Source organism: Phaseolus vulgaris, chromosome 8 (genome assembly GCF_000499845.2).
Source record: "Phaseolus vulgaris cultivar G19833 chromosome 8, P. vulgaris v2.0, whole genome shotgun sequence".
In the NCBI taxonomy this organism is placed as follows: Eukaryota; Viridiplantae; Streptophyta; class Magnoliopsida; order Fabales; family Fabaceae; genus Phaseolus; species Phaseolus vulgaris.
The window spans coordinates 18,802,900-18,874,988 of NC_023752.2; the positions used below are offsets into that span (position 1 = coordinate 18,802,900).

At 36.9% G+C, this 72,089-nt stretch overlaps 2 protein-coding genes across 6 annotated transcripts; both read left to right on the forward strand.

The window, feature by feature from the left end:
* The first annotated feature begins 19,585 nt into the window (after positions 1-19,585).
* On the forward strand, positions 19,586-47,316 carry LOC137827036 (chromatin modification-related protein EAF1 B-like). Of its 5 annotated transcripts, none has more exons than XM_068633234.1 (23): positions 19,586-20,095; positions 21,951-22,139; positions 22,245-22,299; positions 22,386-22,483; positions 22,623-24,012; positions 24,112-24,231; positions 24,368-24,628; positions 25,403-25,594; positions 26,207-26,287; positions 26,451-26,508; positions 26,607-27,115; positions 27,224-27,277; positions 31,614-31,671; positions 31,768-31,964; positions 32,061-32,114; positions 32,224-32,304; positions 33,014-33,151; positions 33,262-33,381; positions 34,902-34,993; positions 35,186-35,398; positions 35,497-35,881; positions 36,138-37,931; positions 46,926-47,316. In XM_068633234.1, the coding sequence occupies exons 2-22, from the start codon at positions 21,997-21,999 to the stop codon at positions 37,845-37,847; spliced, it is 6,009 nt and encodes a 2,002-aa protein (XP_068489335.1). In that variant the 5' UTR covers positions 19,586-20,095; positions 21,951-21,996; the 3' UTR covers positions 37,848-37,931; positions 46,926-47,316. The 5 variants fall into 5 exon arrangements, with proteins under 5 accessions (XP_068489335.1, XP_068489336.1, XP_068489337.1 ...); XM_068633235.1 differs by having other exon boundaries at positions 33,265-33,381; XM_068633236.1 differs by lacking the exon at positions 46,926-47,316 and adding an exon at positions 45,618-45,908 and having other exon boundaries at positions 33,265-33,381.
* Positions 47,317-61,851: 14,535 nt separating this feature from the next.
* Positions 61,852-63,375, forward strand: LOC137824695 (uncharacterized). Its single transcript, XM_068630363.1, has one exon. The coding sequence runs from the start codon at positions 61,852-61,854 to the stop codon at positions 63,373-63,375; it is 1,524 nt and encodes a 507-aa protein (XP_068486464.1).
* Positions 63,376-72,089: the final 8,714 nt, after the last annotated feature.

A 72,089-nucleotide genomic window follows, 5' to 3' on the forward strand; every position in this document is an offset into this window, starting at 1 on the left:
GTCTGAGGGTGCTCGACGGATGCAAACACTTGTTGAATTCCCACCCCTTCACACAGCTTCTTCAACAGGTGACTTGCAAACTGAGTCCCATTGTCCGACACCAGGCGCTTGGGCACCCCAAACCGGCACACAATGTTCTTCCACACGAAACCTTCGATCTTGTGTGCGGTGATCTGGGCCACTGGTTCTGCTTCGATCCACTTGGTGAAATACTCAATCGCCACCACCAAGTACTTCATCTACCTGATCGCCAGCGGGAATGGTCCCAGAATGTCGATTCCCCAAGTGTGAAACGGCCAAGGGCTGTAAATCGATTTCAACCCCTCGGGAGGCGCCTTGTGCCAATCGGCGTGCTGTTGGCATTGTTTGCAACACTGTGCATACCTCTTGCAATCTTCTCTCATCGTTGGCCAGTAGTAACCTGCACGGAGAGTCCTTGTGGCCAGAGCTCGACCCCCGACGTGGCTTCCGCATATCCCTTCGTGGAGCTCTGCCATAATTCTCATGCATTTCTCGCCATGCACACATTACAGGAGTGGGTGAGTGAACCCAAACCTGTACAGATCGCCATCAATCAGTGTGTACTTGCTAGAATTTTTCTTTACCTTCCTAGCCTCTGTCGGATCCAGCGGGAGAAGGCCATCTGCCAGGCACCGCTTGTACTGTGTTATCCAGGTGTCTGGCTCATGGGTAGCGCAGACCTGCGTCATGTTCACCCTCTCTTCCCGACACGCTCTAATTCTAGGCGATCTCAACGTTTCTTGCGTCAAAGACCTGTGACTTCTTGCCGCTTTTTCCGTCGACCTGCTTATCTGAAGAACCAGGTGATCTGCTACAAATGCTCTCGGCGTCTTCAGAGTTTCTTGAATCACCGTCCTCTGCCTACCCCCCTTGCCTGAACTGGCGAGCTTGGCTAGCAAGTCAGCTCGGGCATTCTGCTCTCTGGGCACATGCACCACTTCAAAGGAGGCAAAGGAACTCTTCAATTCCTGCACATACTCCAGGTAAGCCGCCATTTGTGGATCTTTGGCCTAGAACTCGCCTGTTACTTGCCCCGTGACTAGCAGCGAGTCACTCTTAGCCATCAACACCCTCGCTCCCATCTCTTTTGCCAGCAAGATCCCGGCGATTAGCGCCTCATATTCTGCTTGATTGTTGTTGGCTTTGAAGGCAAACCTCAAAGATTGTTCAATCAGCACGCCGTTGGGTCCCTCCAAGATGACTCCAGCACCGCTACCCTGCTGGTTCGACGATCCATCCACCGAGAGTACCCAACGGAAATTGCCCCCTTCCACTCGTGTTGCCTCAGACGAGAGCTCGACCACGAAATCTGCGAAAATTTGCCCCTTGATCGGACCTCGGGGCTCATACTTAATGTCAAACTCCGACAGTTCCACCGCCCACTTCACCATCCTCCCAGCAACGTCAGGCTTCTTCAACACCTTCTGGATGGGCAAGTCAGTCATCACCAGTATCGTGAAACTATGGAAGTAGTGGCGCAACCTCCTCACCGAAAATACCACAGCCAGCGCAGCCTTCTCCAGGGCCTGATATCTCGTTTCTGGGCCCTGCAACACCTTACTAACAAAATAAATAGGCTTTTGAGCCTGATCTTGGTCCTGGGCGAGCACCGCACTTACCGCCCTCTCAGTTACAGCAAAATACAACCTGAGAGGGGTTCCCACCAGCGGTTTGCACAAAACCGGCGGGCTCGCCAAATACTCCTTGAGCTTGACGAAGGCTTCCTCACACTCCTTCGTCCAGGCAAACTTATTATTGCGTCTTAAGCACTGGAAATAGGGATGGCCCTTCTCTCCGCTAGCTGACACGAAGCGAGACAGGGCTGCCATCCGACCTGTTAACTGTTGTACCTCTTTCACCGTGGCCGGGCTCCTCATCGCAAGATGGCGGCACACTTGTCCGGGTTGGCCTCTATTCCTCTTTCAGTTAAAAGGAATCCCAGGAATTTTCCAGCCTCTACGCCAAAGATGCATTTCTCTGGATTCAGCTTCAACCTGAACTTGGCGATCGTCGTGAACAATTCCTCCAAGTCTGCAACGTGCTTGCTTTTCTCCGGCGAGGTCACGACCATGTCATCTACGTACACTCTCACATTCCTTCCCAGCATCGGTGCAAGTACTCGATCCATCAACCTCTGGTACGTGGCCCCCGCATTCTTCAGCCCAAACGGCATCACCTTGTAGCAGTAGCACGATCTCTCGGTCATGAATGCAGTCTTCTCTTCATCCATGGGATGCATCTTGATCAGGTTATACCCCGAGAAGGCATCCAGGAAGCTCAACAACTTACACCCTGCAGCACTATCCACCAGGGCGTCTATACTTGGTAAAGGATATGAATCCTTTGGGCAGGCCTTATTCAGATCAGTGAAATCGACGCACATGCGCCATTTCCCATTACTCTTCTTTACCAGCACGACATTTGCCAGCCATTCAGGGTACTGGACTTCCCTGATGTGGCCTGCAGCGAGGAGTTTCTGTGTTTCGTCCCTAATCGCCTGCCTCCTCTCCTCGTTGAACTTTCTTCTCCTTTGTCGCACTGGTCTCACCAAGTTGTCCATCGCCAGATGATGGCACAAGAAGTCGGGATCCATCCCGGGTCCGAAGCGGACCATGCAAATGCATCCAGATGTCGTTCTATCACCTTAGCAATCTGGTCCTGGAGCTCGACCTCCAGAGATCTTCCCAGCTTGAAGATCTTTCCCCCGATCTCTCTCTCGAGCCACTGCTCGACGGGTTTAGGCCTGGTCTCTCTGGCGATCACCGCCCTGGCGATTCCCAGCTCTCTCGCTTCCTCAGGGCGATTCCTCGCCTCTTCTTCCTCCAGACCGGCATTCCCCTCCCCCAGCTCAGCATCCACCATCTCCACGTCTCTTCCGGCGGTCTCTTCTACTACCGTCGATCTGGGCTTCACACCAGGAGGCGGGGTGGTTGTCACGTAACTCACCGATCTCTTGTTTTTCAGGCTATTCTCGTAGCACTTCTTCGCTTCTTTCTGATCAGATTTGATGGTGATCACCACCCCCTCCATAGACGGCAACTTCACCTTCATGTGCCGGGTCGACGGTATAGCGCCTATCCTGTTGAGCGTGGGTCTTCCCAACAGGATGTTGTATGCTGAAGGAGCGTTTACAACAAGGTATTTGATTTTCTCCGTTCTCGAACCCGCCTCATCTGTAAACGTAGTCCTCAACTCTATGTACCCCCTGACCTCCACCTGGTCACCAGCGAAACCATACAAACACCCTCCATAGGGCCTCAGCTGGTCAAGGGGCAGCTCCAGCTGCGTGAAAGTCGGCTAGAACATCACGTCTGCCGAGCTTCCCTGGTCCACTAGAACCCTGTGGACCTTTCTTCCTGCCGTGATCAACGAGATGACTATGGGATCGTTGTCATGGGGCACAACGTCCCGAAGATCTTGCTTGGTGAATGTAATGTCCACTTCCGGCGAGTGGTCTTCAAACATATCCACCGTCATCACTGACCTTGCATACCTCTTCCTCTGTGATGCTGATGGAAGAGGCCCAAGCACAAGCCCACATGCAAGCCCACCAAAGGGTAGATTTGGGCCAACCATAGAGTTATGGTCAAGAGGATCCAAGAAGACGTTCTTTTACATGTTCAAATGCCATAAACTCTAGTGTAGAGTAGACTTTAATTTCTTGTCAAAATTAGCATAGGAACTTTATTTGTAATTTTCTTAGAATTAATTTTGGCACCTAAAACACCAACCTAGGTAAACTTAGAGTTTCTAAAAAAACCTCTAAATTTACCAAGGCCGGTCTAGAAAAGCCCATGGAGGGGGTGAGCATAAAAACTAGACACACCCCTCCCCATGTGCTCATTTGTGCACCCATGTGCCATGTGCACCCATGTGCTTCACATTTACATTTCATTTGGCTAGCATTAGGGTTGCATTATGGTCCTCCTTAGCCTATAAAAGGAGGAGACTACACCTTGTATTTTCAAGTTTATTTGAGTATTGTTATGCTGCCCATTTTGTGCACTAGCTATACTTCTCCTAGAAATCTAGGCTATAAACTTCACTCCCTTCACCTTTCTTCATAGAGCTGGCCGAACCTCTCTAATTCATACTCATCATGCACCTTCAAAGCCATCACAACTCCTAGGAGGGCTTTGTTTCACTCACCCATTGCTTCCGCATCCATTTTACTACTTTGATTCAAGAAGAACACATGAAATGCCATCATTTGGTATCATGAGCTATTGGTTCTTCAAGATGAGTAGCTTGTCTTTTTAATTTCAGTTCTTCTTTATTTTCATCTTTGTCATTTCAATTCCTTACTTGTCTTGCTGTTTTTATATTTTAATTTGTTCTTGGTGTGCTTTGTGGAAGATCCAACCCAAGCACTCTTGTTCATTTGATCTTGAACAAGTTCTTGTGCAATTTGTGATAGGATTCCATACACCTTTGTGTTGCTATTTTGTTTTAGGCTTTGAGTCTTTATTGCTTTCATTATTTTGCTTCATATTATGCTTTGAGTCTTTAATTTTCTGAATCTATACATGTTTTGTCAAAGTCATGTTCATCCATATTGTCATCAATTCTTAGTAGTCCTTTTTTTTGGCTTGATTGTTTCTTGTTTTGGGTCTCTTTATATTGCTTTAATCTGCTGTTATTTTGATCCTTTGATGCTTTTTATTTTTAGTTTGAGTTCATAATTGTGTCTTAGTTCATACACAATTTCCATTCTCACATTTTCCATTGTGTTAATTTGGTTATCTTGCTGTTTTCTTCCAGTTTTTCCAGTTTTCCCCTGTAACACCTCTCTGTTCTGGGCTGTTTTGTTTAACAAAATTTTTCTACCCATAGGAAAATTCTGAATTTCTGGAAAATGCAAGTTTAAGGTGTTATAGAAAAGACAAAAAAAGAATGAGGTCAAAAGGAGCAACAGAAAAAAAATGATAAATCTCACAAAATCAGAGTGCGAATCTTGAGCGTTACAGCTGGCCTAACTGCACACCAAATTTGCAAAAATTATTAAAAAAAAATGGTGCATGCGTTTTAGGTGATTCCAAAGCCAAAATTTAGCTAAGATCCTGAATTTTCTTGTATCCAAATTTCAGAAACAAATTTTACAATTACAGCTCAGCATAAATCGGGGAACAAAACTGTTTTCTGGCCCACAACATTTTCCAGTGGTGCTGTTTTTTTTATTTGGTCATCTAATCTAGTGCTTTTCTTTAGGAATTCCTTTTGTGTGCCAACTTTTATTGAGTACCTTTAATTTTTTGCTTTAATTTCTTGAATCTCTTTCTAAGTTGTCATATTATAAATCCTTTTGGTGGTACTGTTTTCTTTCAATTAAATTTGTTTCTTGCTTTTGTTTCTTGACCTCTCTTTTGTGGGTGCTGGAAATTAATTCTCTCTTGGTGCTTATATGCATGGAATTTGACTTGGTTTAAGGTTAAGCCCTTGTGAATAGGTGCTGGAAATTGGAGAATTAAAGCCAACTTTCTAAGGAGGAGTCAAAGCTAAGGCGAAACAAGCTTCTTGAAACAAACACTACAAACACCTAGAAGATCAACAATCAAGACAACAAAGAAAGTGCACTAACCAAAAAGAGGAACAACAAAGGGGGTTTTCTTTTTCCTTTGCAACTTGGTTTATTGTTAATTACCTTGTTAATTACGTTTAGACGGTGAGTGTGTCTTCAAGGGCTCAAAGTGTCCAAGAAGCCTCACCTAGGGCCGAATAGTATAGCATTCTTAATTAGTAATTGTTACTTGTTTGTAATTGCTTTTCTTTTGCTTTCATAGCTACGTTTTGCATGTTTAATTTTGTTAATTGTTGGTGATTATCTTTCTTTTTGCTTAGTAGTAACGCTTTGCATGCTTATTTTGTGTTAAACCGACTAGCTTTGTTAAATTAGTTAGCATACATTGTTTTCTTGCATTGAAAAAAAAAAATTGATTTCTCAACTTATTTGTGTTCTAAGTGTTTCACTAAGAGAAAGTCTTGTGTGAAGATATTGGAGGATAGTTTTTGGCAAGGAAAAGGCTTGGTATTTAAGTAGTCCTTTGTGACTCACCTCCCTTACCTGGAAAACTACCTTCTTTAACTTTCCTAAACTTTCTCAAAGTAAAACACCTATATACACAAAGCTTTAGCCATGTCTTCTTCTTCTCATTCTACAAAGTCTATTGGAAGTGAATTAAAATCTTTAAAAACTCTTTTGAAAGAAGTTTCACAAACTGTGCAATCAATTGCATATAGACAATTGGAGAGTGAGACTAAACTTAATGTTTTGACTAAAGCAAAGGATGAGAAGTCTCACATTCTAAAAAAATTACCTTCTCATGCATATATCTCTAAAGATCATGATTCTTTTGGGGAGGGAAGCATTAGAGTAAATGATTATTATCAAGCACCCCCTAGAAGACATAGAGGAGATAGAAAAGAACAAGAAAACCCAAGAGAGGTTAGGGTAGACCAACCCCATTTCCATGGAAAAGAAAATATAGAAGCTTGCCTAGATTGGGAAATGAGGGCAGAAAAATTGTTTGCTTCCCATAAAGAAAGAAAGGAAAGAAAAATACAAAAGAAGAGAGGGGAAGTCGAAAGGGAAGCTAAAGAAAAAGAAGAAAAAGAAAAGCATGAGAAGACCCTTGAAGAACAAAAGGCGTGGGAGAAGAGTGTTCCTTCCCACAAGGTCATTCAACAAGAAGGAAAAGTTGAAAATACATTTGAAAATATACCTCTTGTTGAACAACCTAGCCTTACCTTTTGTAAAGGAACACTTGCAAGCCTAAGTGAAAAAGAAGAGTCTTTAAAAGAAGCTTGCATAGATAAAAATGAAATAGATTATTTCTCATATGTGCTAGGATATCACCAAGTGAATGTCAAGTTTTTTATAAGCATCTACAAAAACAATTTTTTATGTGAAGTAGTGCCTAAAGAAACTTGTCATGTCTTATTGAGACAACCATTGCAAAGTGTACAAATCCTTATAAACAATGGTTGTCACAACGAGACTATCCTTACACATAAGAGAAAAAGTCTTCATGAAGGAGAACTCATGGGACAAATTAGAGTTGATAAAACTCTAGAGCTTTTAAAAGGAAAACTTTTGTCCCCCATGAGAAAAGAAGTTCAAAGACATTACCTTAGGTACAATTCTTGTTTTCAAACTACGCCCAAGGCAATGTCTCATAAACTCTATACTCCTTCACCTTTTGCAAATGATCCTTGGGAAGATATAAATTTCATATTAAAACTCCCTAGGACAACAAAAGGTTGTGATTCAATCTTCATGGTTATGGATAAACTCTTCTCTAGAGAAGTGATACATCTTCATGGTTTATCTTCAAGCATAGTGTTGAATAGAGTTCCAAATTACGCAAACCATGATTTGAGGATTTCCTTTGGAAAACTTGCAACTAAATTGCACACTTTAAATTCTTATCATCCTCAAACGCATGGTCAAAATATATTTGAAAATCTAGCTCTTTCTACTATGCCTAGAATAATCATGAAGTGCACACACAACTCTAGAGGTGAGCAAACATACCATAAAGTAGTTCACAAAACTACTTATTTTTCTACTTTTAAAGTTATGTGTGGCCTAAATCATCTTTCTCCTTTTCAGTTGTTACCATCTCCTATAGGATTTATGCCTAAAGAGAAAGTAACCACAAATGAACATTTTAAAATACATAAGATGATTAGAGACCACACACAACCATTAAAAGAGAAACTTTGTCCAAGGTTGCCAAAACCAAAAGAAAAACAAAAATGGCAACCTAGTAAAATTAATTTGCAAACTAACACCTATGCCTTATTTGATTATTTCTATAGGTGGACGTTTGATCCAGGAGGACAAGCTTTGGCGAAGCAAAAGGTTGCTATCCGAGATCAAGTCTGTAGATCTGAGGATAGATCTTCTCAAGAAGGAGGAGATGATGGACACCATCCAGCCACATCCATTCCCCTAGCCATGAAGAAGAAGAAGCAATGGATTTGAGGACAAATCCTTTTCAAGAGGGAGGGGATGATGGAAGAGGCCCAAGCACAAGCCCACATGCAAGCCCACCAAAGGGTAGATTTGGGCCAACCATAGAGTTATGGTCAAGAGGATCCAAGAAGACGTTCTTTTACATGTTCAAATGCCATAAACTCTAGTGTAGAGTAGACTTTAATTTCTTGTCAAAATTAGCATAGGAACTTTATTTGTAATTTTCTTAGAATTAATTTTGGCACCTAAAACACCAACCTAGGTAAACTTAGAGTTTCTAAAAAAACCTCTAAATTTACCAAGGCCGGTCTAGAAAAGCCCATGGAGGGGGTGAGCATAAAAACTAGACACACCCCTCCCCATGTGCTCATTTGTGCACCCATGTGCCATGTGCACCCATGTGCTTCACATTTACATTTCATTTGGCTAGCATTAGGGTTGCATTATGGTCCTCCTTAGCCTATAAAAGGAGGAGCCTACACCTTGTATTTTCAAGTTTATTTGAGTATTGTTATGCTGCCCATTTTGTGCACTAGCTATACTTCTCCTAGAAATCTAGGCTATAAACTTCACTCCCTTCACCTTTCTTCATAGAGCTGGCCGAACCTCTCTAATTCATACTCATCATGCACCTTCAAAGCCATCACAACTCCTAGGAGGGCTTTGTTTCACTCACCCATTGCTTCCGCATCCATTTTACTACTTTGATTCAAGAAGAACACATGAAATGCCATCAGTTGGTATCATGAAGTCCTCATGCATTCTCGCCTGTTCTATGCGCGAGGCTTCCACAGTTGCCTGCAACGAACGCATAATCTCTACCATCTGCGCCATGGTCATGGCAGCGGCGCCTTCAGCAGCAACGGGCGCAACTGGACTTGAACGGTTGCTTCTCATTTTTCTCATGAAAACTCAGCAAATCACAGAGAGTAATGAGCAACACTTCCTTCAGCGACGATCGATTCAGCGATCAATCGGTCAAAACTGCGCGAAACTCCGCAAGAAAACTCAAGAACACGGCGAACCTCCACAGAAACCTGCAACTCCACCAGAAACCACTGCTTCTCCCACGACAAACCAAACGAGCCAAAGAACTCAAATCTCACCGAACAAATCTCGCGTAAACAGCAGAAAACTTCACTTCACCGAAAAACAACCCAAACGAACGGTGGAAAACGCGAAATCACCGAACAAATCTCAAACGAACAGCGAACAATGGTTGCACCAGCACACAACCACGCAGAAAACTACGAAAACCTCCAAGAACTCACGCTGTGGATGGGAACAGGTTTTACACGGCCCCACGGTGGGCGCTTGATGATCCTGCCTGTTGACCAGAACGTTGGAACTTGCCTCGTCAAACTTAGATCGACGTGTGCACCGCTTCAACCTCCGTCCTTCGTCACGATCCACCTCAAGAACCTGCAAAAGAACAGAGCGGCGCCGCGGCGGCCGATCGCACTCCAACGCCCAAGTCAGTGACTGAACCACCAAATACTTCAAGAGTAACACTCAAGAACTCTCAAGGAACCGTGAACCAATTCTCTCTCACAGTATGCTCAAGAACTCGCAAGCGTAAAGAAGACAATCTGAACGTGCGTACCTCAGAAGTTCGTTGGGAAACCCTTTTATACCTGGTCACTTTCTCTCTCCTGGCAGTTACGCACCTGGACACGTGGCTCGCATCCAGTCGTACACGTGCCATCATCTGGAGCCTCCTTGACTTGGGCGCTGCTTCTGACTCTCTCTTGGCTAAGTTACTTATGCATGGTACTGCCCAGTGCATAGCTAACTTGGAGCGCGATCTCTACTGGGATTGGCGAGTTAGGGTGCCCTCGTACACCTTCCCTGTGGTCTCGCCGGCTGCCTTCATAATCTGCACCACCTTCATCTTCGGCAATGTGCTTGCTCCGGCGATCCCCAATCACTTGGTCGCCTGAGTTTACATCTGGCGACTTCATCTTTGACCCGGTGATCGCCGGCTCTGGTATGCTGGAGATCGGAGCACGCCAACTTCATAACTGGCGACTACACGAGCCCCCCGACTTCCTTCCCTTCTGCCAACCTGACGTCTTGTCAACACGCCCATACTGTAGCTTGATGCCACGTCATCACTTCCGACTACCAGGGCGGTACACATTTCTATTAAAAGTGCCTATTAATTCTCCAACTCAAGTTGATTCCATAAAATGTCAAAGAATCATCTATATCTAGCTAGTGGAATCATATCATGGTGGAACAAGGCTCTCCTAAGAGATGTGATAGCCTTGGAGGTGCATGAGAAGTAGGAAGAGTAGGAGTGGTTCGGCCAACTCCCTTTGTAGGTGAAGGTTTGAAGATTAAAAGCCTATTCCTAAGAGAGTTTAGGCAAGAAGTGAAAATGGCACAATTTTGGCAGCATTTCACTATTCAATTAATCTTCTATTTACATGACCCAAGCTCCTCTATATATAGCAAGAGTGGGCTGAATATGAAAAGAGAATTGGAGGGAAATTCAAATGTTGGCACATGGGAAGGTGGTTCCAAAACTCAGCACATGTGAGGTAGGTTCTAGAATTCTTCCATGTGCTAGGAGTTCTAGAACCTTACGCTCCACTTAGGCTAAATGTGGGCTGGACCTAAGTTTAATTAGGAATAGAAAACTCTAATTAAACTTAGGTTAGCATTTTAGGTACCACTTTGCATGCTTCAACATACAAAAGAATTAAACTATGCTACTTTTGACAAAAAATGTAAAAACTATTCTACACTAGAGTTTATGACATGTAGAATGCGTCCTCTTTACCCCTCTTTGACCATAACTCTAGTGGTTGCCTTAATTTGACATTTTGGTGGCCTTTCAATGGATTGGTGTCGGGGCCTCTTCCATCATCCCCTCCCTCTTGAAAAGGATTTGTCCTCAAATCCAAGGCTTCGTCCTCGTCATTAGTAGGGGGATGTATGTGGCTGGATGGTGTGCATCATCTCCTCCTTCTTGAGAAAATCTATCCTCAGATCCACAGAGTCGATCTCGGATAGCAGCCTCTTGCTTTGACAACTATGCTCGTCCTCCCGGATCAAACGTCCATCTATGGGAATCATCAACCAAAGTAGATGAGTTAGTTGAAGCAGTTGTATAAAAATCAATTTTATGAATTTGCCATTCTTTTTGTTTTTCTATTGTTTTTGGCAACTTTTTACAATATTTCTCTTTTGGTTGTTGTATTTGTTCTTTAATCCTCTTATGCATTTTATCATATTCAGTTTTTGTTACTTCTTCCTTAGGCACAAATCCTTGTGGATTAGAAAATGGTAACAAATCAAAAAGGTAAAGAGGATTAAGGCCACATACAAACTCAAATGTAGAAATATTAGTAGTCTTGTGAACTACTTTATTGTATGCATACTCATCCTTAGAGTTGTGTTTGCCTCTCATGATTACTCTCGGCATAGTAGAAAGAGCTATGTTTTCAACTTCATTTTGACCATTAGTTTGAAGATGATAAGAATTTGAAGATTTCAACTTAGTTCCAAGTTTTTCCAAGAGAATCCTCAAATAATGGTTTTCAAATTTTGGAGCTCTATCCAACACTATGCTTAGAGATAAACCATGAAGACTTATCACTTCCCTAAAGAAGAGCTTATCCATATCCATAAAAATGGAATCAAAACCTTTTGTTGTCCTAGGAAGCTAATATAAAATCTAGGCTTATGTCTTCCCATGGATCATTTGCAAAAGGTAAAGGAGTATAGAGTTCATAAGACATTGCCTTAGATGTAGTTTTAAAACAAGAAATGCATCTAGGGTAATGTCTTTGAACATCTTTTCTCATGGGTGACCAAAAGAAATTTTCTTTTAAAAGCTCTAGAGTTTTATTAACTCTAATTTGGCCCGTGAGTTCTCCTTCATGAAGAATTTCTCTTTTATTTGTGAAGGTAGTCTTGTTGATACGACCATTGATCATGGAAATTTTAACATTTTGCAATGGTTGTCTCAATAAGACATGACAAGTTTCTTTAGGCACTACCTCACATAAAAATTTATCTTTGTAGATGCCTATAGATAACTTGACCTTCACTTGGAGATATCTTAGCACATAATCAAAATAATCTACTAATAATCTTGCATGTGTTCCTTTACAAAAGGTAAGGCTTTGAGGTTGTTCAACAAGAAACATATTTTCAAAGGTATTTTTAGATGGATTTTCTTGTTGAATGACCTTGTGGGAAGGAACACTCTTCTCCCATGCCTTTTGTTCCCTAAGGGTTCTCTCTTTTTCTATTTTGATTTTTCTTTTCTCTTTATCCCTCTTTTGTTTCATTTGTATTTGATCTCTTACCACTTGGGAATGTGGTAAAGGATTAAGTACAAACTTCTTTTCTTTGTGGGTGAAGGTAATCTCATTAGTTAAACCATTGTGCATGGTTTTCTTGTCAAATTGCCATGGTCTACCTAATAAGATGAGGCAAGTTTCCATAGGTACTACATAACATAAAACATTGTCTTTGTAGTTACCTATAGAGAACTTGACTTTCACTTGTTTATCTACAACTAGTTCCCCATCTTCATTTATCCATTGAAGCTTGTATGGTTTAGGGTGAGGAACTACTTGTAGATTTAATTTTTCAACCATCCTAGTGCTACAACAATTGCAGCATGAGCCACTATCCACAATGAGAGAACATATGTTTTCTAAAACTTTGCATCTTGTGTGAAAGATGTTCTTTCTTTGTGTTTCCATGGTTGCACTAGGTTGATTGTTGAGGGTTCTTCTAATCATCAATAACTCCCCCTCTAAAGGATACACTCTTTCATCATCTCCCCCTTCTTCTTCTTTCTCACTAGGTTCGTCTTCACAACTAGTATATTAATTTATTCCTTTAAAAAACAAGGTTATTTGGTTTGGACATTGTGCTTGCACATGTCCTCTTCCAAAGCATTTAAAACATTTGACATCCCTAGTGCGAATGGGTGGAGTGAGGGTATCTTTGCCTAAGGGTTTGGTAGTTTCTTTTGGTTTTTCTTTGGATGTACTACCCTCCCTTTTGAAATCTCTCTTGGGATAGGAGTTAGGATATGAACCTACCCTTTGACTTGAAGTTTTCCTTAAATTTTGTTGTTCAACTTTGATACAAAGTTGAACCAAGTTATTCAAGTCTTGATAAGGTAAAAGTTCAACCCTATCTCTTATCTCAAGATTTAGCCCACTTAAGAATCTAGCTATGGTGGTGGACTCATTCTCCCTAATGGAGGCTCTCATCATATAAAGCTCCATCTTTTGCCTATACTCTTCTACACTCATTGTTCTTTGTTGGAGTCTTTGGAGCTTTTCCATCAACTCCCTATTATAGTAGGAGGGTATATGGCGGTGCCTTAGGGCTCCCCTAAGGTCATTCCAATATTCTATGGGAGGCTCCCTATGAAGACACCTATCTCTTTCTAGAGATGTCCAGCAATACATAGCGTTCCCTTGGAAACTAAGAGTGGCTAGGGGCACTTTTCTTTCTTCACTCACTCTATGGCAAGCAAATAATTGTTCTACCTTCATTTCCCAATCTAAATAGACTTCTACGTTTTCTTTTCCATGGAAATGGGGTAGGTCTACCCTAACCTCTCTTGGGCTCTCTTGTTCTCTTTTATCCCTTCTAGTTCTCCTAGGGGGTGGTTGATAATACTCATTTATACTAAGGTATTCCTCCCCAAAAGAATCATGATCTTGAGAACTAGATGCATGAAAACGTATTTTTATTTTTATTTTTGAGAAATCTCATCCTTTTCTTTAGCCAATCTCAACTCCTTGATTTGGGCCTCATGCTCCAATTGTCTATATGAGAGTGATTGAAAGTCCTTGGCTAATTGTTTTATAAGAGATTTGATGGACTTTATATCACTTTCACTAGATTTATAAGAGTGAGAAGACATGGCTAAAGATTTGTGTTTAAAAGTATTTTACTTCAAGAAAGAAAAGGAAAGTAGTGAAGGTAGCTTTCCAGGAAAGAGAGGTGAGTCACTAAGACTTCTTAAGTACCAAGTCTTTCCTTGCCAAAACCTATCCCTCAAAAACTTTACACAATTCTTTTTCTAAGTAAATTACTTAAATCACAATGAGGAATGAAAAGTCAATTATATGCATAAGAAAACAATGCAAAACAATTAAACAAACAAAACAAATAAGCAATGCTAATCAAGTAATTAACGTAAAGCAATTAGCTAAGCACAATTAAAGATTGCTAACTACAAAGCTTTAAGCTAGACGATTCCTAAGGTGAGGTTCTAGACACTTGGAGCCTTTGAAGACACACTCACCGTCTACATGTGACTAATCCACTAATTAATCAAAGGTTAAATGTAATTACAACTCAAAGAAATACAAAGAAATTGAATTACACAAATTAAAATTAAGATTTCCTAAACTATGCACTCCTTGGCTTGTAATTGCTCTTCTTTGTTGTGTTCTCCAAAGTGTATGCGTTTGTATTTATATTTTGTTGCAGCTCCTTGCCTTAACCTCTTATGATTAGAAAATTAAAATTTCCAAAATAGTAACTACTAAGTAGAGATAGACTCACCACAAAGTCAAATCCACTTAACAAGCACCAATTGTATTTTATCCACCAACAATTTAGAGGTCAAGAAATGAAAGCAAAAAACAATTTAAATTTTAAAACAGGACTACAACAAATGGATTTAAATTATATGACACAACTTAGAAAGAGTTTTGAATTATATTGGACAAGCAAATAAAAATAGGCACTCAAAATAGGATGGCACACAAAAGGAACATAAAGAAAGGCACTAGAATTGATTTGAAAAAACAAAAAAGCACTACTGGAAAATCCAGGTTCAGAAAGCGTGACTTAAAATATTTATGCTGAGCTGGCTATTTTGAATTTGCTTTTGAAAATTTAACCACAAACGATTCAATGTCTAAGCAAACTTTTGGCGCTGAAATCACACCAACAACATGCACCAAATAATTGTGATAAATTTTTCAAAATCACTGTCCAACTACCGTATATTTTGGCGCCAGGATGCACTTTTTTTATTTATTTATCATTTTTTCTCTATTTTGTCTTTTCATCTGATTCTTTTTTTCTTAATTTTCTAACACATCAAACTGTATTAATCCAGATTTTCAGAATTTTTCTTCAACGTATTAAAATTTTATAACAAAAAATAGCCAGTGCAAAATTTGAAAACCAGAGGAGTCCTAATTCTGGAATTTAAAAACAGAATAAGAAACTTCAAAAAACACAATGGAGTAGATGTATATGAATTTGTATGGAACTAGCATACAAATATGAACTCAAACTAAAAGAAAAATGCACCAAAGGATCAACAAACACAGAAATATAATTCTAGACTCAAATTAAATCAAGAAACCAAAATTATCAACAAATTCAGCACAACAAGGATTTGATGACAAATTAGGAAATACATGACTAGACAAAACATCATAGGATTCAGAAAATAAAATGACTAAAGACAAATCATATGAACTGAACAAAATTTCAAACAAGACTCAAACAACCTAAAATCAAAACAGCAACACAATTTCATATAATTCCTACACAAAATATGAAAATAAGAAGCTCAAGAACAATTTGAACATTTTGCATCGATTGAATTGCTTAAAACAACAACTAAATCAAATTAAAAAGCAAAAAAACAGCAAGACATCATTGTTGAACCAAGTGGTGTTCAATGTTTTGAAGAATCCAAATCCTTTTAAGGATGATGAAGTCTCTGCTTTGCTTGATGCTGTTGTGTTGGTTTAAGCTTTGTTCTGGGGTAGTTTAATGTTGTAATCAACCCTTAGATTAAATCTCAAAGCAATTAGCATCTCAATTTTAACAAAGCAAAATGTTTTTCAAACTAAGTTGAAACAACCGATTGTTTTGTCGAAACAACCGATTGTTTACACTTAGGTGTTTTGAGAAAGTTTGAAAACTGTTTTTAAATGGTGAATTTTGTTAAGTAACAAAACAATCGATTGATTCGAGGAAACAATCGATTGTTTGTTTTGAAACCATAACAGAAAAACTGTTTTCATTGACTGAGCTTTAAATGCTTTAACTGAATACGCTCTAGTCATTAAATGCTTTGACCAATCTATTTTAAATGCAATTAAGAGTTTGTTAAGATTTGATAACAAACTATATTCTTAGATATATTCTGAAAAACTGTTTTTAAGTTTTAAGAATCTTGAAAAAAAGTTTTGATCTAAGAGTTTTTCAAAGAGTTCTGAGATTGCTTAAGAGTTGAGAGATTGATCAAGGTGCTGAATAGGATTTTACTTGTATTGATTTCAGATATTCATCTGTAACAAGTGTAATCTTTGTAAACTGCTGAACAATTTGTCTGTGTGTTTTGTTGAGATTGGATGTGTGTTCTTGAGGTGTTCAAGATCAACAATCTTAGTGTTGGCCAAGGAGAGTGTGTTTCTTGAGGTGTTCAAGGTCATTCTCTTGGTTGTTGTGTAAGAGATCAAGTGGTGATTGCTTAATGGATAACCTCAGGGTTTCTGAGAAGACTGGATGTTGCTCTTGTTTGGAGTGAACCAGTATAAACAACTGTGTAAAATTTCTCTATCCCTATCTCTTTAATTCAGCTTTGTTATTTTGGAACTGGTATAAACAACCGATTGTTTCGCTAAAACAACCGATTGTTTTTCCAGCTTTGTGCTTTTGCTATTTGTTTTGGAAAAACTGAATCCTTAATCAAGGTTCTTTCAAAGTATTTTCATTCTAAGGTTAAAAGTTTGCAAAAATCCTTCTTAAACAATTCACCCCCCTCTCGTTTAAGGCCATATATTCTAACAAACATGAACAAGTGATGAACAACACGGAAATAAGAAGAACACAAACACAAAAATAAGATAAGACACTTAGCTCTTGTAGAACCTATGCTCATGATACCAAATGATGGATTTGTGTCTCCTTTCTTGCGGTTTTTGTTGATGAATGCGGAAACTCCATGGATTGATGGTGGAACAAGGCTCTCCTAAGAGTTGTGATAGCCTTGGAGGTGCATGAGAAGTAGGAAGAGTAGAAGTGGTTCGGCCAACTCCCTTTGTAGGTGAAGGTTTGAAGATTAAAAGCCTATTCCTAAGAGAGTTTAGGCAAGAAGTGAAAATGGCACAATTTTGGCAGCATTTCACTATTCAATTAATCTTCTATTTACATGACCCAAGCTCCTCTATATATAGCAAGAGTGGGCTGAATATGAAAAGAGAATTGGAGGGAAATTCAAATGTTGGCACATGGGAAGGTGGTTCCAAAACTCAGCACATGTGAGGTAGGTTCTAGAATTCTTCCATGTGCTAGGAGTTCTAGAACCTTACGCTCCACTTAGGCTAAATGTGGGCTGGACCTAAGTTTAATTAGGAATAGAAAACTCTAATTAAACTTAGGTTAGCATTTTAGATACCACTTTGCATGTTTCAACAAAAATACAAAAGAATTAAACTATGCTACTTTTGACAAAAAATGTAAAAACTATTCTACACTAGAGTTTATGACATGTAGAATGCGTCCTCTTTACCCCTCTTTGACCATAACTCTAGTGGTTGCCTTAATTTGACATTTTGGTGGCCTTTCAATGGATTGGTGTCGGGGCCTCTTCCATTAGGAAGGATTACACCTGATACATAATGAATACAACACATCCTAGGCCCACTCTTAACCAATGCAATCTTTGAAAAACTTTTTGATCTTTTGTTAATCCGATCCCTCTCTCTTTTTAGAGATTTAAAAACCAGTTATATATCTTCAAAAATAGTCATTTTAGTCTTTCAATTAGGGACCAAAACATATTTGAATCAAGCAAAAATAGATTTAACCAATTCTGTTAAGTTATTAAAAAACAATTGATTGAAAGTACAAATCAATCGATTGAATTGGCTTTGACTGTGAGGTCAACCAATTTCAGCTTTTTCAAATCCTTTCCAAAACCACCAGGTGTAAAACAACTGATTGAAACGAAAAATCAACAGGTTGTTTTTCACTTACTTTGAAAAACAATTTTCTTTTGAAAGAACTTTTATTGATTCAGTTTTGAATTAAGCTAAGAGTGGATTGACAAATTCTAATCTACCTAGAACCCATGTCCACAAGCACCAACCTAGTCTTCAAGCAATCTTCATGAATTTGAAGACATCAAAACTTCAAGTTCAATAATGTGCGGTGAGAAAAATGTCATTATTATACATTAACTGTTATTTAATGTTTTTCACAACTTTGTTTTATTAATAATAGATGAAATAATGTGTTTTGTCTTATTGCTTAGTAACGTATCCCCCCCTCTCTTACGACTTAATCAACACGTTACAAAGCTAATTCTAACTTTCTTTTACTTCACAATATGTGTCTTATGCCAACCTTGTCCTAAAGTGATTTATCCAAGGAAAGAAAGTAGGGAGATGGAAAAAAAGAAAAAAAAATGATAAAAGGAGGATGAATAAAGGATAATTTGGAAAAAAAAGGGAAAAATAAGGGAAAAAAATATTATTGAATAAATTTGAGACATCAAAGTAAAAATTATAAGATACTATTTACCATCATGACAAGGAACACATTAAGATATCTCACCCTAGTCGAACTTTTAATTCAAAATAAACCTATTTTGGTAGCATTACGTGTATAACATTTATGTCATACTTTTTAGTCAATTCATTTTCTGAAAGTCTGCAAGAAAATTAGCATGCAGTTAACTTCTTTTTCATGTGAATGAATGAAGAAAATCATTTAAAGAATTAACAATAACGGATATTTATAAGTTTCCATGTAATTTATCGATTGATACTTGTAAGTTTTCACATAATTTACCAACATCAATAACGAATAAAAACTATCTAAATTGACTTTTAAAATAAGATAATTAAACACTTTAAAATAGTTATTACAATTGTTAAATTTGAATTTTGTAAGGTTAATTTATCTTATAGTACCAAATAAAAAAATGTTAATTAAGATCTTTTATATAAAAACTTTACAACAATCACGTCTTTAGAAAAGATAAGAAATACGAATTGTAAGAAAAAAAAAAAGAAGAAAGGAAAAAAATAAAGGGTACTTTAGAAAATAAAAAAATGAATAATTAAGTCATAAAAATTTAAAGCTTCAACTAGTAAAACTATTTTCCATAATAGGAAATGTGCTAATATCAGTGTAGTCAAACTCCTATTTCAAGTTAAAATAACATTTCAACAGTGTTAATAATATCATAAAACTACTTAAATTGATTAGATTTATATTTTTATCATTCAACACTTCAAAATTCTAATAATCATATTAAATTTATGATTGAAAGTTATAGTGATGGATCACATACAAAAATGTTCTCACATCTCTTGTTGCCTAAATTATCAGGTAATCCACTTTTTTAGTTGATAAAACATTTTGGAGTCTAATAATAATAATATTGTAACTAATTTCAATAGAGGAAAAAAATTATGTAGTTTTGGCGTATGACATCGTCGTCTTTGTTGCAATAAAACCAAACCTAATAAAATGAAAAGCTTTGTAGTAATTGAGAAGATCAGAAGTAAGATTAGAAGAAGTAAAACAAATTAATTAAACCTATTTTGATTCTGAATCACACAAACTTCTGATGAAAAGAAAGAGTGCATAATAAAAAGCCCAAAATGAACGTCCATTTTCTTACGAGCCCTCTCCTCTCTAAATCGTCGTGTTCATGCCCCAAAGCCCACAACACTCCACCAGAGGTTGCATAGTCCCTCTTTCTCTCTCTCTTTCTCTCTCTCTCTCTCCCTCTCTCTCTCTCTCTCTCTCTCTCTCTCACCCCGCAACATCATCAACGACTACCCCCAATACCAAAACGACCTTTCTCTTTCTACAAATTCTAGAGAGAGAAACTCAACGCAACCCCAATTGCTCCACCACGCAAACACACACATCCTCGCTGAGGGAACAAAACAGAACAAAACCTTCTTCCATGGCTCTCGCATTCGTTGCCGTACGCGCTAGCTTTTAGGCCAAATTCCCCGTCGTTGCTGCTACTCTGAGCGAAGGGACCCTAATTTCCAAAACCCTAGGAGAGAGGAATTTCGACTCAGAACGCGCCTGAATTGTGCCCTAGGTTCCCATTTCCGCGTTAAGGTGCTATTTCTCGCCCTAATTGTTGTTTTATTGGCATTACTCGAAACCCTAGAATTGTGAAATTGGGGAAATTTGCTGGAAATGGTCGAGGTTAGGGTTTCAAATGTCTGGGCGAATTGTGCAGCGCTGTGTGTGCTATGCATTGTGTTAGAATGGAATGGCTTTGTGCCTCGAGTGGCTGCTAATGTGCTGCTGCATTGTTCTGTTAAATAACTTTGTAGTTTTGGTTTTTAACACTTACCGGGAAGCAAATTAGAATGCTGGTGTTTAAGTGGGGAGCTAGTAATTTGAAGCATAAATGTAATAGTGTGATCTCACTTTGAAAATTTGAAGGGAATAATTGGTGGCAACATTTTCATGTATGTAATGGTTACCGATAAGTGTTAATAACTTTTCGTATCACTACTTTAATTTTTAGTACGTTCCTATTGTATTATTAGTTGGTATGTTTCGAAGTGGACGTTGGTGTGCTCTTAATACGCTTCTTATGTCTGGTCTCAAATTGTCCCGTGCAAACATTTTAAGTTGTGAGGTTGCCTTATTCTTTCAAAACCTGGACATACTCTGGCATTTCCTACATTTTTTATTTATTTGTAAATATATGTTATTCTTATCTTTTAAACAATTGATACAATCTGGTGACTTGTGTCAGGATAACTATGATCTTTTATTTCATTATGTAACTATGTTGTAGATACTTTCTAGCATGCTTCTCAAAATGTTTTGGGGGATTTAATTATAAGATGAATTTTTCACTCAATAAAGTTTTAGATAATTGTTTTTCTTCTTCGGTTACATCTCCTTTTGAAAGTAATATTTATATGTGGCTTATGTGGAATGATTATTTTATTACTTATCAATTATCATTTATTCACTCAGTGGAAGCAGATGTAACTTTTTTGTTAAAGAAATGTCAGAATCCCAATTGTAATGGAAATGAAAAACTATAATTGATTGATAATATGCGAACAATTAGTATATAGGACCTGAAATTCTCATCGCAGACTAGCTTTGAAAGATTTGAAATGTTAATGTGGTGCATGATACAAATCATTTGATGAATATGTTAGACTGATACCAAATGTATAATAATTGAAATTTGAAATATTTTAAATGCTAAAGCAGTGCATGACATTTATCCATGAAATGTTCTTGTCACACAATTTTCTGCTTCCACTTTTTGTTCTTGTTTTGTTGTATATTTATTATTATTATTATTATTATTATTATTATTATTATTATTCAATAAATACAATGAGGAAAGTCCGAATTACCAAGAGGTTATTTTTGTATCGCTTGGAAATGCAAACATAATTCCTCATATATATAATTTCATAGCCTATCTTTGTTTCCTACTCCTGTTACCTTTTTTATATTTATTAAGTATGGAACATTGCAACTCTTGTTTGCAAGGTGGGTGTATAGTAATCTTGAATTAATATTGTTAACTGTTTTTAGAAAGCTGTCTATGATCTTGACCATCCAAATTATTTTATAATCAAAATTGATCGTAAACCTAATTGGAAGGAAAAACTTGAGTAGTCTAACTACAAACTGGATGACTTGCAATGTTTTGAATTCAGGAGATCCAAGTTCTGAACATCCTATCCTAACAGGCTTGCATTGAGTATGTCACATTTTCAATTTGAGGGAATCTTTTTGATACAGTGATTCTTGCTGAAAAGTACTTCACCTATTTCAGCAACACAGATGAAATTACTATCTGTGCCTCAAGTGTTGATTAATTGTTAGTGTTTCTAATGTTTGATCCGTGAGGAAATTTATAGGCCTTAATGCACACTTAGTACTTGGATTTACATCTTTAATTTGCCCTCTCTTCTATAAAAATTGGCAGATTCTTTGATAAATGGAAAGTGACACTCTTAGTTATTAAGAGTGGGATGCATGGATGTAACCCAGGATCTGTCTTCCTTGTAAATGCTGAGGTTGATTCCATGGGAGGTGTTGTTGATGGCGGAGTTGGTATAGGTTTGAAAACCTCTCCGCGTCGAGTAGCTATTGAGAAGGCTCAGGCAGAGCTCAGGTGAAGGGAAAACTGTTTCTGTACTTGCATTATTTTTTTTTATTGTGTTTTTTGAGTGCCAATGTAATCATATGCATGAAGAATAACTCATGCATGTTGATACAGACTGGAATATGATGTTCGTGAAGAGAGAAGAAGGGAACTAGAATTTCTTGAAAAAGTATGAAGATTTGTTCTTTTGCAATCTTGTATTAGTAAATTTTCAATGTAAATGATGAGCAGCTCAACTAAGCTTTATAATTGCAGGGAGGGAATCCTTTGGACTTTAAATTAGGGAATGCTGCTTCAGTCAGTGTTCAGTCTACTTCACTCACTGATCAGCATCAAGAGCAGTTTGTGACCAGGTTGGCTATATTTTCTTGTTTTTTCCTTTGTTTTGTCACCACTATGTGTAGTTTGTGTATGAATATGTACTGTGTATTAATTCGCTTAATGGTGCCCTGTCACCTCCCTTTTCTTGTCCTCCCTCCTAATATGATTCAGTGAAGCAAAAGGTAGTTTTGTATTGACTGCCTCCCCTCATGGTGACTCTGTCGACAGTAGTGCTAGACCAGGGGTCCCTTCTCTTAGTGAACCAAATACTGCTGATAACCTCTTACTTTTTGATGGTGAGAATGAGTTTCCTGGAGAAAAGAGGTCTCTACATTCAAATAAAAGGAATAATATTGCTCCTTCAGAACAGTCTTCCCGAATTGGTGGAAGTCAGAATGCAAAGGAGACCGAAGATTCTGCTATTTTCCGACCATATGCACGAAGGAACAGGTCCAAACCAAATCATGGTCCTCGTGGGGCTTCAAGAGATGGAAAGGGAATGTTTTCTGATACAAGCAAACAGAAGGACAACAATGTGCTTTCTGTTTCTAAGCCAAAGCCTACGAGTTTAAATGGCGAGGTTCTCTCTAAAGATCCAACATCTAATAATTCACTGGATAATGAATTGGATGGTGTCCAAGAACGTCAAGCAGCTAGTGGCAGTGCTAGTGTTCCTGAGGACAAATTGGATAGTGCCATGAATAAAAACTTCAAAGAAGATAAAAAAATTATGCCTGCTCAAGATGATATTGTACAAACTCCACTTGTCTTGGCTTCTGGGGAAGCTAAAGCAGTTGGAGAAAGGGACCTGGGAACATCAGGTGATCTTGAGCCTCAGCCTTGTGCATCTACTAAACCTGGAAATGAATCTTCTTCTGGTCAGCCAAATGGGTTTGGCAACATAAAAGTAGACAGGAAAGGTGTAGCAAATGGAGACCAAAATTGCAATGCTGCATTAGGCATGAAGAATTTTGATTCGGAGTCCTCCTGCCCACAAACTAGTTTAGCTAGAGATGTAAATAATAATAATGTGTGTAGTAATTCTAAGAATATTGGTGCAAATGGAAATACTATGGAACAAACATCAGAATTTGAGAAGAAGCTGAATTTAACTGGCAGTGGAGTTGTAAAAGAAAGAATTAATACCAATGCTGGTGAAATTGCTGCTACTTCCAACATTGAACATGCTACTGCTTATGCAAACCATTCTGGTAGTGGTAGCATGGTCAAAAGTGAGGAAAACATACATACTAATGGTTCTTGCATGCAAAACGTGACAGATTCCTCCAATATTAAAGGATTGCATCACAATGAAAGTTTCATATCAAATGCGGATAAAGAGGAAAGTGGTGTCCTGATGGATCCTCCTAACTGTATCAGAGAAGACAACTGTGAAAGACTTAAAGTTCCTACTGATGTGTCAATTTCAACAACGCAAATTGCTCCTGTTGAAAAGATTACTACTGCTGCATCTGAATGTCAATCATGTAATACACACAACTTGAAGTTACCAGACAAGGCTCATGAGGATTCTATATTGGAAGAGGCTAAGATTATAGAGGTCTTAAACTTTTGTTTTCATTTCTACTGATTATTATTCTTGTAAATTTTGTGGGGTTCTCAGTAAACTATAAACTTCTGACATCATATGTTAATGCAGGTCAAGCGCAAGCGGATTGCAGAGTTATCTGTTCGCACATTGCCATCACAGATTGATAGAAAGTCTCAATGGGGTTTTGTCCTTGAGGAAATGACATGGTTGGCGAATGATTTTGCACAGGTTATATTCTCTAGACCTACTTTTGATTCTATGCTCTATCATCATTATAAGGACTTGAGGATTATGGACCCTTGTTATATCTAATTGATAACTGATTTTTAATACATCCTTTTATTCCTCTAAATTGTGTTTGTAGGAGCGTCTTTGGAAGATAACTGCTGCTGCACAATTGTCTCAACAGGCATATTTTACATCTCGGTTAAGATTCGAAAAACAAAGCAAACATCTTGGGGTGAAAATTTTGTCTCACAACATGGCAAAGGCTGTCATGCAGTTCTGGAATTCAATTGAGCTCCATTTAGTCAATGATGACCGTAACTGTATTGATGGTTCAGTTAGTTCTTTGAACATTGATTCCAATGAAGCTTCTAGGGACAAGAGGAGCAATTCTGAGATGGTGCTGGTTATTTACTTTGTCCTTTAACTATCCCACTCTTAAAAAAGTGAATTTTTTTGGTTGGTGTTGTGATAGGACTAAACTTACATACAAATGCAAACTCATTTAAGTAGTTGCTGTTGAAGATAATACCTTTTTATAGTAAAGTGATGCTACAACAAACTATTCAATTGTTAATGAGTATTTTGCATTTAGAAATGTATAACTTGAAAGAGCAACCTAGATGTTATGCTTTGTGGAATACTGAATGTATTGCTTCTAAATAAAAAGGGTTTAGATGGTGTGGTTACTGTGTTCTGGTTTATTGTTGATTGTTTTATGTATCAGGTATTGTGTTCTTGATGAACTTTATTATACTTGATTTGACTAGGTATTCGTATTATTTCTCCTACTATTTGAAAGACTAAATTTCACAATATATTTTGTCGTCTTACTATTTACAAGCTAATTTTCTTAGCACTACTTGAAGTTGTACAACGTTTAATGTTAATACATTTGTATAGTAGTTTTGATTATAATATTCTTTTCCCTTTCAGTTGGGTTTGCTCATTCTTGTCATCCTTGCTGATGTATGTTTGATTGGCATTCTTTTTTTTACATTATTTAGATTTAGATGTGTGAGAGTCTCACTACTATTTCATGATTTGAATGTTTTTGTTATGGTATGATCTGGGTGTTTTGAGATACTTCTAAATCTACCCTGCTTTAGGTTTCTATAGTAATTATTTTAGCTATTGGTTAATGATGCTTGATTATTGGTGGTTTTGGTCACAGGAGAAAAGCAAATGCTTGGATGAACAAAATACCACTAAACAGGGGGCACATACGGTGCATAGTTATGCCGTGAGATTTTTAAAGGACATTAGATCTCGTGGAATTTCCAGTCAAGCAGAAGCGCCAACAACACCTGATAAAATATCGGACTTAGGCATTGTTGATATGTCATGGGATGATCATCTTACTGAAGTATGGGCCAAGTTACCTTATCCTTATTTGATTAGCTTATTAATTTGTATGTTAGTGACCTTTCTCGTTTATTTTCACTGATTGCCAAATCAAAATCTTGTTTTTGAAGTCCATTCAATATAATTTAATAGATGATTGTGGTTTACTTTCGCTGTTTGTTTGTTATAATAAGCTATATTTGTTCTTGCTAGACACTTCTTTTACAGGCTGTATATATATCACCATGTGTTTCACTGTAAAATTAAATTAAATATTAGTAATAATATAAAATATGTAAAATTATGGATTTTTAAATTTAATAGATGAGATATTATAAAAATGTCCAATGAAATATGAGGTAGAAACGCACATGTAATGAGAAAATATTTATCTATAAATTCATGTAAATTGTTAAGATAAACTTTACGAATATTATATATTAACAATTATGACACCATTAATATTTATTCTTTTATTTATTGATTACTTTGGAGGAATAATTCATATCATGTTTTAGCATGGCAGTTTAAACATGGAATAGATGATTTTATAGTTTACTTTTGCCATTAGTTTGTTTTAGCAAGCAATTGCTTTTAGCCTGGCTACCTCTTTTACATGTATCTTAATTTCCAGGAAAGCCTTTTCTATACAGTTCCTCCTACTGCAATGGAAATATACAGGAAGTCTATTGAATCTCACTTTCTACAGTATGAGGTAAATTTATTTGCTTAAATGCTCTACTTTTACTACGAACCTTACCCCGAAGGTTTAATGTTTCATGACTTCTGCTGAAGTTTTATTGGTTTGAAGTTACTTTGGTGTCACCGATGTTCTTTTATGTCTTATTTATACTTTTGGTGATACAATTTTCCCTCAGAAAACTGGTAGCAGCATTCAAGAGGAAGTTGAAACATCTATGTATAATACTGCAGCAGGTACTATTGGGGATATTTAAATTATTTGATTTATATGTGCATTGTCGATCATTCTGGAATCAATCACAATTTCTCTTCCTCTCTAAATTTATATGTAGAGTTTGGGCATGAAGAGGGTGCATATGATGAGGATGAAGGAGAAACTGGCACTTATTATTTGCCTGGTCTGTATGAGGGTAGATCATCAAAATCATTGCAAAAGAAACACAAAAACAGAATGAAGTCTTACACTCCTAAGTCCAGTGAAATTGGGACTGATTTGGCTTATGGGCATTATTCAACTGGAGCTCAACCATCCATGCTGCTCGGAAAAAGGCCATCAAGTTTAAATGTTGGAACAATACCAACGAAACGCATGCGCACAGCTTCTAGACAGAGAGTTGTGAGTCCTTTTGCTGTGGTCTCTGGGACAGTACAGGCTCAAGCTAAGACAGATGCTTCAAGTGGAGATACCAATTCCTTTCCCGATGACCAGAGTACTTTACATGCTGGACCACAGATTCAGAAAAGTGTGGAGGTGGAGTCAGTTGGAGATTTTGAAAAGCAATTACCTTATGACTGTGGAGAAACATCAGTTAAAACAAAAAAGAAGAAGCCCAAGAATCTGGTAATCAAAATCTGTATTCATGCATATGTTTGCATTTTTGAAACTTGTGGATCCTTTTTATTTTTAATCTGTATTTCTATTGTAGATGCTTAACAATTATGTCTACAGGGTTCTGCATATGATCAGGGATGGCAATTGGATTCTGTTGTGCTGAGTGAACAGGTATTCTTTTTAAATAATTTTATACTCATGATATTTCTTACAAAGTGGAATTTAAGGTTAACTCGCCCTTACAAAACTTCCTTGTAAGATGATGTTTGTATCCACTTATATATTATAATTTAGTTATATCTCTAGTCGATGTGAGATCTTTAATTTATCCTCACACATCAAAGATTAAACATTTTGAGTGTGGGAATAGTTATCTCTGGGTGGTCTGATAGTGACATGATAGCGGGTAACACGATAAGTCCAACAATTCTTGTTAAGATAGACTGACACATAATTGTGCATGTTTTATAGGAATAAATTCAATGGTTGTTGTGATTTGTAGCACAACCTGCTTAACTATAGCCATATTTCAGAAGCCAATGTGGAATAGTTAAACCTGTCCATTTTCTTAGTGCTAACAGTTTAGTTAGAAAGGATGGGAGAATCTGTTATGGAGGTTGGTGTGGTGTTGGAAGACACCTTTTTTCTTGAAATTTGGAAAATGATAATAAAATAGCCTAAGAGAGGGGAAATAGTCACGTACGAGGGCACATGGATGGGTGTTTGTGTAAGTGTTTGGACAGTTGGATAGATTGGTTCAACACGAACTAAACCCTGTGTGTGCTAAAGAAATGTTGGAAGACACCTTTTTTTCTTGAAATTTGGAAAATGATAATAAAATAGCTTAAGAGGGGGAAAAGTCGTGTCTGTGACACATAGATGGGTGTTTGTGTAAGTGTTTGGACAGTTGGATAGATTGGTTCAATACGACCTAAACCCTGTGTGTGCTGAAGAAAATGGTGGTCCTTTAAAACTGTTGGAAAACTCACTGCAAGTGGTACTGGTACAGTGAAAGTGAACCTAGTAGAAAGTCGACAAAAGAAAAATCCTTTGATGAGAATGAGTTTGCCAGACCAACACAATTTTGAAAAAGACTCTAGATACTAATTAGAAAGTAGATTTTAAGTTTGACTCAACCTTGCAAAATCAGTTTGTAAGATGAAACTTGCATCCACTTATATATGTTAATTTGGTCATTTCTCTAGTCAATATTGGATCTTTAACAATATTCATCTTTCCACTTAGCCATGATGGAACTACACTCAAGTTTGTAATCTGTAATTAGGCAGAGGTAAACTGTATTTACAAACATGTCATTGCATTAATGTGAAGTCTTTGCATCGAATATATTTGATGTAGCAGTTGCTCCATTATGTGCTTTTCCGCTTTAGTGTTTTTGGGGTTGGCTGGTCCACTCTGATTCACATTCTTCCATGGCATATTTTGTTCTTCCTTTTGTGGAAGCAAATATATTTTTATAATTTGGTGTGTTTGGTTGGAACATATAACATCAACAAAGGTCTTATTCCGTTAGGTGAGATTGGCTAGATAAATCAGCAGATGCCCATGGCCTTGGCTAAAGAGGCTAAACTAAACCCTTAGAGATATTATTAGTCTGGACATGGCAGATTTTTCCCAACCGCCATAGGAAATTGTGAAGGGGAGGCCATCATGGTGTCACCATTAGCCATGGCCAGTTTACAGGGCGGGAATGGAATTATGGCCTTCTGGCATATTTTACCACCCACTATTTATAACTTTGTAATCTAATGTTATTGGTCCCTTTTTCCTTTTTTTTTTCAGGGCAATGGATTTTCTTTGTGTGATTTCAATGACCTTTGTACATATCCAAACTGCTGGTTGATTTTATTTTTGTCTTTTCCTATTCAGTGCTCCCCCAATATCTCCCTTTTTACAATCATGCGTACCATGTCCTTTCTTGTGTGGGCATACATCCGTTTGTTATGTTCTCATTTCTGCTATCTCCACCTCTTATCTCTTTTTAAAGCCCAACATTCATCATACAGGACTTATCATTAATAGGTTATACATGTGACGACAGAAGAGTATGGACAGGATGTGGGTACTGTTGTAACTCACTCACCAAATGGTTATGACTAATTCAGTTGTAATCAGTAGAATAAATAGAGTTTAGTCAGAGGGGAGAGGGTTTGTTCTTGTAGACTTCATTGGGAGAGTGTCTAGGATCTTTAGAATTGCCCTTAGTTGTACACATTCTCTTTCTCTTGGATCACACTGATCTCAAGGAGTCATCATAATAAAATTCACATTCTTTCTCTTCTTTCTTCTCAATCTCTAATTTCTCCCTATTACCGGTTGGTTTTATCAATTCACTACCAATAATAACCAAATGTTTGCTAATATGGTAAAACTTTCCTATGAACTTGATTTGGTGAAAAACAGTTGGCCTTTTTGATCGAGATTTCTTAAGGTTATGTTTAAATTGAGGATTTGGAAAGGGAAAATTTGGAAAGTTTCAAAGGGCCATTTGGTTCAAGAAAATATTTTCTATTTTCATTTCTAATTAAAAAAACCTCACTCTGTTTTTTTAACTTTGTTTCCTTGCTTTTAAAAAATTGTAAAGGAAATAGTGAAACTAGAAGACAATAATGGGAGGAAAATGGGGATTGTCTTGTAACCCTTCAAATTCAACCACACACATTTCCGTTCCACCAAAGATTCTTCTGCAAATACACTTTCTTACTCTCTTTTTGTTGTCTTATAATTCTTCCCATTCGAACTCCCAAATATAGCCTACGTATGTGGAGGGACATGGTAACTTAGCTCCATTGATGTTTTTCTGCTGCTTTACCTTGTGTTTTCTTTCGCTAAGGGCGATCTATTATCCCTTGGATTCCTTGTACTTTCTCTCCATTATGATGAATTTTTAACCCTGCCTATCTCTGATATGAAGAACAAAGGATTAAAAGGACAATTATCATGGAAATTCATACTAGGTAATTTCGAAGTTTTAGTCTCTCTCCACACACCGGTAAATCTTTGCTGAAAGTTGAAAGCTTTCTTTTTCTCTTTAATATTTTATGGGATGACAGAGTAATTGTCAAAAGTTTGGGACCTTGATTTCATTGAGGTTAACTGAAATTGGGGGATGATACCTATGAAGTTTTAGGTTTAGTCTGTGATTGATTGGTGAAGGAGGATGGAATGGAATATAATGCCATTGTTTGGATTCGTAAAATGAGGATGGAATATAATGGAATCTGGTAAAACCTATCCCAGTTTGGGAGAGTGAGATGAAGCTAAGCTAGAGGTCTTTCTTTGTAAAATTATGAAGTTACAGTTCTATCTTTACTCTAATTGTCAATGGTTTTGTTTCAGCCACACATTTCTTCTTTGCTCTTTATCTCTATATTTTTGACACATCTCACCTTGCTTGCACCATGCTGCTGTCAACTTTTTTAATGTACTTCAATGACGCAAATGTGCTTGTTACCAATATAATTATATTTTTCAATTTTGGAAAAATCCAAATTATAATAAAAATTAATATTAATGAAGGACCCTTTATTTATTTTATTTATGCCTTGGATTATTTGTTAATATTATTTTCATTTTCAATCGAAATTAAATATTGGTATTTTTAATGTAAAGAGAATATGGAAATAAAAAGTTATCAAGAACAATGTTTTTCAACCAAGACTTGTCATTGAACAAGTAAAACATTGGTTCTAGGTTCAGCCATGGTAAAACTGGTATTAATAAAATAAAACTAATAATTAAATAATGTATAAAGTAATATTAAAAGAATATAATACCATGTCTTTTATAATACTAAAAACTAAAACATAACTGTATAGTTTTTAACATTTAAAGTACATACAAAACCTGGAATAAAATGTCATGATACTTAAGTTAGGTTTCAATGATACACATCAACATCTATTAACTATAGGTTTAGAATAAACATTACATTGAATTTCCTTTTTTAAGAGAAAATCAAAATGATGTTCTATTAAGCCTTTTCCCATTATCCTGTGAATTGGTCTTTTCCTGATTTTTTCCAGATTTACTGATTTTTAAAGGGCTTTCTATTTCTTTGTTTGGTTTTTCTCCAAGTGAATTTGTATGGTTTGATTGAACTTGTCACTTGACTGGTTCACCAGTTTTGAGACTGATCAATTGGTTCGGTGTAGTTTTGAACAAATTGATCAATAACTTTATTTCCATCCCACAATAAAATGTTTACACAATGAAATTCATGTTTTATTCCATTATGTTTTGTTTCACACCATTCTGTTTTTTCCCGATTTGTTTCATTTCATCCCTTTGACCAATAAAAATTAAAATTGACTCTTTCTACTATGAAAAGTAGTTGGATTGGATCAATAATGTATAGATGGGCATGGTGTTTTTACCTTACAATGCTTAATATTGCTTTAGTAGATATTGGACTACTTGAGTTTTGTCGTTCTCAATATTTTCTACTGTACTTATCCTATGGTGTTTTAATGTATTTACAATGCAGAGGGATCATTCTAAGAAGAGATTGGACAGTCATAACTTTGAATCTAATGGAATTGGTGGTAAGCTGCCTTGTTATCTGATCACATGTTTAGATTTTTTTCTTTGGTCCGTATTATATTGTCATGTTTGACGAAATCAACTGTCCTGTTTTGAAGGTTTGTATGGGCAGCATAGTGTGAAGAAGATGAAGACATCAAAGCAATCCCTTGATAATTTTGACAATGTTGCTCCAATAACTAATTCTATTCCCTCCCCTGCTGCTTCACAAATGAGTAACATGTCTAATCCAAGTAAATTTATTAGAATCATTAGTGGTGGACGAGATAGGGGCAGGAAAACCAAAGCACTTAAGGTAATTTTCTTGCGAACACAGATTGTTGTGGTAGCAAAGTGTCTCTTGTCACTGTACTGATTGATTTATTTTTCATTTTTGTTTTACTGATTATAGGTTTCTGTGGGACAGTCTGGTTCTGGAACTCCATGGTCACTATTTGAAGACCAGGTTGTTTTCTGTTCATAGTCATCTCACTTAACTCTTATTTCCTTTCTTGGAATACATATTTCAACTTCATGACATGCATTAATCGGGTATCTATTCTTATCTGTTGCAGGCTCTTGTTGTCCTGGTTCATGATATGGGTCCAAACTGGGAGCTTGTCAGTGATGCTATTAACAGTACTATACAATTCAAGGTAATTATGTGCTGATATAGTTACTCAGATAGGAAAGGTGCTATGATTGCAGGACATATATACATCTACTATTATCTTCGATTATTGTTGTCACATTCTATCACAAAAAGTGTTCATTTTAATATATGTCTCTTTTTATTACCAAGATTGGAAAGCTGATGGAGATTCAATGTCTCATTTTAATGCTGAGTAAGAACAATGCCGTTAAAGAATGGTTATGGCCACCATGGTGGTATGGTATGCCATTTCGTAGCGTCTCTTCCCTCTTCAATGTCATTTTTAATGGCATTATGTGCTATTAATGTCTGCCCTGTGACCTTATAGAAGAAAAACAAAGAAATGTTTGGGCCCTGTGACCTTACCAGACCACATACCTAATATTAACCCTAAGAAAAAAAGAAAATATATTTGTGCCATGCAACTTATCCTACCCAAGCGCAAAATGTTTAACAAAACACTTAGAGTCTCGTATTCTTGAGATACAAAACTGTGACCTAGTAGCCCAACACCTCATTGTTGTCATTCCCAGATTGTGGTATTGTCCACCAGATAGAGTCAAGGGGAAGTCAACAATGACCTAGTGGTACCTTGTTTTACAAATATATCAGAAGATAAAAGAGAGAATTCAGAACTGTTCTTTCTTTCCTCTCCTTTATTTCTCAGCTATCTTTTTGCTTGGATCTGTAATACAGTTTTGCAATATTTCCAGTGTATCTTTCGGAAGCCAAAAGAGTGCAAGGAGCGTCACAAGATTTTGATGGATAGAAGTGCTGGGGATGGTGCAGATAGTGCTGAAGACTCAGGATCTTCTCAGTCTTATCCATCTACATTGCCTGGAATTCCAAAGGCATGGATACTTCTATTATTTAATTCATCTTATGCCTTCGCTCATACATATTAGTCGTTCCTCATTGTTGGAAAAGTTTTCAACTTTGGCTGGTTATTTTCAATCTTTAGCAGGGTAGTGCTAGGCAGTTGTTTCAGCGTTTGCAAGGACCAATGGAGGAGGATACTTTGAAGTCTCATTTTGATAAAATTATCAAGATTGGGCAGAAGCAACGTTTCCACAGAAATCAGGTTTTAAGCAAAAGCTTTTATGTTAAGTGGTTCATAGTGTTGCAAGACATTTAAAGATGGTATACCAATCACATTTATGACTAATTAAATCAGGTGATTGGTGGTTAATTTAATTAACGATTATACAGTTGGATCTTTTTGAGTCAACTACAATTGAACGATGGTTGCAGTTCTATGAAAGTGACATTAAGATATAGTTTTATTACAACTTATAGTTTGAAAAGTGATTGACTGGTTGGTTCAGCTGGAGTCCAATTAAACCAGCAAACCTGCCTTTGAAAGAACTGGTCTAAAAATTGGTGACCCGGTAGAGATAACTGGTTCAAATTGACAATCAATTTATTTAGTCTTTTCAATATTTTTCAATTATGAGTTTATATCGCAGTGTTTTTTTTTTTTTTTAGTTTTAAGGAATGCTAAGATGTTCCGTTTCTTTGATATTATTTGTATCTATAATTAATTTTTATTAACATCAGTTCAAGAATGATTCAATGACAGTTTGACATAGATTTTTGAATAATTGTTTTTAGTTCAATGACATTTTTAGTTGTAAAAGCATTAACATTCTTGTACAAAAACTTGTTGCTATGATTTTAGAAATCTGTACTTGCATAATCTACCTTGAAATTTGCTATTCAAATATTTTATCCTTTCCTGCTTTGTTATTGTTGGGAGCCTAGAACAGAGAAAAGGAGAGAAAACTCTTTTGCAACGGCCTCTCCTTTAAAGGATTTCTCTTTCACATAGAAGTATTTGTCAACTTACAAATGATAACATATTTGAATGCATTCCCTCTCATACACGCCAATTTATTTGTCACTTACTACAACTAACTAGTATTCTAACTATCCTTACTTGGTCTTCCCCACAACGCTAAGAATACTATGTATCCTAATAGTCAAGTTTTCTTCTCAAGGTTGAATGAAGCCAACTAATAAATTGTATGATACTGTTTCCCAAAACTCATCTGTGCAGTATCCCATGGTTGCATCTTCATCCCAAGACATCTGTCAAAAGACTGTCACTGAAAGTTAACTGAAACCCACTGCAGTTACCTGTTGTTTCTCCCTTGTCTGAGTTCAGTGTTGAGCCAAAATGTGCTCTTGTCTGGGCTCAATGCAGCTTCAACTAGAATTGTGCTGGGTGAAGTTGTTCCAATTGAGTCTGAGTGTTTTTTGAGGTCCATTGCCGGAGTCCAAAACATATCCAATTCAGGCTTGTGGGGATTTCCGATTTGAGACTAAGTGGTCCGAGACTTGAGACTAATTTCCACTTATTTGTTACTAATTTCCTTTTGAGAATATTCCTTTTCCACATCTATGATTTTTTTTTATTCCAAGAGTGCAGTTGTTTCTGAGGATGTTGGACATTTAAGTCTAACTGTTATTTTTTAATTATGATTATAATGTGATTTACCTGGCAAACATCATAATTTTTTTGTTAACCTTCTTATTTTTTCTTTCCCCTTCCCTTCTTTTAATTTCTGACAACTAATTTGAAATGCTTTTGTTTGTATGTAGAACGATAACCAACCATTGGTACCTGTCCATAGTTCGCATGGGTCTGCCCTTTCCCAAATCTGTCCGAACAACTTGAATGGGAGTATTTTGACGTAAGTTCTAATTGCTTTATATGGGGGGCAGATCTACTTTGAAGTTTGAAATTTTGAATATTATTAAATTACTATGTATTCTCATTTAGCACAGTATGGCTTGTCTTGAAATTTTCACATTCGGGCTGTACATTGTTATTTTGTTTAGCACAACTGCTCTAGTATTTTAATCATATTTAATTTCTGGTAAAGGCCACTTGATCTTTGTGATACAAATCAAACAAGCCCAGATGGCCTGTCCCTTGGGTATCAAGGGTCTCATACTGGTGGTTTACCAATGTCAAGTTATAGTTCTGTACCCCCAGTGCATCCTTCAGCTGGCCTGAATTCGTCTATTCCATCATCTTCTGGTGTGAATCTTAGCAATAACTTATCATCATCTGGTCCATTGGGGGCCTCTTCCAGGTTAGAATATTTTATAACTAGAGTTTCTTGCTGTACAATTATTAAATGTATGTAACAATATTAGTTATTCAATGCTTGCGAATCACATGTGTTTTTAGGGATAGTAGATACGGAGTTTCACGTACTCCACCTTTATCAGTTGATGAACAACAGAGAATACAACAATATAATCAGATGTTGTCTAGTAGAAACATGCAGCAATCTACCCTGTCCGTTCCTGGATCTCTTTCAGGAAGTGATCGTGGTGGTGCGAGAATGTTGCCTGGTGGTAATGGTATGGGCATGATGAGTGGGATCAACAGAAGCATTACAATGTCCAGGCCAGGGTTTCAAGGAATTCCATCATCATCAATGCTTAGTTCTGGGGGCATGCTTTCTTCTAGTATGGTGGGGATGCCAAGCCCTGTAAATATTCACTCTGGAGTTGGTGCTGGACAAGGAAACTCAATGCTGAGACCTAGGGAGACTGCACACATGATGAGGGTGAGAACTGTTCATATTCTCTCTTAGAATTTAATTGGGGCTCTATTGATAACAATTAACATTGAAGTATGAATTTCTTCTTGTGGCAATGAAACTTAATATCCATCCAACTAGCATCCTAGTTTTTTAACGTTTCTAATGGCTTGTCTTGGTAAATTTGAGCAATTTTTGATTGATTTGCCCTTGTGCATCTGACAACATTGTTTTGTGATCTTATTTTATTCTGACTAATGATTTTTCTTCCCATTTTCTTTAGCCTGGCCATAATCAAGAACACCAAAGACAAACCATGGTTCCAGAACTTCCGACAATGCAGGTTACACAAGGGAACAGTCAAGGCATTCCTGCTTTTAGTGGGATGACTTCTGCCTTTAATAACCAGACAACTCTACCATCAGTTCAGTCATATCCAGGGCATTCCCAGCAGCCACATCAATTATCTCAGCAACAGTCCCATCTCAGTAATCCCCGCCCCCTTCAAGGTTCAAATCATGCTACTAATTCACAACAGGCCTATGCTATCCGATTGGCAAAGGAAAGGCACCTGCAGCAACATCAGCGATATCTGCAGCACCAACAGCAGCAGCAGCTTGCTGCATCGAATGCCTTGATTCAACATGGTCAGGCACAGTCTCAACTTCCTATATCATCCCCTGCCCAAAATAATTCCCAGGCACAACCTCAAAATTCATCGCAGCAAGTATCTCTTTCCCCTGTAACACCGACATCCCCTTTGACTCCCATTTCTTCTCAGCAACAACAGCAGAAACATCACCTACCACATGGTTTCAGCAGGAATCCTGGTGCTAGTGCATTGACTAATCAGGCAGCAAAACAAAGGCAGCGGCAACCACAGCAGCGGCAGTATCCACAGCCAGGCAGGCAGCATCCTAATCAGCCACAGCATGCACAGGCTCAGCAGCAGGCAAAACTTCTCAAAGGACTAGGAAGAGGAAACATTGTAGTCAATCAGAATAACTCTGTGGATTCTTCTCATCTAAATGGATTATCTGTACCTCCAGGAAGCCAAACTGTTGAGAAAGGAGACCAAATCATGTCCATGATGCAAGGTCAAAACTTATATCCTGGATCTGGTAATCCAAATCAACCACCCAAGCCCGTAGTTCCTGCTCATTCTTCAAATCATTCCCAGTTGCAGCAAAAGCTACATTCTGGACCAACAAACACTTCATTGAAACAACTACAGCCAGTGATATCTCCATCTGATAATAGCATTCCAGGAAATGTTTTGTCGGTTACTGCTGGCCATATATCATCATCTCCACAGACAGCTGTTGCTTCTAACCATCATCAAATGCAACTGCAATCCCAGCCACAGTCTAAGCAAAGTAATCAAACTCAACCAAATGTTCAGAGAATGTTGCAACAAAACTGTCAGGTGCATTCTGAGTCGTCAAACTTGTCACAATCGGATTCACCTAAAGTTGATCAACATCCTGCAAATAGTGCCTCCCAAGTTGGTACAAACACTGCAATGTCTCCAGGTTGTATGGATGCGGGTAGTGTAACTGTTGTTCCTCCTGCTGCATCTTCTCAGTGGAAAACGTCAGAATCACCATTTGATTCCAGTGTGGCCAATCTAGTTACTCAAGCCAGCTCTATAGGGAGTAAAACACTTGTTGGAAATTCTGTTGGACATGAGCAAACTACTATTAATCAAGGGATGGGACCACAACAATTATCAACTAGCTTACCTTCTCATGCACATAATTCTGGAGGGCAGTGGCAGCAGCAGCCACTGACTCTTCAACAACAAACTTTAGCACACCCTATCCCAACTCAACAGTCATATCAGCCTCCAGAACATCAGCAGCAGCAACAGGAGCAGGAGCAGAATTCTCCTAAAGATGTAGCTTTGCAACATCAACCTCAGCAACAAGTGAAACATATGCAACAAGGACAGAGCAGTTTGCTTATCCGGCCACCCAATTCTAAAGTGGAATGATGATGTCTAATGGATGGAGCAGCTGTGACTGTGCTTGGTTCTGTCTGGATTGGAATCTTATACCCTTTTGTTACCATTGTACAGGTATTTTTATTTTCTATGCCCTTGTGTTGTGAAAATTTAGTTACTATTGAAATGCATATTTTGCTGAATCTTTTTTGTGGAGGATGGTAAGATTGTGAAAATGTGTAAACATTTTAGTTTTAAAATTTATTTATTGATGTTTGTAAAAAGATATTTCCTCAATGGTATTAAATGTAGGTAGAAAGTAGTTTTCGAAAATTGCTTCATGTTGTAGCTATGTGCTATACCTATCTTTGTATCTAGAAATCTAGTTTAGGCTTTTGATCTTTGCTCTTCCCTAGAATTCTATCATTATAAATGAGATCAAGCTCTATAAAATATAGTTTCTCATATTTATCTCAAGTTGGTATCTGTGTGCGTTGATCATGCTCTGCTGGTCTCTATCTTCTCCAACGTAGTTTTTGCTGGCTAACGGTAGCACAAATTTCTATGGTGACCACCGGATCTAGAGTCTCTTCAGACGACAACCAGCCTCGTCGGTCCAGAAAGCAAATTCTGCTCCACACGGCACCACACGCATTTTCCATTTGTCGTTGCTCTGCACTTGTTCTCCACGCGTCGTCTTCCTCTCACCAAAGCAACGTCGTGGCTCTTCCTTGGGCTTTTTTGACCTCCTCGTCACCGTTCTGAAAACTGATTCTTCTTTTTCGGTGTGGGTGAACGTCAAACCTAGGGTTTTCTATTGTTTCTTTCTTTTCTGGTCTCTTCAGACTCCACGACAATGTCTTCTAGAGCTATTGTCTCCTCTACAACTCCTACCATCATTACCTATGAAAAACCGAATTGGAAAAATTATCATTCTTGGTCTGACTAAGTTGAACTGTGGTTCCTTGGCCAAGGTTTCTTAAATTACCATGAACAAGATACGAGTAACGTACCGTCTGATCAAGCTGAACAGTGGAAGCTAATTGATTTTCAACTTTGTGCATAATTGTGGCCTTCTATGGAATCAAAATTATTTTGTACCCTTAGATTGTTTAAAACATGATGCAACTATTTTTGGAAAAAAGGCTCAATATTTTTCCAAACAATATTTAATGCCTTTATAACTTTGCCAATAGGCTTGCCTCTCTTAAGCAAACAAATAATGACGTGAAGCTAAATCTGCTTTTGAAGAATTAAAGATGTTCTTGGAGGTTGAGTCATTAGACGTGGAACAGGAGAATACGGTTCTAAAGTAGGACATGGTGGTAGGCGACGTTCTCTATGCACGCACCATAAGAAAATGGGTCACATTCAAGAGAACTGAATTTTGCACGACTTTCTTGACAAGATAGTCAATATCTCTAAAGTTGTAGCTAATGAGTCCAAATTCTCTGATGAAAAATACGAAGAATATCTAATGTTGGAATCTAATAACATGGCACAAGCATTTGCAAATCCATGCTCGTCAACAACTTGGATCTCACAATCCGTTCAAAGTCAAAGCCCATTTATATGACTCAGGTGCTTTTGATCACATTTTCGGTAATACCTCTTTGTTCCCATCCCTTTCTTTTCCAAAAAATCCTGATTTGATAACTTTAGCCAATGGTTCTAAAGTTTCCTCAAAGGGGGTTGGTCTAGTTTCCCTTTCTTGCTTAAATCTAAAATATGTTCTTTTTGTTCCTACTTGTCCTTTCAATGTTATTTCATTTAGTCAATTAACCATGTCTTTAAACTGTTCAAAAATCTTTGATGCCAATTCCTTTGCTATATACATGAATGTGGTACATGTTTACTAATTTGAGGAGGACATGAATCGAGAGGTTTATAACTAGTCTACATGTATCATGTTTTGCATCACCATCTCCTAAACTTTTATGTGATTGTTTGGGACATTCTCACTTGTCTTAATTAAAAAAATAGCCCTTGAACTTAGTTGTCTTAAGATATTAGAATGCGAGTCATGTCAATTAGGAAAACATGTTAGATATTCTTTTCCTTAAAGGACTGAATCAAGATGTAATTCTCTTTTTTCTATTATCCATTATGATATTTGGGGATCAAGTCATGTCACATCTTTTGGTTTAAGATATTGTTACTTTCATTGATGAATATTCTAGATGTACTTGGGTTTATTTTGTGAAAGATTGTTATGAAGTATTGTCTATCTTTACATTTTTTTTGAATAAAATCAATTTGGACAAGTAATTTGAAATTTTAAGAAGTAACAATGCCAAGGAGTACTTCTCTAATTTCTTTGCAATTTTAAGTTCGCATGGAATTTTACACCAATCTACTTGTCTTCACACACCTCAACAAAATGAGAGAAAAAATATACACTTGGTTATGACTTCTCATACCCTATTGCTTGGTGCCAATATATCGATCCAACATTCGGGCGATGCTATCTTAACTGCTTGCTTTCTTATTAATAGAATGTCATCTTATTCTCTCAACAATAAGGTCCCTTATTCCATTATTTTTCCAAATGATCATCTCTTTCATATTTCCCGTGTTTGGTTGCACATGGTTTGTCTCTAGGGTTAGATAAACTTTCTGTTCGTGCGGTTAAATGTGTCCTTGGGCTATTCTCAACTTTAAAAAGGGTATCAATGTTACTCTCCTGAAATCAAGAAGTATTAGAGATGTCTACCAATTTCATTTTCTTAAACATACTTACCTCTCTTAGTTTGTTCAAGATGTTCATTCCATCCAATAGATCTCTCCTATACCATTAGTTGAGTCTATTATTCCTTATGCTTCTCACAATCCAATCTTGCTCAAAATCCTCCTGAACTATCGTGACCTCCTCTTATTACCTACCAAAGTAGGACCCAAATGACCAATTCAATGCTCCAAGGTGAATCCCTTTCTTCAAGTTCTTCTCAATCGTCGCTCAATACCATGAATCCTAGGAATGATGTTTCAGCCTAACCCATTTTCCCTTGAAAAGATACTCGTTCTACTTGTAATCGATATCATATTTATAATTTTCTTAGCTATCATAAGTTGTTTCCATCCTATTGTACTTTTCTATGCTATGTCTTCTATTACTTTTCCTAAAAAGATGAATGAAGCACTTGACCAAAATGGCACATGTGAGTTAGTTGTTTTTCGACCTAGGAAGAAGACAATTGGACGATGATGGGTTTATGCCATTAAATTTGGTTCCAACGGTGAAGTTGATCGTCTCAAGACATGTTTAGTTGCCAAAGTATACACTTAGATTTATGGCCTCGATTATACTGACACTTTTTCTCTAGTGGCCAAAATGACTATTGTATGTCTTTTCTTTGCCATGGTTGCTATTTGTAATTGGCCACTTCATCAACTCGATATTAAAAATGTCTTTCTTCATGGAAATCTTGGAGAGTAAGTCTACATGGAACAACCTCTTGGGTTTGTTGCTAAAGGGGATTCTGATTTGGTTTGTGAGTTGTGTCTCTCTCTCTATGCCCTCAAACAATCACCCCGTGGTGAAGTAGATCATTCAACTTTTTGTTGTCAAACCTCTCCTAGAAAATGTGTTTACGTAATAATATAGTTATTATAGTTATTATAGGAAATGATGCTGCTACAATATCTTAGCTAAAGGAACACTTGTGTAAACATTTCCAACCAAGGATTTTTGTCGGGTCAAAAACTTCTTGGTGTTGAAGTAGCTTAGTCAAAAGGTGTTGTAATATCTCAAAGGATGTATGCTCTAGGCATCCTAAAAGAGACATGTATTATGTGTAGATCAATGGATAGTCCTATGGAGACAAATCAAAAGTTAATGACAGAACAAGGTGAATCTTTCTTTGATTCAGAAAGATATAGAAGATTGGTTTGAAAACTTATTTATCTTACTATTAGTATACCTGATTTGGTGTTAGTTTGTTCATGCGGGCTGCTTGTATTGGCCATTGGAATGATATCATTTGTATCATAACGTACCTAAAATAGGCTTTAGGACAAGGTTTGATATATATGAAGATAATGAAACACCCAAATCTATGAGTATTTGATGCTGATTGGGCAAGATCTTCTACCGATAAACACCTTACTACAAGATGTTGTGCTTTCTCGGAGGAAATATTTTATTTCTTGGAAAAGTAAGAAACAAAATGTAGTGGCCTGATCAACTACTAAAGCTGAATATAGGGCAATGGTGTCTCTGACTTATGGACTTCTATTGGTGAAACAATTCCTTCAAGAACTTAACTTCTGTGAGATTCAGACAAATTGGAGATGTATTCTTATAACCAAGTTGCTCTCCACATTGCTTCGAATCCAGTATTCCATGAGAGAACTAAACACATTGAAATTGACTGTCATTATTTTCGAGAAAATTGAATTACTCGTGATTGTTTGTTCAACCTTTTTTGTCTTTGTTTCTGACCTCATTTTTGTGTTCCGATGTACTTTGGTGTTGGTACATGTTCTCCCTCTCTCATTCTTAAGGTTCTCCTTCTCTCTTCTCAAGTCTGGTTGTTGTTCTTCATCTTTGAGATGACTTCAACCGGCTCTGCTGCTATCTTTTCCGCTACTCCTACCTGTTACATTAAATAAGCCTAAATAGAATGTATTATAAAGCTATTGTGTCCTTCTCATACATTGTACCTGATGTATCTAATCTTATTATAAATGAGATCATAAGAGTGGGAAATTCAATCTCTCAAATTGATTCTTACTCTTTTGTATTTTTTCTCAAGATGGTATCATAGCATGTCAATCCCTCTCAGCCTATCTCTCTATGCCAATAAATTGTCATACAATCACTATCCTTAGCCTTTTTCCGTCGTTCAAAGCCTTCTGTAGTCATCCATAGTTTGATTTTCGTCCGTCAACACTTTGGTCGAGTGTGCCTTAAGGAGTGTGACCAACCTTGATTACAACGCATCCAAATTTTGGTTGTTGCAATGGCGTGTGACATACCTACCACCTTCTAGTGGTCAGAATCCTTTCAGACCATCGTTGTTTGACTCGTCAAATTCTTCTGAGCTCATTTTCACCTTTTGTTCTTCATTCTAGTACCATTTAGTGGCTTGTCTTGAGTTTCTCATTGTTTCTCTCCTGAAACCCTAGAGTTGTACTTTGTTCTTCCTTCGTCGCATTACGAAAATTGTCCATACCTTTGGTTTAACATGTCTTCAAGGACCATCTCCTCTATTTTTGAGACCCCTTCTGTAACTTCTAAGAAATTAAATGGAAAAAGCTAAGTACCTTGGGAAGCTTAAATTGAACTTTGGTTCCATGGCCAAGGTTTTCATAATCATTTAAGAGAACATGTGATTAGAGTACCACCAGATCAAGTTCAAGAGTGGAATAAATTGATTTTTCAGCTTTGTGTTCTACTTTGGCAATCTGTATATCCCAATATTTTAAGCACTCAGGTCATTCAAAACTTGTAATTCCAAATGCCTAAAATATTTTTGCATACGATATCCAACACCTCTACAATTTTGTTAACTGATTGCTTCATTCAAGAAATTTGATAATGACATGATGTTTTTTACTGCTGAAACTCATTATGCAGTTGAGGAATTGAAGATGTTCTTGGAAGTTGACTCATTAGATGAGATAAAAAAAAGTTGGATAAATTTTATATGGTTATGATCTTCGTTCAATGAATCCCAAATTTTAACTGATTATGAAGTTCCTTATATCGAAAACTTGATAACATGGCTCCTTGGTGTACCAACTCTTAGGATAGAAATATTCAAAAATCTATTGAGTCTTCTGCCATGATTTATACTCTCGGAAAAGGAGACTGTGACATTAGAGGAGGGTGTGGTGGTAGAGAGCGTCCTCAATGTACATATTGCAAAAGAATGATTCACACCTAATACAATTGTTACTCTTTACATGGCTTTCCTGAAAAATCAACAAATATGAGCCAAAGTTCTCTGATGAAGAATATCAAGAACATTTGAGGTTGAAATCCAGTAGCTTAACACAATCATCTACAACTCGCAATTAGTGAACAACTTGCATTTCACAATATGGGGAGAGACAAAATTCATAGATAATTGACTGAGATGCATTTGATCATATTTCTGGTAATATCTCCTTGTTCTCTTCTCTCTCTTTTCCTTAAATATCTCATCCCCAATCAACATCTCTAAAGTAGCTTCCTTTTCTCCTTTAAACTTAAAATCTATTCTGTTTGTTCTTGCTCGCTTCTTTAGTCTTATTTCTTTCAGCCAGTTTAAATAAATCATTGAATTGTTCAATAATTTTTGATGCCAACTCTTTTGTTATATAGAAACGTGGTTCGGGTTGGATGTCTGGCAAATGACATGAATCTAGAGGGTCATACTACCTTTATACTAGCCTATTTATATTTTGTGTTACATCCTTATCTCCTAAAATGCTACATGAAGGCTTAGGTCATCCTCATTTGTTAGAATTAAAGATGGTTCCTGAACTTAATAGTCTCCAAACTTTAGAATGTAAATCATGTCGTTTAAGAAAACACCGCAGGTCTTCTCTTCTTAAACATTCTAAATCTAGATTTATCTGCTTTTTCTATCATCCATTTTGATATTTGGGGACCAAGCTGTGTGTTATATTTTGATTTTATATAATTTGTTACTTTCATTAATGAATGTACCTAAGTTTATCTAATGAGAAATTGTTCTGAACTTTTGTCTATTTCTATGTCTTTAATGAAATCCAAATCTTATGGTGTGAATGCCAAATATATTTTTCCTATGATTTATCTAAACTCTTAAGTTTACACGACAATCCTCATTTGGGAGATGTAATCCTTACTGCTTGTTTTCTAATCAATAGGGCTTGGTGTACTTGTTTTGTTCATAATGTCTTTCTAGGTCTTGACAAGCTTTCTGCAAAGGCTATTAAGTATGGCTTTTTGGAATATTCTCTCCTATAGAAAGGGTATAAATACTATTCTCCCTAAACCTAAAGGTATTATATATCTTCCATTGAACATCTTCATTGGTTCAATAGGTTTTTCTTGTACTATCCTGTGATCCATTGATTATTCATGGTTCCTCTCAAAACTCAAATTTAAAGTGCAGATAACATTATTTCACTACCTCTAATCACATACCAACATCTGGCACAAATAACTCCTTCATCCTTACATGAAGATCCTTGTAACTCAGATCCTCCACCACAAGATTTTGATACCTTGGATCCTTCATTGTTCTCACATTCTCCTTACTTTGATCATGCTTGGCGTATTTTGATATTAGAAATGGTATTCAATCTACTCGTAATCCATATCCTATTTATAATTTTTTTAGGTTATCATCTCTTTCATATTCCTCATTTGTTTTCTCCTTGTCCACCACCATTATTGTTTCTAACAATGTTCATAAGGCTCTTGGTCACCCTGAATGGCTGACAAGCCTTGATTGATGAAATGCATGAACTTGAAAACAATGGTGTACTTGGGAGTTTGTCCCCCTTCATTCTGGTTAGAAGTCTTAGGTATTGTGGGGCCAGATACTATTAATATCTTTTGGATAATATTTATATAAGTTTGAGTTGCATCTATTGTTTAGCTAAGCAGACCCTTATATTTGAACTTCAGCTTCTCCCCCAATTATTTCTTGCTAACATGTTTTTCCTTATTAAAATCTATAAAATGTATATTTAAATGGTTAATGATATTGGGTGCATAAAAATTCATTTATGTCTTAATTATAACAAAATACAATACAAAGAAAACATTTTCTATGAGGTCTATTTATTGTGAATGGCAGAAGAAAAGTGTTGCTTTCACTTAATTTTTTATGGTATGCGTTGTAGTCAATTTTGTGCAATGGAAGAGTATGGAACAGCCCGGACTGCTACAGGTTTCAAATAATGGAGTGGTTTCAGTAGCAGCTGCTGTGGTTGCAGTTACCAGAAATGTAGCTTTTATGTGCTATTGTAGTGCCACTGTGACGGGCTTCCCATTTTTAGCCCTGAAACTACATTTAGTTTATTTTTTGGGTAAACATATGATTTTTCTTCCATTTTGTAGTGCTTTGTGCTTTAGAAGCATTGTAGGGTTTCTTTCTCCATCAACATAAGTTTGCCTTGATTCATGTTGTTTTCTAACTCAGTCTCACTGCTTGCTAATGTATTTTGATGGCCACTGACCAATCACTGGTCTCTGTTGGCACTGTTTTTTCCTAATTTTTCTCAGTTATTCTGTTTTTCCTTCCTAATAATTTCACCATCATCTTCAAATTTTTCCCCTTCATTCCTACATTTTATTACTCTAGCCTTGGTGTTGATTGTTAGTGTAAACCGTGACATATTTATTCTGAATTTCTTTAATTTCTTTTATTATGTGTATAAATTATTTAGTTCGTATTGTAGCAGCCATCCAATTTGTATATCTGACATTGTTAACTATGATGCAGTTATGTATGTAAAAGACAATGGAATTTTTTAAATGCAAATAATATTTCTTTTTGATATTGGAATGGTAAAACTAAAGCAATGTCGATACTGAAGTAGAGCTTGTCAGAGGTATAAATCTGTTACAGGGCTGCGACTCAAGAAAATAAGAAAAAATAAGAAAATAAGTGAAAATCTCCCTTTCCTAAGGAAGAGTCATTCAGGCTAGCTAATATTGATTCCAATTTTCCTCCCTCCCAACTCCTTTACTTGTCATTTTTGTTATTCTCCCTCCTTCAATCACATTCACGTGTTCCACTCCTCACTTCTGCCTTCATGGGCCTAATTTCACTTCCCCGCTGCTACCATAACCATACATACATACTGGGCCCCTCAAATGACCATAACGATTTTTAGATGCAAATAGTATCTCACTTGACTAACATTTATGCTTTAATATGGTGATTGTTTCTCCTAGAGAATTCACTGATGAAAATTTATTCTTTTGTAATATGTATTGCACATATCCGATGTTGGGATGCCGTTATTGTTTTCTCTTAGAGGAAATCCACTCTTGAAATTGGATCCGAGGTTCCTATTAATTGTGCATCCTTTTTTCCTTTTTGTGAATATGACCTTCAATTTTTATTTTTTTTAATGTTGTATTTATCTATATTTCTCATGGCTGAATGAAAAGAAGACTTCAATTTTGTTATGGTTTGTCTGCAGATGATGCTGGTCATACATGAGGGCTTTGGAATATGGAGATAGATATCCATTGTTTTCAGTAGGTCCTGTTAAAATTTAGGAAAAATTGTATTGGTAGGCATTATTGCTTACTTATTCATTTCACAGGTCTTGTATATTACCGCTGTTTTTAGAGGGTATTTTCACTATTTTCTTTGGAAAGAGACGAATATAGAGGTATGTGTACAGGATCGTCTCTTCCTTCCTTGTAACCCCCTCCCTACTTTCCGTTTTTTTGCTTTTTTCCCTGCCCTTGTGCAGGGGAACTCTTATTTTTTGTTCTACTAGATTAGTGAATGTATTATTAGCCTGTTAGATAATTGGGTTAGGAATCATTTTTATGAGTAAAAGCCAATTCAAAGTTTTGTGAATATCTGCCATTGGTGTCTGCAAATATTTTCATATTACAAGTTTGTAACCATTTTTAGTTTCTGAAATTGGACAAAGTCTTAGCTTATTTTATTCCTTGTGGTAACAATAAACTGTGTTTTAGCATAAGCAGGTGACTACTAGGAACAATTGTGTGAGGGCTGGTTTTGTGAAGTTATTGATGGTAAGGCTTTATCTGTTTAATTCTTTCGGATGAGCAAGTAGGCTGTAACTGGTGCGTTGTATTCCTCAATTCTTGTATTTATGAAGCAACTGATCATGTTCAACTATGCATTTTTAAATATAATTAGGTTTAGCAGAATGGTTGGCGATGGTGGGGCTTCTCTAGAAAATTATCCATAAAATTTATATTCGAATATAAATTAATACATCATTTTTTTATTATCTTTTTGTTATTGACTACAGTTATTCATAGTTATTCTTTTATTTCTACTATTTTACTTGTAATATTACAAAATGGAAAATATATTCCATCTAATTTTTTAACGTAGTTCAATTAAAAACATTAGTAAATTAATTTAACTTAATGATAATATCTGCAGGTATTGGTAATTTATTATGCATGTGTTTGAACTCTTGATACGAGTTAATTTAGTGATGTATGAATTCTATTAGTTTGTCTTGATATCTTTACTTTCAAAAGTAAATGCATACTTTTTTTTAATTGTCCTTAGACTTTTCAAGATTAATGTATTAATATTTTTTTTAATTTATCCTCAGTTAAAGTTATACATTTATAGGATTTAAATAAAAATTGTGATTTTGATTAATATATTGAATTTGATTTTTTATTTATTAAATGTGCGTTATTAATATTAAATGCTAAAATATTTTTGATGGACCGTATATCTTTTTATGTTTTAAGTTTTGTATTAATTTTAATTCAAAAATATTTTTCTTAACTATTTTAAACCAAGTTACAAGTTTACTTACGATGTAAATATTTGGAATTAACAAATGGTGGGTTAAACAACCAATCAACCCATTTTAATTTTTTTTTTTTTGTTTCACTACCAATACCCTTTATGTTTTAGACTCATACTCATCCATCACATCTGAACTCAACTCAGCTCCCACTCTCTTGTTTCTCAACTCTTAGTCTCCCTCAATCATTTTTTTTACTCAAATCTCACATTCAAGCCTTACTACATGCTACAAATGCACTCCTTTTTGCAAGCACCTCTTCCACGAACAAATCCTTCTCTGTCCTCTACTTCCCTAATGAAGGCACATTATTTCATTCTTTACCCTTTTTTATTATTGGGATTGAGGGAGATTGTTAAGATTAATGTTTGTTGATTGTTTGTATGCGTTTGATGAGATTTTTTGTATTCAACTTCTTGATCATTTGCATTGTAGCTTTCAAAACATTGGTTATATTTTTTAAATTTGATTGTGTTGAATTGTTTAGATATAAGCCAATTATAGGTTGACCAGAGCTAAAATAAATTGTTTTTCATTTCTAACGAGCCAAAAAAAGTTAAGTCCTTTCAAAAGATGGGTTAAAGTGAGTCAGTCAAATGAGTGGGGTTCTTTTGATAATTCTGTTGTCTAGGCAATTTCTTCTTCCCCTCCATAATTTTTTATTTCCAAAACTATCCTTTGGGAAAATGTGCAAAGTTTTCATTTCTGAGTTCTATAATATGTAGACCTCCCGAACTTAGAAATAATGTTTCAAATTTTAGTGCGAAGATATTTTTTAGGTTCAAAAATATATTTCGAAATACACCCAGAAAATAAATTTTGAAGTGTGGTAAATCAGGCGATTCTTGTTCAGGAAAGCTATTGACTCCATTCCTGATAACCCATATACCCCCGGTGTATACAATGAGGATTCTAAAATCCAAGTCTTTCAAGCAAGCACTAGTTACTGTAATCGAATCCTCCTAATTCCTAAAATAGGCTTTTTTGTAGGGATTTTGTCACATTTGGTGTGCCCGCCCGTGATAATTTGAAATAGAGTGCATAAACAATTTTTTATTTTAAATTCTAGAGAATTTTAAATACTTTTTATATTCTGAATTTTAGAATTTAAAATGTGTATAGAATTCGAAACTGATTTTCAGTGACTTCAAGTGCGCTTTTGGCCTTTAGAAATTGTCTCCGCACGCAGCCTTCCACGACATCCTCAGTCCCGTATCTTCAACAACCACGACATCTCCAACACCACCATTTTTCCTTACCTCACCTTCACCTGTTTGCCAATCTTCCTCGTCACTTTCTTCCGGTATTAGTCATGGTTTATATTTCTGCAACTGAGTTTTGGATGGTGGAATTTTTGGTGCATGGAGAAAGCGGAGAAGAGAAGAGATGAGGGGGTGTTAGAGGGTTTTTTTTATTAAAAATGGTAATTTAACCATTTCCATGGAGGTGCAAATATGGAGGTGCAGGAATGCCTATTGCCTAAAGGTGACAAGTCTATCGAACTTGAGGGTCTTTTTTTGAAGTTGAGGATAATTGGTTTTTTATAATGGTGAAGACCTTAGCAAAGTCATGATGGTTGGCTTATGGAATTTGTAGCTCATTTACCTAAGTTTTTACTCAAATTTTAACCGATAAAGAAGTAGAATTCACATGTTAAAGTTTGGATGAGAATATTTGATTTGCCTAAGGGTAATGGAGGTCAAAAAAATTGTTTTCCATCTCGCGGGACGAGTATAAGTTTCTATATCTATCGCTGAAGCAACATCCAAGAACTTTTGTGGTCATTTTGCTCAATTTTAATAGATATATAACCTTAAAGACGAACAATACTTAGATAAGAGAAGAACAATACTTTGTGTACACATAACTTTCATGAAGCATATTATATTCACATTTGTAACTTCTATAAGTGGGCGTGATAACACAACCCAAACAAATATGTTGTCAAAATGTGAACTTTACTTGTCAGAATCTATTATATATGAGGAAAGTCATCTAGTTAATAAATATTTGTTGTTTATTCTTCAACTTTCGGTGCAAGGTTTCCAACCATTAATTCACCACTCAACACCTAATCCCTAAGACCCTGTTAATATATATTTGTTGTTTATTTGTATCTTAATATGAACTTCCAACATGTCATGTGGTCACATGTCTCTCATAATTTCATATTTTTAATGACATTTCTTAACAGTATGTTTCCCAACTCCATGAAAACATGACCTTCGTATCTTGTGTTTATTTATTCATAGACTAAATTAACATCTCAATAAACTAATTATAGTGTTTATAAAAAGACTTATACCAGAAATATAAGAATTAAGTTTTCTTAAAAACTATATATATGTGGGTTATGACTCACCTTTATGTTTTCTTGACATAATTGGGAGAAATTAATTGAAATTATTGGGAGGTTACTTATCGTTCACAATTAATTGTTATTAAATGGAGGTTAATTACCATTAATTGTCTTTATTATTGTTGTCTCCTAGAACCACTATATATAGTGGCTTCCTTCAAGCAATGTAACACAGAACAAAACATCAACATACACTTGCTTCCTCTCTCTTTTCATATACTCTCTATTTCTTCTCTTGTGTGTAAGTGTTTAACCCATATAGAGAGAATTTGTTTTGGGGCTATTTATCTATTAGCCTGAGAGGAATTTTTTGTACTCCCAGTACCATTATAGTGGAAGTTTTGACTCTCTCGCCGGTGCTTTTTTACCTCTTTAAGGTTTTTCACCTAAATTTTTTTTGTATCATTCTCATTTTCCTTGTTAATTTAATTTCTCATAATCTTTGGTTGAAATTATTACGCTTCCGCACACGATATCCCTACAAATTGGCATCAGAGCTTTTCGATAATTCAACCATGATTTGTTGTTCAATAATGTTGAAATTCGATATTGAGAAATTTGATGGTAAAATCAGCTTTTCTATCTGGCGAGTCCAGATGCTAGCCATTCTTACCCAGAATGGTTTAAAAAAAAGTTCTGGCAGGTAAAATGACGAGGTCTACCACTATGACGGAGGAGTAGTGGGATGAGATGGATGAAAATGCATTGTCTGCAATCCAATTATGCTTGTCCCGTGAGGTGTTGCGTGAGGTCATCAACGAGAAAACTACAGCAGGCATATGGAGTAAATTGGAGTCTCTATACATGACCAAAAGTCTTGCAAACAAACTCCGGTTAAAGGAGCGACTATTTACACTCCGAATGTCCGAAGGTACTCCCATCCAATCTCACCTTGATGAATTTAATTCCATCATAATTGATTTGGAAAATTTGGATGTTAAAATTGATGATGAGGATAAAGCCGTTCTACTTATTGTTTCTCTACCACCCTCGCATCGAAAATTCAAAGAAATTATGTTATACGGTAATTATCTTACCTTAAGCTTTGATGATGTCAAAACTAATTTACTAGCCAAAGAAAAATTTGATACTCAAATTCATTCTGAAAGTTCTGGTGAAGGATTAGTAGTTAGAGGGAGAAACCAAGAGAAAGGTAGGAACAATAAGTATAAATCTAGGTCAAAATCTTGAGGCAAGAACTCCAAATATTGTTGTTATTGCAAGAAAAAGGGACACGAGATCTCTGAATGTTATAAATTGAAAAATAAGCAAGAAAGAGAAGATAAGGGAAATGGTAAACAAGCTAAAGCAAATATTGTTGAAACTGAATCTGATGGGGATTGTTTTTTAAACAAAGGTCTAAAAATGAATGGATTCTTGATTCTGGTTGTACTTTTCACATGTCTCACAATAGAGATTGGTTTACCACATATGAACCAGTTTATAATGGTCTTGTTTTGATGGGAAACGATGCTCAATGCAAAGTTGTTGGTGAAGGAACAATCAAAATCAAGACACATGATGGAATTGTTAGAACTTTAACAGGTGTCAGATATGTCCCTGAGTTGAAACGGAATCTCATTTCCTTAGGCCCCCTTGAATCACATGGGTGTAGATACTCAACTGAAGGTTGAGTTTTAAAAGTGTCTAAAGGAGCTCTTGTGTTAGTAAAGGCAATTCGATGTCATAGTTTGTAGGTGTTGTAGGGTTCAACAGTTACAGGTTCTGCAACTGTTGCCTCACCCAACAAAGATAACACCAAGTTGTGGCATATGAGGTTAGGCCACATGAGTGAGAAGGGAATTCTAATCCTCAAGAAGAAGGGTCAGCTTGGTAACCACTGTACTGGAAAGGTTGATTTCGGTGAACATTGCATTTTCGGTAAGTAGAAAAATGTTATTTTTTCTAAAGCCTTACACAGAACCAAAGGTACTTTGGATTATATTCATTCAGATCTTTGGGGTCCATCAAAAGTTCCCTCCAGAGGTAAATGTCGTTATATGATGACAATTATTGATGATTTCTCACGAAAACTGTGGGTGTATTTTCTCAAACATAAGAATGAAGCGTTTTCCACTTTTAAAGAGTGGAAATTATTGATTGATTATCAGACTGGCAAGAAGATAAAGAGGCTAAGGACAGACAATGACCTTGAGTTCTGTTCGAATAAATTCAATGACTTCTGCAAGAAAGAAGGCATTTCCAGACACCTCACCATCCCAGGGACTCCACAACAAAACGAGGTTGCAGAAAGAATGAATAGAACCATCCTGGAGAGAGTTCGTTGCATGCTCTCCCATTCTGGTTTGAGCAAATCTTTTTGGGCTGAAGCGGCTTCAACGACATGTTATCTAATAAATCGCTCTCCTAACAGATCAATTGATTGCAACATTCCAGAAGAAGTTTGGTCAGGTAACCCTGTTGACTATTCTAATCTTAAAATATTTGGTTGCCCTGCTTATTCTCATGTAAACGAGGGAAAATTAGAACCTCGTGCTAAGAACTGCATTTTCTTGGGTTATGGCTTAGGGGTTAAAGGCTATCGTTTATATGACCCAGAATCTCATAAAGTAATTCACAGTCGGAATGTGACCTTTAATGAAAATGCAATGCTTTCTTCTGTAAAAGATACTGCCATTTTCTCAATTGATACAGGTGACCAGGAATATGCTCGAGAGAAGGTGGAGTTTGAGATTAAAACACCCGCTCATGAGGAAAACGTTCCTAGTTCCTCCGGTACTCAAGATGATCAAGTCACTGTTATTGATGGTACAAATGAACATTTGAGTCCACATGAGCAATGTCCACCTAAATGACGAGGGTTACCACAACCGTAGTCTATGACTCAAGAACTTCCACAACAGAGACCAAGAAAACCAACTAAAAGATTAATTGCAGAATCTGCCAACATTGCTTATGCTTTAACTATTGCACAAGAGATAGGTGAAGAAGGTGAACTCAAGAATTACTCTGAAGCTATCTCTAGTGATGACTCAACAAAGTGAATTGCTACTATGCAAGAAGAAGTTGAGAGTCTTCTCAAAAATGAAACATGGGAATTGGTGAAGTTACCAGAAGGAAAACGAGTCATTAGTTGCAAGTAGATCTTTAAGAGAAAAGAAGGGATCCCTGGAGTTGAGAGTACAAGGAATAAAGCAAGATTTGTTGTAAGAGGTTTTGATCAAGAGAAAAGTATTGACTTTAATGAAGTATTTTCTCCTGTTGTTCGTCATACTTCAATACGTATATTACTTGCTTTAGTTGCATTGTATGATTTGGAGCTGGAACAGTTAGATGTGAAAATTGCTTTTTTTCATGGTAATCTTGAGGAAGAGATTTACATCCAGCAGCTTGAGGTTTCGTTGTTCCTGGAAAGGAGAACCTTGTATGTCGTTTGAAGAAATCTCTCTACGGCTTGAAGCAATCACCAAGACAATGGTATAAGAGGTTTGATTCTTTCATGGTTGGACATGGCTACTCCAAAAGTAGCTACGATAATTGTGTCTATTTTCAAAAAACATCGGATGGGTCATTTATATACTTGTTGTTATATGTTGATGACAAGTTGATTGCCGCAAGAGATAAATCTTTAGTTAACAAGTTAAAGGCCCAACTTAGTAGTGAATTTGATATGAAGGACTTAGGTCCTGCCAAAAAAATTTTAGGAATGGAGATCAAGATAGATCGTCAAGTTGGAAAACTTTTTCTATCACAAAAGAAGTATGTTCTTAAGATGCTTGACAAATTTGGAATGCGAGATTGCAAAGCTGTTAATACTCCAATTGCCGTCCACTTCAAGTTGTCATCATATCAGTGTCCAAAATCAGACGAGGACAAAAGGCGCATGTCACATGTCCCGTATTCAAATGCAATTGGAAGTCTCATGTATGCTATGGTATGTACTAGACCTGATTTAGCTTATGCTGTTAGCATTGTTAGCAGGTTCATGCATAATCCAGGCAAGGAACACTGAGAAGCCGTTAAATGGATACTTCGTTATCCGAAAGGTTCTCCAGATCTTAGTTTGGTATTTGATCAACATAGAACTGATCCCGGGCTATGTTGATGCTGACTATGGTGGTGATTTAGATCGGAGAAGGTCACTTTCAGCCTACATTTTTACCCTATGTGGGTCTGCTATCAGTTGGTATTCTTCACTTCAAGCCATTGCGGCTTTGTCCACCATTGAAGCAGAATATATCGCTGCTACAGAAGGTATGAAAGAGGTTATATATGGCTTCGAGGCTTGGTAAGTGAACTTGGTTTTCAACAAGAAGTTCTTGTTATGTTTTGTGATAGTCAGAGTGTTGTCCACTTAACCAGGAACAACAAGTATCACTCAAGGACCAAGCACATTGAAATTAAGCACCATTTTATTCGAGACATTGTTGATACAGGAGATATAATTGTTGAAAAAGTTCATACGGCCGAAAATCCTGCAGACATGTTGACCAAGCCACTTCCACTGGCTAAGTTCGATCATTGCCTGAACTTAGCTGATATTATCCATACTTAATCAAGGCTTCATGGCAAGAGAGTGTTCCAGTCAAAGGCAAGTCAAGGTGGAGATTTGTGGGTTATGACTCACCTTTCCGTTTTCTTGACATAATTGGGAGGTTACTTACCGTTCACAATTAATTGTTATTAAAGGAAGGTTAATTACCATTTATTGTCTTTATTATTGTTGTCTCCTAGAACCACTATATATAGTGGTTTCCTTCAAGCAATGTAACACACAACAAAACAACAACATACACTTGCTTCCTCTCTCTTTTCATATACTCTCTATTTCTTCTCTTGGGTGTAAGTGTTTAACTCATATAGAGAGAATTTGTTTTGGGTCTATTTATCTATTAGCCTGAGAGGAATTTATTGTACTCCCAGTACCATTATAGTGGAAGTTTTTGCTCTCTCGCTGGTGGGTTTTTATCTCTATTTAAAGGGGTTTTCCACCTAAAAATTTTTGGTATCATTCTCATTTTCCTTATTAATTTAATTTCTCATAATTTTTGGTTGAAATTATTACGCTTCCGCACTCCCTACAAAATATATATATATATATATATATATATATATATATATATATATATATATATATATACATATATACACACACGGAGTTATTTATAAATAATTTAATTAGGATAGTCAGTTTTTCTATAAGAATTTGAGTTTGAATAATTTTTGTAATTGGTCAAATATAGCCTCCAATAATAAAACAAAATTTTAAATAGTAAATAATTTTAAAAAACAATATTTTTATATTATTTCAAAACTTTATGAATGGAATTTCGAAAATGACATAATTTATACTTAAAAAAGATTTCTAAAAAATTTATTCGCTGATGCATTTTTCCAGCAACCTTATATAGTTAAATTTCAATTTTATTTATTTTATTGAATCTAGTTTTCAGAAAGTTAAATACTTTATTTTAGTACATTATAGAATTTTTAGTGATTTGTCTACTAAAATACTGAATCAACTTTTAATAAGGAAGAAATATTTAGAACAGTAACAATGTCGAAAAATTATGGAATTTATATGGTTGGATTTGTTTTTTGAAAATAAATGTAACTTTTTGATGATGGTTGCTTACCATTCTCTTTAATTTATCGATTTTGGCAACCACTTGTTCATGTTTGTCATATGAATTTTTGTCATCCACTGGATCTCATTTTGTGTTCTCTCAGGTGAAATATAAGTTGTCTACTCTAGCATTAAAGTCTAATAATGTTTAAGATCTAATGAGATGTTTTTGTGTTTCTTATATTATTGTGATTTAATATTAGTTTGTACATTTGTTAACATTGGTGAGTTGTAAAAGATTTATTTTGTAATAATGTTATAAAAGATTTAATTAGAGTGAAATATAGTTGTAGCTTATATAGAAAGTATGATATGTATTTAGTGAGAATGATATAGGAAATATTTGTGATGTATATTTCCTATAAGAACTTAGGTATCCAAAACATTAGGGTCTATAAATGAAATTAGTTATTACATTGCTCGTTGAACACTTTACAAAATAATAGTAAAAATATTAGGATCTAGAAATCATCTTTAATAGTTTACTTAGTTAAGTATACTGCAGTTAAACTATTTGAGGAACAAGAATCTGATTAGATGTTATTTTTGCATATAAATTGTTTGCTTTAAATGGTAGAATTTTATTAATTTTTGGATAATTACATGTCAATTCTTTGTTGTGAAAGACCATGAGTGAATTTTAATATTATAATTATGATGTGTGATATTATTTATATTAATCTTATTTTTATTGATTATTCTATTAAATGTTATAGTATTGAGTGTGAAGGTGATCAATCATTGCCAAATTATATTGTTTAGGAGACGTGAAAAATAAAATAAAAAAGTGGGAAGAGAGTTGAATTGTAATTTAAATAATTTTAAAAACTTTTTTTTTAAATATAATTTTATTTATAATATTAGGAGGACACTTTTTTTTTATAAAAATATTTTCATTGCATGTGTTATATCAAAATTACTTGACTAACTCAAGTGAATCCTTTATTTATGCTATCTGACTAAAGAGTAAGTTGAGATTCTTTTATTTTTTTTTTCGGCGCATAAATCATCTGTGTAGGCATGTTAAAAAGACACGACTTAATGTGAAACACATTTAAATAGATTTGGTATCATGAGGCTTAAAATGTCTTTCTCTAAGGAAACATATAAAAAATAGAATTAGACAAACATATTAAAAAAAAATTCATTTTATATTAGGTTCTTTTATCTCAGAAAGGTCACATAAGAAAAAAATTTCACAATTCAACTAAATCACTTGACTAACATATATTTATGTTTACTTTAACAAGTGATTAGATTATATTTTAATGCTTGATCAATTGATGCAAATGTAGATGAAATACTTAACAAAAAAGAAAGTTTAGTAAGACATTTTAGTAAGTTCTCACACATAAACTCTTTTTCATAGGTTAGTGAAGATGATTATAACGTGTATTACAAAAAAAAAGATAAGGAAGAGAGAAACTATACATAGTAATTTATACTACTTCATCTGTTGCAACAAACTACATCCAATTCTTGACCAAACGAGTCAAATTTAACTAAACAAACTAATGTTGCGAAGTATATGTCAAGTATTCTTTGTGATTGTAGCTACTTCAGAATAAACTCTTAAAAGTATTCCTGACATAATTCATTATTGGTTTGATTGAGTATTCTTTGGTCTCGTAGTCACTATTGACTAACCCCTTATGAAATTGATTCTATATTAAATATTAAATATTCAATTTTGATTTTCCTATTAATTTCTATCTTGACTAACCCTTTGGCTATTTTTTCCTTAAGCCACTTTGAACTGACTTAGTATTCTTTGCTCAAGCCATTTCTAGCTAACATTGAATATTCTTTAATCTAACCATTCTTGGATAATCGAGTATTCTTTTGGATTGCAACCACTCCTAGTTGACCTCGTTAAGGGGTTTTCTTTAGTCAAACCATTTCTGGTTGAATCAAAATCAAATATTCTTTGTCAAACAACCACTCTTGACTAAGATATGGAGGTTTGTTAATTTAATGATCTATTGATCATTAGTTTTGAAAACTAGAGAGGATTATATCTAACGACAAATACAATGTTTAGATTTCCTCTCCTAGTTCAGATAATCTTGCTACCCAGGGAGGGTAGTGTCTTACCATTGTTTTGTGGTGTAAATTACCAATTTTGGAAGGTAAGGATGAAAATCTTTGTTGAATCAATTAACAAAGGTATTTGGGATGCAATTAAAAATGGTCCTTTTATCCCTATGATTGAAAATGAAGAAGAAATTTCTGAAAAACCTTGGTCCCAATGGATTGTGCAAGAAAGTAAAAAGGCACAATATGATTGTATTGCTAAGAACATTATCACATTTGCACTAAGTTCTGATGAGTTTTTCAGGGTGTCTCAATGTGAAACAACAAGATGTGGGATACTTTTGAAGTGACTCATGAAGGCACCAATGATGTGAAAAAGGCAAGGAAGCACACTCTCATACAAGAATATGAGATGTTCAGAATGTAGAAGGGAGAAACAATTGAAGAAGTGAAAAAACAGTTTACTCACATTGTAAATCATCTTATGAGTCTTGGGAAAACATTTGATAAAGAGGAGCTAAATATCAAAATTCTCAAGTGTCTTGATAAATTATGGCAGCCCAAGGTTACTGCCATATCTGAATCAAAGGTGTTAGATTTGATGGCTACAACAAGAGGGGGGGGGGGGTGAATTGTTTTCAAACTATTTTCACAAATACTTGGCTTAGAATAATTTTTTTCAATAAACCCAGAAAAACAATTCAGAAAGCTAATCAAATTACCAAACAGAAACAAAAACAGAATTTTAATCGGTTAAAATAGCGATTTAACCGGTTGTTTATGACAACGAAAAATACAAACAGATATAGAGAGAAGGGATAAAGAGAATTACACATAGAGATTATACTGGTTCACTCTATCACAAAGCTACATCCAGTCCTCAGTTAAACCACTGAGTTTTCACTATGCAACCAATCACAGATTACACAAACACCACACTCAAAGAGGTGACTTTGAATCCCACAAAGCCTACTCACCCTCTTTGCACACAACACCACCTCAAGCCAGAATCACACTGACTTTATAGGATTTTACACAGTTATACAGAATGTTATATGAACAATTACAAGAACTTGAACAGGATTAGAAAACACTTGGTAAAACACAATACACCAACACCCTATAGATTAGTTCTTTTAACCACAACAAAGCACAAAGCAATCTTTCTAAAAACTTGGTAGAAACCTTTTCACAAACAGTTTTGTAATCTCTCAAATCAATCTCAACTCAGAGTATCAAAAGCTTTTGTTTCATCAATATTTAAACGTTTGAATAAAAAAACATATTTATAATACTTGAAATGCTAACGTTAAAGCAAATCTAAACAACCAAATCAGTTAAAACAGATTTTCAAAAAGCTGTTACAAGGACACACATTTAATCGATTAAAACCACGATTTAACTGGTTGAATGCTCTTGTCAGTTATAAAACAGTTTCAAAACCTTCTTTGCCAGCTAAGTTACAAACAACCGATTATTTTTGAAACTTTAATCGGTTGTTTTTCCCTTTGCATGGAAAAACACTTTAATCTTTAAAACTAATTGAAATGAGCTTTGTTTGAGATTCAAAACTGATCTTTACAAAGATTCTAAACCCCATACCAAAACCTAAACCTAAAACATCACACAGCTTCAGGCTTCATTTGGATTTGACACATCAAAGCTTCCCATCTTCAACAATCTCCCCCTATTTGATGGAGACAAATCCCTGGGATGCTTTTAGAAATGTTCTTTGTTTAGAATCTTTTGAATCCTGCAAACACTGAACAAACACAAAACTGTCTAGTCCAAACAGATATGCACTTTATGTCAGTTTTCAAAACTAGCAAAAAAAACTGCATAAGAACAGTCGGTTATAATACAGAGATAACCAGTTGAAATTTTGCTGAAAACCAGAATAAAACAGCAAAACATTACAACTCCCTGCAACCCTTCTCAACTCCTCTACCCCCTATTTGTCTCATCAAATAGACAAAACAAAATAGAATATAACTAGGATAAAGCCATTTGTGTAAATTTCATTTGTATTTACTTTTGCTTTAAGAATGTCTTAGATATAGTTTAGAGGTTGTTTAGAGTAGGCTTTTTGCTAGGTAACTCACCTCTTAACCCCATACCATGTGATAAGAGCAAGCACAAGTTTTCTGAAACTATTTTTCACATGTTTTGCAAAAATATCCTTACTGCATAAAAATGAATATGTTCTATTATAAATGAATAAATTCTTTTCTTAAGTTGATGCTTTGATTAAGTGTTTTTGAAAATCATGGTTTGTGCATCAAGTGTTTTAACTAAATTTTCAATTCATCAAAACGACTGTGTTTTACTTGTTAAGAAGTTTCTGTTATCGTTTTGAAAATAAATCTGTTCATCTGTAAATGAATAGATTCTTTTTAGTCTGGTGTCATGTTTACCTTAAAAGGCTTTTTTCGTTTTATCCTTGCACCAGGGTGTTTGACTAAATCTCCTTCACATAACAGATTCTCTATCTGCTTTTGAAAATAAATCTGTTTATTTTATTTTCAATTTGTTCTTTTTGTAACAACTTTAACTATTTTTTGAAAATTTGTTATAAGTTGCTTTTCTATAAAAGGAGAGCTAGTTTCTGCGTTTAAAGGTTAATCATACAATTGAGAAAACAAGTTTACAACAGAGAAATAAGGATTTTCAGAGGATTAGCATGTGTTCTTGAAATATTTTCCAAATTACAAAGTGTGCTTGTTCTTGGTTGGCTCTAAGACTTGGTTAGAGGTGCTGCTACTGTGTGAGCAATCTGTTCTACTGGTCTAAGGCAGATTTCTGCATTCTCTATAAGGTGTATTCGTTTTGTATTTCGAATTCTTGTAAAAGTGTGATTGTAAACTCTTCTTGATAGTGTTTCTTGAAGAGTGTGTGTGCTGAATTAGTGTTTTCAGCAAGTGTGTCGAGGTTCTTGTAGGGTTCAAGAACAGTGGTTGTGTAAGTGTGTTTGGTACGTTTGTTTAGTGGATTTCACCTTGGATTAGGTGAGACTGGATGTAACTCATTTGAGTGAACCCGTATAATTGTTGTGTGTTCAATTTCTCTTCTTCCCTGCACTCAATTGTTGCTTATCTGTTAATATGTCAGAAATTGAATCTTTTCAATTAAAAATAAATCTGTTCTTTCTGAGCTTGTTGATACAGTTCTTATTTTCTGGAAAATCAGTTTGGTTTTGTTAAGAAGATATATGATCTGTGTAATACAACTGGAACAGTTTGATTGTGAAAGGTTACCCAATTGATTGTCAAGCTAGTAATTGAATCTTTATCACTTGCTTAAAAAATTGGAGGTCACTGATTTTAATTTTCATAATATCTTCTTAAAATCAGTGTGTGTATAGCTTGCAAATCAATCTGCATAACTTCAAGAATTACTTGGCTGATATAAACGTTTTTAATACATACACAATGTAAAAATAAATCTGTTCATTGCTAAATAAATCGATTTATTTTCTGTGTACTGTGATAAAATGTGAATCTGCGTGAAAGTTTTAAAAGGTCAATTCTCCCCCTCTATTGAACTTTGACACTATTGAACCCAACAATTGGTATCAAGAGTTAGGACTTGTATTTTAATCAATTTTGTTTGCAAGAATGTCTGAGTTTAAAGTGCTTTTTGTTGAGGGATCATCTGTCAGTAGACCCCCTATGTTCAATGGAATGAATTATGCCTTTTGGAAAATTAGAATGAAATTTTTCATGGAATCTATTGACTTGTTTATTTGGGAGGTTGTGGTCCATGGACCCTATGTGCCAATACAAGTTGTCAAGGATGAAGAAGTGGAAAAGCCAAGATCTGAATGGAATGAGACTGAAAGGAAGAAGGCTCAATATGATCTTGTAGCCAAGAACATCATAACTTCATCATTAACAATGGATGAGTTCTTCAGGATATCCCAATGCAGTTCAACTAAGGAGATGTGGGAGGTCTTGGAAGTTACTCATGAAGGTACTGAAGATGTGAAGAGATCAAGAAAACATTTTCTCATCCAAGAATATGAATTGTTTAAAATGCAACCCGAGGAGAGCATTGTTGATGTGCATAAAATGTTCACTCATATTGTGAATCATCTTACTGGATTGGAAAAGGAATTTGACAGAGAGGAACTCAACATAAAAGTGCTGAAGTGCCTCGACAGAAGCTGGCAACCCAAGGTAACTGCCATATCAGAAAGCCGTGATCTGTCAAAGCTGTCAACTGCTGCACTCTTTGGAAAATTAATGGACCATGAGCTGGAACTCAATAGACTCAAAGAGCAAGAAACAATGGAAAGAAAACCCAAGGGACTTGCACTGAAAGTAAGTGAACAGAGTGAGATCAATGAGGAAAAAGAAGATGCTGAACATGATAAAACAATCAACTTACTTACAAAGATGTTTAGCAGATTCCTGAAGAAGAAAATCAGAGATAGGAACCAACAGAAAAGAAGGTATCCTAAACCTAATGAATCAAATTCCTCTAACTACACTTGCTTTGGCTGTGGTAAAACAGGGCACATCAAAATGGATTGTCCAAACAATGAATCAAAGGACAAATCTGCCAGCAAGAAGGTTGAAAGGAGCAAAGGGAGAAGAGCTTACATTTCGTGGGAAGAGAATGAAGTATCTTCAACCAGCAGCTCTTCAACTGAGAGTGAGGAAAAAAATTTGTGCTTCATGGTGAAAGATGAAGGGTCAATCTCTGATTCAGTAAGTGAATTCTCTATGGAATCTGATAACTATGATCAATTGCTTGCTGCTTTCAAAGAAACACATGATGAAGCAAATAGACTAGCTGCAATATGCAGTGAGTTGCAAAAGGTAAATAATGTGCTTGCACCTAAAGTAAAAAAACTTGAGGAAGAACTGCATCAGGCCAAAACAAATTTGGTAAGCCTTAAACTAACATGTTTGCATGCCTCTATTAAAACCTGTCAAAACTGCAAAAAATTGGAAAAACAAGTGGAGTATTTGCTAAAAACCCTTTCCAATTTCACTAAGGGAAGAGAGAATCTTGAGTCTCTCCTTGGTTCACAGAATGTTGTTTTCAACAAGAATGGTATTGGTTATAACCTTGGAAATGTAACCAATGTCAAAAAGCTTTCATGTTTTTTTGTTCCAGCAAAATCAGGTTTCTAAGCTTTTAACAGTGGCAAAAAGGCATCTCATGTTACCTGTTTTTACTGCATGAAATCTGGTCATACCTCTAGGTCATGCATTGCTTGAAAACATCTTGTTCCTAAGAACTTAGCAAAATGGCTACCAAAGGAAAGGTTTTAATCTGTGATGGACCCTATACTGAAAATGGTACCATTAGTATTATTTTTGCTCTATTTTGCAGAAAGGCAACAAGAGAAATCAATGGTACTTGGACAGTGGTTGTTCAAAACATATGACTGGAGATCTGACAAAATTCACTAGCTTAAAGCTCAAGGAAGAGAGACATGTAACCTATGTGGATAATAACCGTGGAAGAATTTTGGGAGAGAGGCACTGTTGGAACTGGGAATTCAACCACTATTGGGAATGTGCTTTATGTAGAAGGACTCAAGTATAGCCTTCTCAGTATCAGCCAACTATGTGACAAAGGATACAAGGTGAACTTCAAGTCAAATGGCTACACAATCTCAAATAACTCCTCTGGAAAGGTGTTGTTCACGGGTAAGAGAGTGAATAACATATATCTCTTGGATATTATGGAAACTGATTCTTCAAATAAGTGTTTACTAGAAGTGACGAGTCTTGGCTATGGCACAGGAGGTTAGCTCACATACACACTAATCACTTAAATAAATTGGAAACTAAAGATCTTGTTTCTGGTTTACCTAACATTAAATTTAAGGATAACAGGCTCTGTGATGCTTGTGTGAAAGGTAAACAAATCAGATCCTCTTTCAATTCAAAGGACATTGTTTCTACTAAAAATCCATTGGATGTATTGCATATGGACTTATTTGGACCCTCTAGAGAGTTTCTAGCTTGGCTGGAAATTTATATGCTTTGGTTGTTGTGGATGACTGTTGATGTGATTCCAACTTTGACCTCCATGGGCGTCCTCCATTTGTGCCTCTACCTCTTCTTGATCTTGTTGATTGGCCTCCATGTCCATTTGAGCTTGATCTCCATCAACTGTTCTAGATTTACATGGACTCTTTTTCTTGCACATAAAAATGATGCTTACAGTGCTTTTAAGAAATTAGCAAAGGTCTTGCAGAATGAAAATAGTTGTTGTATAAAATCAATTCGAAGTGACCATGGGGGTGAGTTTCAGAATGCTAGATTTGAGAGGTTTTGTGAGAAACATGGGATATCACATAGCTTTTCAGCCCCTAGGACTCCCCAACAAAACTGTGTAGTTGAAAGAAAAAACAAATCATTAGAGGAACTAGTTAGAATTATGTTAAATGAATCTAAGCTTCCTATGTATTTTTGGGCAGATGCAGTCTATACTGCAGCTTATGTGTTAAACAAAACCTTAATTAGACCCATTCTTAAGAAAACAGCATATGAATTGTATAAGGGCAGGAAAACTAGTGTGAGTCACCTTAGAGTGTTTGAGTGTAAATCTTTTGTATTGAATAATGGCAAAGAGAATTTAGGTAAGTTTGATGCTAAATCTGATGAAGGTGTTCACATTGGTTATGCTTTGAATGGTCATGCATATAGAGTCTTCAATAAAAGATTGCTCATAGTAGAAGAATCAATACATGTTGTATTTGATGAAGCTGATCATAACATATCTAAAACTGCTGCAGATGACCTTGAATGTGATAAATTTAAATATGTTTTAAATCAAAATGAATCGATTCATATTGATACTACTAACTCACATGCTATCCAAGAACCTACTGTTTCTGCAGGTTTGCCAAAAGAATGGAAAACCCCAAGAGACCTAACCCTTGATAATGTCATTGGGAACATTGAGAAGGGAGTATCAACTAGGAAATCTCTGAATAACTTCTGTGAGACAATGGCATTTGTATCTGATGTGGAGCCTAAAAATATGAATGAAGCCCTCAAGGACAGTAACTGGATTCTGGCCATGCAAGAGGAACTGAATCAATTTGCTCTGAATGAAGTTTGGACTCTTGTTCCTAGAATACCTGAAATGAATATCATTGGAACAAAATGGGTATTCAGAAACAAGATGGATGAGCATGGGGTGATTACCAGAAATAAGGCTAGACTAGTGGCTAAAGGGTATAATCAAGAAGAAGGAATAGACTATGATGAAACATATGCACCAGTGGCTCGGCTAGAAGCTGTCAGATTGCTACTTGCCTTCTCCTGCATCAAAGGGTTCAAGCTATTCCAAATGGATGTGAAGAGTGCCTTCTTGAATGGTTATATAAATGAAGAGGTATTTGTTTCACAGCCACCAGGTTTTGAAGACCATCAGCATCCAGGACATGTGTTCAAACTCAAAAAGGCTCTCTATGGGCTTAAGTAAGCTCCTAGGAAATGGTACGAGAGGTTAAGTGACTTCCTTATATCACAAGGCTATGATAGAGGCACATCAGATAAGACCTTGTTCATTAAGAAGAAAGGAGATGGCACAGTTCTAGTACAAGTCTATGTGGATGACATCATATTTGGATCAAACAATGGAGAATTGTGTGAAACTTTTGTGGAAATCATGAAGAGTGAGTTTGAAATGTCAATGATGGGTGAGTTGAATTATTTTCTAGGCTTGCAGGTCAAACAACTCAAGAAAGGTATATTCTTGAATCAAGCCAAGTATTGCAAGGATCTGCTAAATGGACAAGTGCAAACCAATCAACACACCCTTCTCAACTAGCTGTCACTTGGATCATGATGAAGCTGGAATTCCTGTTGATGAAACTAAATACAGAGGAATCATAGGATCCCTACTGTATCTCACTGCCAGCAGGCCTGACATAATGTTTGCAGTGTGCATGTGTGCTCGGTTTCAATCTGCTCCTAAAGAATCACACTTCAATGCTGCCAAAAGGATTATAAATGTTAATTGTGCCTCGCAGTGACAAATTAAATCTGTTTATTTGTAATTGAATGTGTTTATTTTTGGTACTGATATGCTTTGATAACTAGGAAAGAGAAAGTTTGATCTTTCACTGATTGACTGATTTAGTGGGTATTAACCACTGTACTTTTGACGGTTTTGGTCATGGTTATGTAACCGATTTGATGCATTGGCTGCTCAATTAAGGTGTGATATGTGTGCATCGTGACCCCAAATATTTGCAGCACCTTTTCAAAGATTTTTTGCACAATTTCAAAGAATAAAATCCTCGTGCATATCTGTTCTTAAATGCTCCATCAACCCATTCATTTTTTAATATAAATCTGTGTGAAATTGCTACACACATTGGTTGCCCATACTCGTTGCTCACCATTTAAATTACAAGAAAAATTTTGGTTCAACCATGACTTCCTCTTCAAGACAGAAAAAGAAAAACTAGGATAGGCAAAGCACCTTTCAAGGAGTTCTAGAAAGTTGGTTTGCTGGAGATGAAGAAGGAATCAATGCCTGCATTCACGAGATGAGCAGAAAACAGATCAACATACCCAAGGTGCTGGATTTCAACTGGTTGAAATCTGAAAAACTGGCTGAAACAAGGTCTGCACTGAAGCATCAGAAACTGAAAAAGCTGCTGGAATTAACTGGTAATGTATACCCTGACTTGGTTAAGGTGTTTTACACAAATCTAACTCTGGATGGAAAGAACATTGTATCCTATGTGAAAGGGATCAAAATGAAGGTCACTAGTGAAGTCTGTAATTCAGTGGGTGGAATCAAATACTCTGGTCTAAAGGTTGGAAAAGGGAACACAAGTGGGATTCAGGAGTTCAAAAAAATCCAATATTACAGAAGCTGTATGAGGAACCCTTTCCAGAGTATAAGCAGATTCCATGAAGGTAATCTGAACCTAACTCCATGTCTAGTTGCCTACATCATTGCATGGCAGCTCATCCCTAGAGGTACAAATCATGTTGTTCTACATGAAGAGGATTTAATCCTTTTATACTGCATTATGAATCTGATCAAGATTAACTGGGTGTATATCATCAATGAGCATATGCTGAAATCCAAAAGATTAACTGATTATCGCTTTCCTTATGCTATTCTTGTTTCAAAATTGATTGATTACTTTGGCATTGACACCTCTAATGAGCGAAATTAAACCATCAAAGCTGTAAGTGAGATTGATAACTCAACTCTCACAAAAATGGGGTTTCATAAAGTGGAGGACAGCTGGGTATTTCTCAAAGGCAAAAATCCTCAAGAAGAACATGGAGCTTCAAACCTCAACAATGAAGATGGAGATGAGGCTGTTCCCATGGAAGATGACACTATTCAAGCTGCAGAACACTCATGTTATGTTATCCATCACTCCTACGGGCAAGAGCCATCTACTGATCATGCTGGAAGTGAAAGGATAAGTTCTCCATCTGTAGAAATCAGAGGAGATTCACCTGCTCCCCAATCAATGCATGAAGAGGCTGTTGCAACTCATCAAAATGCTATTGTTGCCTATCAAACTCTAGAATACAGGGGTGAACCCTTATCCATGTTTGAGAGGCAAGTTTTGTATCACCTTGATGACATGACAGTAGAACAGAGGGCATACTTTGAGATAACTCAAGCAAGGTTTCAACATCTTGATGATCAAATTGAAGGAGTTCAGTTGCAGCTGGCAGGGTTATACTACAAAGATTATGTGTATCTTGCTTTCCATGCTTTCCTTTCATCAATTTATATTTCTGTAATGTTGAAAAATTTGTATTTGTTTATGGACTGGTTGTGTTATCTTTCTGTTTTTATCTTTCTCTATGCTTAAATGCAGTTTGATGAATCCAAAAAGGGAGAAAAATAGCTCACCATGCTAGGTGAAGCTAGGTGAAACAGGAAGTTACATTTTGCACCTTAAAACTGATTCACATGTTATGCACTGTTTCAAGTTTTTAGTTGGGTATTTGGTGCAATACTAGTTCTTAAAGCAACAGAGCTATGGGGATTTGTCTCCATCAAATAGGGGGAGATTGTTGAAGATGGTTGCTGCCCCTTCAAGACATCTCATTTTATCCCCCTCTGTGTCTGTGCCTAACAGAATTCTGCTACGCTGTCCTTTGCGCGTGTCAGAATTCTGTTATGCTTTTGTACGAAAACTTACCACAGTCAGGGTCGTGGGTGTCTGGGTTTTCTGTCTGTACCTTCCACGACACGGAGTGCACCTTTATCTGGGCCGCGCCCCTCTCAGACAGTGACACGTGGAGGCATACACGTGCCACCACCTGAAGGGCTCTAGCGCATCTCTTTGTGCGCCTAAGTTATTCCCTTGCGGAGTAACATAGCGCGTTTCTTCCATCTGGGTGAATCGCACATTCCCAGGAGAGCGCCAGGTGTGGCTGGACTGGGCACACTCACCAAGCATTGCTCTCTGCATACACGATTTCCCCTTCACGATGCCATGCACGTAATGGGTTGAGAGAGTAATCAATCACTGACCGGTTTACTGACTCCCTCAGGCCACTCTCGTGCACGACTATACCGACGGGGAGCCCTTCTTTCTCTGAGGTATGATCATGCGAGGTCCAAGCGTAACGCTCTCGCTGGGAATCTCAGTCCCAGTTTAACTGCGTGTAACACGAAACCCCGATGACCATGCCCGATGACTGATCGGTGCTCTCTTGCTTCTCGCGTTCTCCCCCGGGTGTTTATCTTGGAATTGATCTGTCGGTGGCCACTCGGTTACTGACCACCGATAACCATACCGGGTGATCTCCTCCATGACTACTCTGCCACCTGATCCACGTGCCACCGTGCGAGTGGTCCACGTGGTTATCTGCTGCTGACTTCTTCAACACCCTCAGGCTCAATTCGAATTCCCTCTCTGCGCGCCCATCTCCCTTCAAGCTTTCTACCTCCCAACCTTTCGCGATCACTCAAAGGTATGGTTTTTCTTCTTCCTTGGTCTATTTAGGCTCTTTTCACCGATTTCATTCGTCCCTTTCAACATCATGCATTCATCTTCTCTGTTTTTCCTCTTCTCGACCCGCGCTAGGGTTTTCGCGCCCCTCACTCTGCTTTCTGCTTCTCCCTCTTCCTCGTTTTTGCCTGGACATCTCTTTCTTCTTCCCTTCCTCTGTTTTTCACCGAACCATTCATCATTTCTTCTTCTTCCATTCCTCTGACCCTTCATTTTTCTCCATTGCAGTTATCTCGCAATGGCTCGCTTAAAACAAACCGCTCGAATCGTCGCTTCGTCTTCTGGTGCACAGCCTTCAGCAAGTGCACCGGCGCCGCCACCACCCGATGCAACCTCCTACCATGACAACGCCAGGGTCTACGACTGGGCTCCCTTGGCGTTGCTGGCCGAAACCTCCACCCTACTACCGCAGGGTCACCTCCAATCCCTTCTGAGCAACAACCCAGATGAGCCTTCTTGCACCGTCGACAGGGAAAACGACTTTAACATCCGTATACGCATTCCTCCTCGAGGGATGCCCATCTGTGCGGATGACAGGGCCACCAATGGGGTGCCCTTCACCTTCATCTACTCCGCCATCTTCAAGAGGTTGAAGTTGCGCCTGCCCTTCACCTTTTTCGAGAAGGAGCTGATGATGGAGCTGAACGTCGCACCCTGCCAACTCCATCCAAATGCCTGGGCTTTCATCCGGGCATTTGAGATTCTCTGCAATTACTTCGGGCTTAACGCCTACGTGGATGTGTTTCTCTACTTCTTCGAGGCGAAGAACCCTGGGGACAGGTCCTGGGTTAGTCTGAATGGGGTTGCTGGACGGGTGCTCTTGAACCTGTATCAGCAATCCTTCAAAGATTGGAAAGGCAGGTTCTACATGATATCTGCCACCCCACAAAGTCCAACATTGCTCAAGGGGTACCCCCTCTACTGGGTTCCTAGGGTTGAGTTCAAGAAACCCCGGGGTCTCGAAGCCATGGCCCCCTACGAGCGCGAGCTATGTGGGCTGTTCCTGGGGACTAAGTACAACTCTGCTCTTCTCATCAAACATGAGTTTGATGTGTTGTCTTTGAAAAAATACATAGGTAGGCTCTTCTTCTTTCACCTCTTAGGATACTTGCACATTCTCATGCATGCTTGCATACATTTGGACTCACTTGCATAACTATGCCATCTAACTCTTCTTTTTCCCTTCGATGTAGATACGATGTCAGGGAAGGAAAGGAGGAAAGCTTTGCTGGAGCTTGCCAGACTCAAAGGGGCCAAAGGGACTGGCTCCTCTTCTTCCACCACCGATCCTATCGCCGCTCTTCCTCTCTCGGTCGTGCCAGCTGAAGGCCCCGAGCCAGGAAGGAAGAGAAAAAAGCTGGTGAAGGCCTTTCCTTCATCTGCTGCTGCTGCTGCTGCTACTCCCTCAACCGAAGAGGAGAGCTCTGGCTCTCCTCTCGTACACCGCAAGAGGAAACTTCCAGCGGTTGGGGGGGCTTCATCTCTTCAGCCTGGGGAGATTGAGGTAGTGGAGATAGAGGAAGGTTCGCCCTCGCCTCCTTCTATTCAACCTGCCCTAGTGCCAACATGCTTTCCCTCTCCGCAACAACTGCCATCCCCAGCTCCTCGATCACCATCTCCTTCCCCAGCAGGCCAACCACTTGGTCAATCCGCTCCACCTGCTGGGGGCGATTCTGCTCGCTCGGGGATCTCCCGGGACCTCTCGTGACGCCACCACCACCGCCAACCTCCGCCGCTACCGCTGAAGGCGGCGGGGCCAGCTCTCGACCAAGCGGCTCTGGAGCAAGCAATGAGAACTTCAGCCGAGTCATTGCCTTGGTCCGACAGCTCATTCGCAGCCGGGAGCTTGTCGAGTGGAACGGGGAGGAGGAGGACATGCACCTGGCGAAGCAGATAGTGCTTTCCCTGGAGTTTTCCACCCAGCACTGCAAGCAAATAGCCCTGGAGAAAAGGATCAAGGAGCTTGAGCATGACAAGGAGTCACTGCAAAGTGACTTTGAGGCTACCCAAGGGTCCGTAGATCTGATGAGGGGCATAGTGGAAAAAGCCAGGGGAGAGTAGCTAGCGCAGGTCCAAGAGACCATCAAGACTGAGATCTTGATGGGGCAAGCCATCAATGTCTTGGACTGCGAGGTGGTGGAGTTGCGGGGCAAGGTGACCCACCTGGAGGCCGAGACTTCCTCCCTACGCCAACTGAACTCACAACTGGCGGGGGATCTCGAGTCTGCCAGAGCAACGACCACCACTGGGGAGAAGAAGCTTGAGGAGGCGGTGAGCAAGCTGTCTGAGGCGAAGGGCCAATTGGAAGAAGTTGCTTCTTCCATTGCTTCCCTTACCACCGAGAAGAATGCTGCGGAGGCCTCCAAGCAAAAACTCGAAGTGGAGAATGCTGACCTTATGGGCGTGGGCGCTGAAGCCCTTGCTGATGGGTTCGAGCTGGCACTCGAGCAGATCAAATGCATTCTCCCGGATCTGGACCTCTCCCAGTTCAGCATTTATCACGAAGTGGTAGATGGAAAACTCATCCCTCCTCCTTGAGCTCTTTCTCTCTTGTTTTCTTGTAATTTTACACTTCTGCACAATTTGTTGTACTTGAGCTTGTATAAACTTTGTCGCTTAATATATACTAGTTTCAGACGTATATCTTTCTCTTCGCATTTCTTAAGCTTTGTCTTTCTCTTTGCACACGACTAACTGTTAACCAGCTTAGGCTTAACGCGATCTGCCTTCTTTGATCTTGGCTTCTACTTTGATCGCGACTAACAACTCCCTTAGCTTCGTCCTTAACAGTTCTTGTGCACTGCTTTGTACTGGATAACTGACAAGGCATAGCCTGTCTGCTAGCTTGTTGTGTAGGAATTTGTTTGGAAAAGTTTCCTCCGA

Bases quoted from the DNA above. Each gene is read 5' to 3' on its own strand.
- LOC137824695 (XM_068630363.1), top strand. From the start codon at position 61,852: ATGTCTGAGTTTAAAGTGCTTTTTGTTGAGGGATCATCTGTCAGTAGA.
- LOC137827036 (XM_068633232.1), top strand. From the start codon at position 21,997: ATGCATGGATGTAACCCAGGATCTGTCTTCCTTGTAAATGCTGAGGTT. The intron at 24,232-24,367 runs GTTATATTCTCT...TTGTGTTTGTAG, and splicing joins TGGCGAATGATTTTGCACAG to GAGCGTCTTTGGAAGATAAC. The intron at 32,305-33,013 runs GTAATTATGTGC...CAATATTTCCAG, and splicing joins ACAGTACTATACAATTCAAG to TGTATCTTTCGGAAGCCAAA.